This window comes from Hypomesus transpacificus, chromosome 13 (assembly GCF_021917145.1).
Source record: "Hypomesus transpacificus isolate Combined female chromosome 13, fHypTra1, whole genome shotgun sequence".
In the NCBI taxonomy this organism is placed as follows: Eukaryota; Metazoa; Chordata; class Actinopteri; order Osmeriformes; family Osmeridae; genus Hypomesus; species Hypomesus transpacificus.
In genome coordinates this window covers 9,136,759-9,207,498 of record NC_061072.1, presented here as the reverse complement: position 1 = coordinate 9,207,498, position 70,740 = coordinate 9,136,759, and the positions used below count along the sequence as shown (strand labels likewise).

Here is a 70,740-nt window from a genome sequence, read left to right as displayed (position 1 = left end):
GTCAAGAGTGTCACACTGTACCACTTTTAGCCAAATGTGGAATCAATTACTGCTGATTAGTCAGGAATGAAGAGAGATGTGGAATATGCCGAGAGAGATAATACTCATGGGAAGTCATGAAATACAAGTCATGGTCAACCTGCATTCTCTTATTCATAGCTGGAGAGAAAGGTACCATTCACACGTCCTTGTGAATGGAACATGTGAGGTTCCGTGAATGTGTCGCTTCACCTTGGCTGTCTGAATAGAGCTGTACATGCAGGATTACCTGCATTCTGTGAATCACACAATACGTTTGGCCACGTCACATACGTTTGAATACAGGATTTATCACCAGCAACTGTGTGGCAGGTGACTTTCACTAATCGTGATCAACTGAAGAAATCAATAATGAACTGGGGTGTCATGGTGTCCTGTTGTGAAAACCTGTCTGAGGTAACAAGGTTTTGGTGGTCACAAGATACATTAATTAGGTTTACTGTTTTTCATTGTTAACCTTTAACCTTTTAAAAAGGTTAAACAATTAACCTTTTTCATTGTTTGCAGAAACTGTGCAGAAGAATCTGTCATGCATTCAAATCGGTTTATTGTCCAGTGGAAAAATTACAAACATTCCAGAGTCACGTTTGCACATCAACCTACTGCATTCACGGATGGCCAGGCCAAACATGGACCTATCGCACGGACTGTAAACCCATCAGATTTTAGACACAATTTAGCCATTTAATGAGATTGAATACAGGATACGTTTTTCTACACTGACATTTTTTCAAGCGAGTCCATCTGTTGTGCTTTTGAGAATGTGTTTTACTCAGGTCAAATGAGAGTTAAATGGTATAATAGTTATAGTCATCATGTATGACCCCCCCCTGCCACACAACTGGCTACCTTCATTCTATTACAAGCCAACGTGCACAACGGTTTCATGCTGCTGTTTTGAATTTCTCCTGACTAAAAGTTACAACCCTTAACATTTAGTTATTTAGCAGGCGCTCTTATCCAGAGCGACTTACAGTAAGTAGAGGGACATTCCCCAGAGGCAAGTAGGGTGAAGTGCCTTGCCCAAGGACACAACGTCATTTGGCTCAGCCGGGAATCGAACTGGCGACCTTCAGATTACTAGCCCGATTCCCTCACCGCTTAGCCACCTGACTCCCTTAACATGTGAGTTTGGAACTAATCCCACTCTGGGTGTAGAACTCCAGATTCTTCAGATGTAGATTAAATTGTGCTGTACTGTTCAAATAGGTCATGTAAATAAAAAGGAATGATTTGTTATAGTAAAAAGCATGTATTTGTCATGTGGGACCATGGACAAAGGCAGGAAATCATACAATACACTCCACTGGGTTCAATACATTGTGGTCATTTGGCAGACATTCATTTGAGTATTACATACTGTAAGACTGGATAAATTAGATAAGAGAATATAAGAATGACTGTAAGGAAAATAAACCTTGTCAAGTGAAATTCTATGACATATAGTTGGTCAAAGTTATGTTTATGTTCCTATAGTTCAGCTTGCAAAAACAAAGGTAAATCTTTTCCAAATAATCGTTTTTTTGCGGGAAGAAGAAGGAGGATTTTCAGTACTGGACAAGAAAAACCTGAACATGGACTGAAACCTATCCAGCAACAAGAGAGAACAGGATAGTACACGTTGTCCTGGCCTTAGTTCAGAAATGATGGATGGCCTGTTTCAACAGTGTATCTCCAACACAGCACACAGAAAGCAGATAATAGCCAGATACGACCCTTATTACACTGTCTTTCTGGTTCTCCCACATACGAGCCTGTGAGCTAAAGTTCCATTGAAGGGCTTGTCTGTCAGCACCCTACCAGCAGATTAGGAACACAGACAAACCGCTCTTCCAATCTCGTTGCTGTCGTCTGACAGTAAACGGCCAGTGTGAGTGATCAAGAAAATAACTTGGTCGTTAATCACTGAGGACCTGGGAATGGTGAGTAAGTTATGTGGTCTATTAGTTGTACCATCCGTTTTTTTATCAGGTTATATCATCTTTGCTATTTTTACTTGGCCTAACAGGGTCACATGCTGATAGTTGATCCTTGGAGGAGTTGGATGTGGGCCATGAGTGACTACTCTCTCTCTTACACGCGTCTCGTCGCTCACCGTGGGCACTAAGACCTCAGCATGCCCTGAGCACAGAGGGATGACCTCACTCAGCATGCCCTGAGCGTAGAGGGATGACCTCACTCAGCATGCCCTGAGCGTAGAGGGATGACCTCACTCAGCATGCCCTGAGCGTAGAGGGATGACCTCACTCAGCATGACCTGAGCACAGAGGGATGACCTCACTCAGCATGACCTGAGCACAGAGGGATGACCTCAGCATGCCCTGAGCACAGAGGGATGACCTCACTCAGCATGCCCTGAGCACAGAGGGAGGTTTCCATTTCACTCAGACTATGGACGACAAAGGAAAGAATTAAAGGGTTATAGCTTTCATGCCAGACTGATTCCCTTCACTTCCACCATCTGAGTACGTCTGACATCCATGGTGGTCTCAGACCCTCACTTCATCCCCCCAGCACCCCCACTTCATCGCCCCAGGACCCCCCCGAGGACCCCCACTTCATCCCCCTAGGACCCCCACTTCATCGCCCCAGGACCCCCACTTCATCGCCCCAGGACCCCCACTTCATCCCCCTAGGACCCCCACTTCATCGCCCCAGGACCCCCCCGAGGATCCCCACTTCATCCCCCTAGGACCCCCACTTCATCGCCCCAGGACCCCCACTTCATCGCCCCAGGACCCCCACTTCATCCCCCTAGGACCCCCACTTCATCGCCCCAGGACCCCCACTTCATCGCCCCAGGACACCCACTTCATCCCCCTAGGACCCCCACTTCATCCCCCCCCCCCCCAGGGACCCCCACTTCATTCCCAGTCTTCAGGTTCATGTCCTTCAAGTCTTTATTTAGATTGAATAGTTTTACAGCTGATGATTAAAAAGCAGACAAACACCAATGGGGGACATGTTCCACCGATTCAAAACTCTGAATGTTACAGTTTCACCACCCATTCACTTGCAAATGTGTACTTGTTATCTATTATTACTGCATGCTTGTATTCAGACCACTGTCTCCCCTTCTCTGTGTCACTACTCTGAATTGTTCCTCCCAAGGTTTCTTCAATTTTTTCTTGGGAGTTTTCCCTTGCTTTTCTTGAGTGTTTTTGGTTGGTTTCGGTGCAGTTTTATGGGTGCGGTGACATTGCTTGTAAAAAAAATGAAATGAGATGTGATTTGATCTAACACATGCTGCATTTGTCTAAGAGAGTGATCACTATTGACATTGCACCACCTGTCACTTAAGAGTCATCACTTTTTAACAACATTTCATCCCATGTTTCAAGTTTCAGGTTTCTTTTCAGTTTGTAATAAGTACCAGCACAAAAAATAACATCTGGAAAGGCCTTGACATGTGGCTGGGAGGCCGTGTTCAAACTGACTACCTGGTCATTCTGGTCACACAGAGGTTGTCAGAACTCTGTGTAAAGAAAAAAAGTGATCATGAAATGGCAGAGGGCAGGATTGAAAGGAACAGAAGGGAATGATAGGGAAAGACAGAGCGACAAAAGACAAGGTAAACACGTAACTTGTTAGAAGTAGGTTATTAAGAGCTGAAGGATATTAGAATGAGTAGATGAATGTCTTGCATAACCAACTGGATAAACAAAACCATGACCCTGGTATTTTATAGTCTCAAATAGCACGGGGCTTTAATGTCCTGGGGTCCAATGTGAGAAGACAAAGATGAGATGAAGTTGAGATAAAGATGTCTTCCCTCAACAGAAAGAATTAGAGCCGAAGTTGGATGTACTGAACTCTGTCTTCCATTGCTCCTTGGAGATCCAAAGGATTAAACGTGACATGAGTAAAGATGTGATAATGATACAATTCCTTCAAATGAATGTAGCGGCATGTTAAAGTCTTGGCCATTTAGTGGACATGAGACGGGATATAGAGTGGGTGATAGGGCAGACGGAGGCTAAATGCTTCCTGTGTGAATATGATACATCGTGATATAGATTTCCGAACACATTTGCTGGTTAGTGGGTTCACTTTAAAGTTACAGGATTCATTTTACGGCTGCCTCGTGCACTTTGCATCGCCTCTCTGTGTCTCTCTCCCACTTTTTATCTCTGTTCTGTCACTGGTCTCTCCTTTTCTCATGTATTCTCTGTCTCATCTCCTCATTCCTCTCTTGACCATTTCTCTCCCTCCCTTGTCCTGTCATGCTCATTTTCCCCTCCCTGATCAATCTTCTACCCTGTACTTGTTTTAATACCTTATGTTTGCACCTAGAACAACAGCACAACGAGGACAGCTGGCTAGCATTTTCTGTGAATACATAAATAGAAACAAGATGCTGTTTCCTGGCGTGTGTGCGGGTGTGTGAGTGCGTGTACGTGTGCACACATCCCATGTTCAAACCTGTGCTCCCATTCACCCCAATGATCCATCATGAGGTTATGTAAGTGTACTAGAGAAGCGGCAGATAACTTGATAAAGGCATGGTATGCATGGCGTATATCATGCTAATCCACAGACAGTCTAAATAGATCTGAATTTGCTCCCAGATCAAGGCTGATATATCCCCAGACTTGAAACGCATTCACCAAATTAAAGCCAGCCAATATTCTCTCCCTCCCTCCCTCTCTCCCTCCCTGCCTCTCTCCCTCCCTGCCTCTCTCTATCTCCACCCCTCCCAAATCATAATCATCCATCCTTACTCTGAAACAACATGTTGATTCTGTCTCTTCTCTGGTTTGTGGCCTCTTTCGTCTTGCTGTCTGCCTCGAGCCTGTTTTTCCATGCTCTGCTTTTGCCAAGTCATGTCATTTCTTATCACACCTAACACTTTTCAACTCTCCTGTCCACTCAGACATCAAGTAGGCGACTCGATTTTTCCCATCAAGACTATTCCGTCTCTTTGGTGTTTGTCATGCTCTGTTCCACAGAAGGCTACTCCACCTTGTTCCTGTCCGGTGGGATGGATCCCTGCTTGTTACCAAGTAGCGGGGGAACATTGCATGGTACACGCCCCTGCAATAATCAAAGTGTCCGGAGAAATTTTGATTGGCATAGAATGACCTGGAGGGCTCTGTTGTCACTCATTTATCAAAAACAAACCCGTACAGCTCTGTTTGACTGCCGTCAAGATGTCTCATTTACATTTACATTTGGCAGACGCTTTTATCCAGAGCGACTTACAGTAAGTACAGGGACATTCCCCCCAAAGCAAGTAGGGTGAAGTGCCTTGCCCAAGGACACAACGTCATTTGGCACAGCGGGGAATTGATCCGGCAACCTTCTGATTACTAGCCCGACTCCCTCACCGCCCAGCCATCTGACTCCCTCAACAATGTATTGGGCACTGAGGTCCCACAGTTGGGGCCCGCAGGTAGTATATGATGGTGGGAGGTGAGTGTAATTTGTGGTAGAAAATAGCACTGTGATCCTACTGGCTGTGAATGTCTGCTCTTCTCCTCTCGAGGCCCACAAGAAAATACGCAACTTTGACGGAAGTGAACCCGAGACGCGTCCGTCGTGGCCCGCTTTCATGCTACAGTTCTGATCAACCTTTCGATGATCCTCTTTTTGTCCCTTCCAAATCGGCACAATCCGAGGTCACTGTTTTGAGCTACCTGGATTAGACTTACAGTGTTTTCTTAGAGCACCGAGACTGTGTGTGTTAGGGCTGGCCAAACACACGACATGCGTAGAGGTTCTGGGGGGGTTTATTGAAACAAGACCTGAGGAACAATGAAGGGCAGACGGGGCAGGGCAGACGGGGCAGGGCAGACGGGGCAGGTCAGACGGGGCAGGGCAGACGGGGCAGGGCAGGGCAGACGGGGCAGGGCAGGGCAGACGGGGCAGGGCAGGCAGGTCAGGGCAGACGGGGCAGGGCAGACGGGGCAGGGCAGGGCAGGGCAGGTCAGGGCAGACGGGGCAGGGCAGACGGGGCAGGGCAGGGCAGGTCAGGGCAGACGGGGCAGGGCAGGGCAGACGGGGCAGGGCAGGGTAGACGGGGCAGGGCAGACGGGGCAGGGCAGGGCAGGGTATTGTAAATGGAGCTGGCGGATGTAAACAGAGCAGACGATCTGGCAGTGAGTGGAAGGAACACCAGGATTGAAGTACTGTTGGGTTGATGAAGTGATGGATGGCAGGTAGGTTTGACGGGTAAGATGGAAAAGATGGTCCGGAATACCGGAGCCTGGAATCAGGAAGTGGACGGCGTGACAGTGTGAGCCTCTGTAACCCTGGGCAACCAAAACACAACGTGAGAAACGAGGGGAAAGTTCAAAAGGAGTAGAGGGAGAGTGGTTTTCAGTTGCCAGCTCCTTCTAGTGGTGCGTCCTTTAAAGGGCAAGGTTTAAACCGCCTTCTCAGAACATAAGGAAAAGTAGACAAGACTCTTGAGAAAGCAGGAGTCTGTCGAGCATGTCGTGTTTATTTTAGCCGCTGCTTATACTCTGCTCCCAGCTACATTTTGTTTCAGTTGGAGGACGACGATAATTCCCGACCATATTCTAACTATGTGGAACTGGCACAGTGCCACAGCGCAACACTGGGAGGCAATGGAAGGTCACTGTAATGTAAATAATGGAGAAACAGCCGACAGGCTGAAAGGCCCACACGCTGCATACAGATGTTATGTGGATATGCATTAGCTGATGGATGAGCCAGACTGGGTGGGAATGGGGACACATAGAGACCAACAAATCGCAAACTCACTTCTTGAGACACACGCTGTGTATTCCTGGCGCCGAGAACGTACGTTTACAATGTATTTCCCGAAGGTCACTTGAGCAGAGTGATGTGGAGACCGTCTAACATTTACACTTGGAATCAATGAGGCTTGCTTCAGCATGCGTTGTCGAGGCACACACGATAATGACAACCATCAATTTGTTATATTTACAACGTCTCATCATCTCTACTTACTGTAACATCAAGCTGATCATCGTACAGTAACAGTTGTGTGGATATTTAGCTTTCTGGGAAACCTTAAATGGCCCAAATCACATGATTTCTATACTTTTGACTGACTTACACTGCTCTGTAACCATCTGGTCTGAAAGCCTAAGTGCCCTCAGTTTACCTGAGGCGAGGAGGCGAGGAGGCGAGAAGGCGAGGAGGCGAGGAGGCGAGGAGGCGAGGAGGGGACTGATAGTCCAGTCAAGACACCTGCAGGAAACTCAATGACTAAACCCACACAGCTGGGGACCCAGAGGCCCCTGCACACCATCAAGCCTCACTGCCTCTCTTGTTCCAATTCAAGCAATAGAGAGCAGAGGAAAAAGCATATTAAAATAAGAGAGTGGAGAGAGAGAGAGAGAGAGAGAGAGAGAGAGAGAGAGAGGAGAGAGAGAGAGAGAGAGAGAGAGAGAGAGAGAGAGAGAGAGAGAGAGAGAGAGAGAGAGAGAGAGACGGAGGTGGAGAGCAAGAGGGTGAGAAAGAGAATGTAATGAAGCAAATGCTGGAAGCAGAGCAGATTAAGGGGGGTTTATGGCGTTCACGCAAATTTCATAAAGCTAATATCAAAGCAACAGCTGGAGGAAAAGGCCACAGTGAGGCAGGAACATGTCAGGACAGCTGCAGAAAGGGAATGAGAAATGTAATCATCATAATGGCATCTGCTGGAGAATACCAATGTGTGTGTGGGGTTGGTGTGGAGCTGGAGCTGTGTGTGTTTGAAAGTGACAGAGAGAGAGAGAGAGAGAGAGAGAGAGAGGTGTGTGAATCGCTGCACATTAAAACCAGCACGGCGTGTGCGCATGTCAATACATTTATCATCCAACCCTCTAACTGTCATGCAAGTTGGAATGAAATTTCCTGTGAAACTCGCGCCACTATCTTCAGGGGCTAATCTTTTATACAGTAGCCGAGAAAAACCTCGGAATGGATCTAGGGGCCCACTTTTGGAAAACACGTTTAAAAATGCAAACCCCATCAAAGAGTAGGCTACATCAAGCAGTGCACGCATGCTGTGGCCTTCTCCCTCAATGGACACTTCAAAATGTTTCTGTGGCCTCACAGAGAACCCTGGGGTATAGACTATTCAAGCTTTGCTCTTCTCAGGCTAAAACAGGCCCTGCTCTGATCTCTGCCTCCATTTCCTTCTTCCGAAATGTTTTGCTCGCACTGTACGGCAGCCTGTTTGTCTCAATCTCATTGTGCGTGTCCCCTGTGTGTCCTAATGTAACTGTCTGTTGTGTAATGAACGTAAATGGGTCATCCTGTGATAGCGTATCTCATCTCTGCATTGTGAGACAGTTTACCACAGCTACAAAACAAATTTCCTGGTCGTGATTATGCACCCCGGGTCTGATGAAGTTAATACTAAACATGCCTGGAAATTACGCAAGTATTATTTTTCCAGATGACTGTTATCTAAACTGGATTAGATTGCATTAGATTGCAAACATTGATTTACAGGCCTGTTTTAATTTAGCCTACTGTCTGGCGGGAATGGCCGTGTCTGTTGGTGAGAGAGGCCAGATATGAAAATGGTATAAAACTCAAAGATAGAATATAACATAAGGACTTCTTTGCCCTAAATGTCTTCAGTCAGACTGTATTGACTTTTAAAAGTAGAGAACAGTATAAATATCACAGTGATAGGCTTTTTCCTCCATAACCTTTGGCTCAAATTCAATTTCCCTCACTTTCTGTACAGTACTTGGATTTAATGCAAGTTATGTTATGACCTTTTTATTGCTGACATGACATCACTGTGGTGTATGTGTTGGTGTCTCCTCCATATGACCTTGACCTTTACCCCTGGCTGGAGCTGAAACCGCATAAAACCGACCCCTCATGGATGACCTGGCAGTGGAACCTCATCGTGTTGGCTTCCATGTAGGCGGTATCTTCTCAGTCATGTCTGCTCTCTTCACACGGAAAGCCCCTCTGGCAGAAAGTGGGGTGTGCAGTATGCACTGAAGACCACATGCTGGAAGGTTTGTTGAACCCAACGCTAGTTTCCTCAAGGATCACAATGACTCTTGCTTAGACTGTTGCTCTTGTTGGTTAGTGGTAGCTGATTTAAACTGTTGTATTATATTTAATCCTATTTTATTGCTTTCCTACAGGTACACTTGCACTTAGAGATTCATGTTGTGTATTGTAATTTGCTTAACTACATGCTCTTATGGTTTCTTCCCTTTAGCACTTATTTTTGGTTGTTCACAATGCGTACTTCTGTTTTTGGCTACCTGCAATGCTTTGGGGCTATCTTGTTGTTATTATCAGTGACCTATGCACTTTGTAAAGCTCTCTCTTGGAAGTCGCTTTATTAAAAGCTTTATAAAAGCGTCTGCTAAATAAATAAATGTATATGTAAGTGGCAGAGAAGTCTGTTAGGGGGCGCTTTGCTTACCCAACAGCCCTCTCTTGTCGGTCGTCTTCTGCAGGATCCATCTGCCCTCATCGGCAGTGTCACCGTGACACCATGAGGAACTTCAAATAAAAGAGGATCAAGGAAGACACTGACAGGGTTTAAGGGATATTCAAATGAGGACTTCAGAAGACTGAGGATCACATAGGCAAGGACAGTTGATGTGTGAGAATTGTATCCCCTGAACAGGGGAGAAGATAGACACCATGGTAGAGAGAGAAAGCTAGAGTTTGAGAGACAGTGACAGTGACAACAACTGTGAGAATCGGAGGTGAGTGTAAGAGAAATAAATGGGAATAAGCACTTAAACTCATTTTCTCTTTCTCTCTCTCCATCTCTGTCTCTCTCTCTCTCTCTCTCTCTCTCTCTCTCTCTCTCTCTCTCTCTCTCTCTCTCTCTCTCTCTCTCTCTCTCTCTCTCTCTCTCGGCTGTGGGTTGCACTATCAGGGTGAAGGAGTTGCCCTTGTACAAACACTCATAAGATTATCTGCGTGGAGAGCTGGACGGAGAAGTCTGAGGAGGTGCGTTTGTGTGATTGTGAGCATGTGTGTGTGTCGTCACTGCCCCCACAGATGCACCGAAAACACTCTTACTCTGTTAACGGGGAGAGAGCAAATGATTATTTTCGTTATTCATAACTGCAGATTGGTTAGTGTTGGTACACATCACTGTCTTGCAGTAGACCTTAGCCAGGGACACTTATCTCAAATGCAACTACTCTATCTTTACATCAGACTCAGATCAGAACAACAACAACCTTCTTAATTTGTAGGAGTTCTCCTTCGAACATTAGTTGAATTAGACATGAAGTCGTATATTCCTAGGACTACTTTTCCAAGAACCATGCATCTTTCCATGTCACAAGCTTTAACCGTCTTATCTGGAAATAGACCATGATGTTGCATAAGTTAAAACCTCCTCTCTCTAATGGCGCCAAGGAAGGCCACGGAGGAATTCTGCTATGGACATCTCCACACGGCACTCCGACAGGCCCAAGAAGGACAGTAAAATGTTTAAAATACCAAGGTAAAGATAGCAAACCTTGGCAACAGCACACATTTTCAATGCAGCACTTAATTTAGTTTATATCTATGCACGATTAATCTTTTCAAGGACTTAATGAACAGTAAACTGGACAAGAGTCAAGTCCAAGAGTGTTCCAGGTACTGTGAGATTGTCCAGAAATGGAGGACGGTAAACGAGGGGAAGGGCAGGATGCTCGTATGTCCCAGAGAACACTGCCAGACATCTGATACATCTCCTGATATAACACATGTCAAGGCCATTGCACAACCATATACGCCTCAATGTGTTCAATATGTCTACTATGTGAGCCTATTTGATCTGGCACAGACCCAGAGTGACCCCAGTACAGGAAATAAAGCCTGCTACAATGCTACAATGCTACAATGCTACAATGCCAGTAGAGAAGCTGTGGACCTCTTTGTGTGGTGTGTCATGTTCCCTGTCCTATTACCTGGCCTCTCAGTTACTGCACGTATGACCTCAGCCAGCCTAGAGAACACACACACACACACATACGGCATCGAGAACACACACACAAACATACACACAAAGAGAACTCACTCTGTGAATAAGAAAGCTGGGGTCAAATGCCAGCCCAGTGAAGCTTGAAAAGAGGCAGAGAATGAGAGATATAGACACACACAGAGAGAGAGAGAGAGAGAGAGAGAGAGAGGTTTAAAGAGGATGTCCTTCTGAACAGATGACCCAACATGAGACACTTACCACCACCCTCACTGTGATCAGACGCCAGATCAGCACTGCCAGGCATTTCAGATTTACCATTCTGAAAGGTCGTGCCAAACAAGCCCTCGGGCTCATCAATCAGGAAAAGCCAAGGCGACCTGATCGACGGAGACAACGTGAAAGAGCATCTGTGGAGACGAGCCTTATCTGCTACACATCGTCACGGCAGCTATCCGCATTGCGAGGCTGGCCCCGCCCTCTTATCTGCCTGCTCTTTCCCTGCAGTCAGAGCACCTTGTCAGGTGACTCTGGATCTTCGGTACAAATGTGCAAAATATGTGATGTGTGCTGATTGGTACACAAGAGCAGGGCTGTTTATCAGATTCAAGCCAAACACAAACCAGTCTCACTGTAGCAGCACCTGTGATCTCAAAGTGAACATGCAGGCAGGAAGCACGCGCATACTCCAGCACTACTTCCACACACACGTGCACACGCCGCCCACACACAGGCAACCACATACACACACACACACACCGAGAGAGCACAAACTATCCATAACGACCAGCACACGTTTAGCTCAGAGACGATTTCAAGCACGACGTAATGAATGCACCTGCCCATGTGACCCGTGTGAACCCTAGTTAGTCAGTAACGCGCCTACGAATGACGTTATCCTAACAAATGTGTCCAGAAGACCAGAGTGTCCACCTCAGATATCATCATTCCCATGTAAATGACCAGCCCAGACGCATGAGGAGTCCACTTAACGAGGATGGAAATATAATACCCGTCAACATAGACCAGACGATCAATATACAGCTTGTGTAAATGACTAATTACCCAGTGGTCTCAACCAAATCAACCTTTTCCCGTTAGACAGAGTGCACACAACGGTCCCCCTCAACCTCTACACACACATCCACACACAGGCCTTAGCAGAGAGCCCCAGGCCCACTCAGACACCAGTGAGCTGTCAGCGAGTCCATCTGCAGCCATCGATCCCCCGGCCCAGCCCAGAGAAATATGACTGAGGGGACCTCTTTAATGGGACTGCCAAAGCAAGTTCTGGGCCCGGGCATGTCCTGGTGATGTATGCCAGGGAAATGAACGGGCCACTCTTCTTCCAATCCCAGCTAATCGCCTTGCGGTGCTGTCTCGCGGCCGGGTTAATAGTCATGTGAGCGCACGTCTATCCCCACCCCCTCCCCCCCCTGTTTCACCCCTATTGGAAGAGTGCTTTTGAAATGCGTAAAAGTTGTGGTGATGGATTCCAAAAGAACCTCAGCTGCACCTTCAACGTAGCACTGGTGACTTTGCATGGCTTCTCCCGACCCTTGTTCCTTCCAATTAGAAATTGGCTGTATTTTGAAAACAGCTCTTAAGATTGATCTGGTTTGATAATCATGGCAATAACCAACTAATATGAAGTCATATGAAAAATCAATGTAAATGAGAAGCAGAGCCTGCCCGTCTAATTATAAAGTCTTAACAACATATTGAAAATTCTGGCGGATAAGATCACACCTATCAGTCATATCGGAAAGCAATATTTCCCTCCACCATGCTGTCATAACATGAGCTAATCTCCTGTGCTCATTGGTTACTAAACTCCATTAAAGTCAAATTACTAACAAGTCTTATCCTACACCATATATTGGGCCGTACGGGTGAACTAACCCTGACACTGGCCGGTCTGGTGTGTAACCTGTAAGGGAGGAGAGTCTCTGTGAATCCTAAGTCCAGATCTTAAGGAAGAGTGACAGAGGGACCCATAGATGTATTTCTCCTGTCCCAAGAGAAGGACGTCCTTAAGTACTCCCACCTCCAGACACATAAGCCAGTCAGTGTTGAATTAGGGGCTGAACTGGGTCTGTGGTGGACTAATTGCGTCCAGCAGCAGGCCTGGACCGATAAACTTCACATTCACTTCCACAAGTGTCACTGTGGAGGAGTTATTGATCCAGCAGGGGTCATGGGACACACAGTAAGAGGCTCTTCCAATAGTACCCAGGCCTGCGAGGGGCTCCCTGACAAACACGGGATGGGAGTCAGATGGCTGAGCGGTGAGGGAGTCGGGCTAGTAATCAGAAGGTTGCCGGATCGATTCCCCGCCGAGCCACATGATGTTGTGTCCTTGGGCAAGGCACTTCACCCTACTTGCCTCGGGGGGAACGTCCCTGTACTTACTGTAAGTCGCTCTGGATAAGAGCGTCTGCTAAATGACTAAATGTAAATGTAAACACAGCCCACCAAGGCGGGGCTGGAACCTGTCTACCCGTATCATGTGCCTTGGTAGGGAAGGTTTTGGTGAAATTCAAGACAACCTCAGTGTCTGAGACTGGAGGTAACTAGTGTTGTGCTGTAGACACATTTCTACCAACTGAATGCCTTGACAAATTGTAAAGACGGTTATCGCTGGTGCCTCTCTTTCCCTCAAGCATTGTTCCTGTCTTTGTCTTTTAGCAAAGTAGCCATCTCCATCATCCCTGGAGAGTGTCAGAAAGGGTTAGCCATGAGAAGAGATGAGTACCCAACCAACAAGTTCAGTTGGAGGATAACTACAACAACAAAGGCAGCACAAGCCTGTTATCTCTCTTACGTAACTCCCATTTTACAGGGTGCTGCTGTACCTTTTATAATCCCGACCAGCGATTGCTGTCCGACCTGTGAGTGAAGGCAACGGGAGAGAAGCAGCAGACCTTGAGCCTCCACCATGAATCACGCAAGCACGAGGCTGGGCTGATGGAGAGAAAACGCACGGGATAATTCCACCTCACATTGAATGAGAGCTAGAGAGAGAGAACAAGGGTGAGGAAGTGAGCTGCTGTAGATAGAGGAAGAGAGAGACAGTGAGAGAGAGAGAGAGAGAGAGAGAGAGAGAGAGAGAGAGAGAGAGAGAGAGAGAGAGAGAGAGAGGGAGGGAGAGAGTGAGTCAGGTCAAGGGGACATTATGTCTTTTCCCAGGGTGGTCAGGGATCCTACTCTGTTCTACATTATTCATCTGAGAAAGATTCATCCAGGGTGACTTACATCGCTCATCATTTACATGCTACCCACTTATGAATTATTGAATCAATGAGTTCTCCGGCGGTTGAGCCTTGAAGGGTAGAGGAATGGAGGTGAACAGACTGTAAGGTAACTCATCAGCATCATGTCATGACACCATAGGCCATCAGAAGCTTTCAAAAACTTTTTATTAAAACTTAATACTGCAGGACCTTCCATTTAAGGGGAAAATTATTTTATTATATACTTATACTTAATGATCTAAAACATATAGTTATTTTGTTAGTTCAAGATTCAACTCTAGAACACGGTAAAGTCAACATACACAGCTACCATGTAAAACATGATCAAGATTTTTAATTAAGACCGTGAATGTTAAACGAAGTCCAGAGGTCAGATTATTTGAAATTCAGGGAATGCAGCAATCAAGTCTGCGGACCAAGACCGGTACTGTGAACAAAGTGAAAAAATACATTAAATTAAAACTGTGTGTCGTTATCTGCATGACTAATTACCAGCTGAGGCTAAGGTTAATGTCTCTGTTTCATGTCTCTGTCCCTTTGAACAGAATTAGGTTGGATCGAAATCTAAGCAGGGCATCTGCTTCTTGACATATAGGCGACATTGAAGATTATTGGTAAATTACATCCTGTTAACCTGGTGGGGGTGGTGGCGGCTGTGGACCGTGCTGGCAGGGGGGGGGGGGGCTGTGGAGCGCGCTGGCGGGGGGAGGGCTGTGGAGCGTGCTGGCGGGGGGAGGGCTGTGGAGCGCGCTGGCGGGGGGGGGGGGGGGGGCTGTGGAGCGCGCTGGCAGGGGGGGGGGGGGGCTGTGGAGCGCGCTGGCAGGGGTGGGCTGGAGGGCGTCTTAGTACCCTGAGGAGACTGCTCTGATCAGGGAAGGAGCTGAACGGGAGGCAGGGATGTGAATCCCCCTTCCTGGACCACTTCCAAGATTGAAGAGTAACAGGGGTCATGCTAACATTAGTGCATGGCCGCGAGTGGGAGCCATGTTAACTCCACATGTCGCATGTTTCGTATCCCTCTTGACTTAGGAAGTTTTAGTGTTAGGGTTAGTATAGTCGTTTATTTATTGCTATCTGTATATTTAGGAAGTTCACTTATCTAAGCTCAGCATAGATGTAAAATTGTTCTGTGTACTTATATGTTATGTTATGCCAAGTGCTTGCGTTGTCTTGTCTTAAGAATTTCAGTGCCCAGTCTAACCTTGTGTTGCTCTGTGCACCTGACAAATAAAAGACTTGAACTTGAACTTGAACTTGTCTGACATGATGCTTTTAGCCGGCTAACAGCATTGGAAAACGCCATGTTGTTACGGTGTAGTGGAGATGTGTTTCTTCCTCTAGTAATGCTGGAGAGAGGGGTCTGCCCCTGGACACACACACATACATACACACACACACACACACACACACACACATACACACACACACACACACACACACAGGGACACATTAAGTTGGGATGCATTCCGATAGCGTAGGTAACAGTACGTTTTGACAAGGACGAACTAAAAAAATCATTTATAAAAGGGGCTTACTTGTTCACTGAGTGAAAAGGCTCTGTAACCCCCAATTACAGGGAACGGTCTCTGCATACCAAATAACCTGTGATCAAATAAATCATTCTCAATTGAAAGCTAATTAGCTCCTAAACGCTGATAAGTGTTTTATTTATGGTTCTTACTAAGGAATATTTCAACATACCATGGCAACTGAGTCATCCAGGTTTTAAGTCCTAATGTCATATAACCATTAGAAACCTCATAATGTGATTTAACGAGGAGGCTAACTGCACCCATGGATTTTGATCATGTAAAACTAGGACAGCGGATGAATATTCATGCTTTTTTTATGATGGATATCTGTGCTTTTAGACTTTATTAGTTGGCATGAACGTACCTCGCTTAGCAAATGACTCATTCTAAAGAACCATTCATTACTTGGGAGGTATCATTATGGCACTGTCTAATCTTGGAATACTAAGTGCTTATTGAAACTTGAGTAACATATGCAGGTTGTAAGGTGTTGCTTTGATATGTTGCTCAGGAAGTCACACAATTGTAATGAAGGCATCTCTGTGAATTAGACTTACACAGTGGGATGCTTCAATATGCTGTTCATTAGTGTATGATTAAGTTATACGTCAAGTATGACAGACCTCTTCATATGCTAAAGCTGTTTCTATGCTGGAAAGATAATATTGCTATTGCTGGAAACCAATGAGTGTGTCTAGGGGATGGTGTTTTGATTGAGACACAGAACTATATCAGCAAAGGGGATAAGTGTTGTAATAAAAGCAAGTGGGCTATTGGCTCCACTCTATGTATATAATAAAGATGGAACTAGTCTAGACATTGGACTGGATCTCATTTCTACCTTATCTTGGCCCCTCCTTTACTCCACATCTCCACATCCCACCATCTTCTGCTACGACTAAATTAGGAATGTGATATATAACGACCTGTAACACTGTTTGACAGATCATCCATTACGCAGTAGTCTGTACCACTGGGAATAACAGGACAGACAACCCCTAGTACACCCTCAAGTGCTTTCAGTAACAGCAGAATACTCTTCTTCTTTTTCTCCTCAGGCTGTCTTCCTAACAGTAAAAATATCCTGCAGGAGGTCCAAAGCTCATATCTAATTGATCTTTATTCTAGTATGCAGATATTTATAGGCAACCTAATTTGTCCTCTATCGCTCCCCTTTACCCATAATCCCCTGGCTCTACCAAGAACACATGACCAAGCCTATTCAGTGCTGCTGCTGTGGTTAAAATCACTGTATGAGAGACCACAGAGAAGGGATGACCTTCTAGCAAGGGCGTTCTGTTGTGTTTCTAAAGTTTGCCAATCCCAAGTGTTGTCAGATTCTGAAAAGAGTGTAGACACGCAAAGGGAATCTGGCTGCCCAGGACATGCATTATTTCACTGGAATAACTGTGTACCAAGGAATGTCATTTTACATTTTATGAAATGATATGTTGGCTAGCATTGTGCTAACATAATTGCATGGTAGTTCTTTTTTTCCTCCTAAACCAGGGGTGTCAAACTCATTTCGCATCGTGGGCCACATACGGCCTAGGGAGATGTCAAGTGGGCCGGACCATTAAAATTATACCATACTCTGCTATAAATAACCAAAATATCATGTCTTTCTTCTGTGTTATCTAGTTTAATTGATATAAAGACCATATCGTATAAAGTCCGTCCAACCGCTTTAACAAGTAATGATCTCTTCGGTGGTGTAGTTGGTTAAAGCGTTGTACGATTACATATTGTTAACGCGAATCTGGGATCCCAAGTTCGCGCCCCAGTCCAGTGAATCTCGTACGATATTCTTTAACTTTTACTGTGAGAAAATGACATAATTCTAAAGGCCTACGGATGTATCACAACATTTTAATGTGTGAGCACTAATATCAGATCAAAATGAACACATGTAGCCTTAATTAAATATTGAATAACGTAGGGTAGTCTACCGTCGGAGACAACCACTACGCCTCATTCAGCCAGTTTAAACGGCTGCTAGATGACGCTGTTCATTTTCAAAGCGCCGATAGTTCGGCTTTTTGGGCCGGCACAATCCGGAAGAAACCATCAAAGCTTCACAAGGCATCGTTCGCCCATCCCTAGTAGAGACCAAGGTATTAAATGATACCGTCTGCTGTTTTCAGTCTGTCTCAGTGATGCGGCTTGTCTTCTACTCTGATGGAAAGAGTGCGCCCCTTAGCGGATAATCCATGAATTGCAGCGAATTAAAAATATTAATTCCATGTCTTTTATGCATTTTTTCCACTTTCAAATTATCCTGCGGGCCTGATCGAACCTCCTTGGGGGCCGGTTCCGGCCCGCGGGCCGTATGTTTGACACCCCTGTCCTAAACACTGACTCTATAATAAACATGTTCCTTCTGTGGGCTTAAAATGTTTCTATGATGGCTACATGTTGTCAAACTGGTAATTGACACGGTACACGGTGGAAGATTTCACACCTAAGATTCTTCACACATAACCTGCTTCTATTTAAGCCATTGAGCTGAGCTATTTCAAACAAATTAATTGAATTGAATTGGGAGGCTTTTTTTCTGTGGTATGCTACTGTCAGTTGGAAACTGGATCGTAGAAAAGCTTCTAGAAAATCATGCACTTATGCAATCAACTAAAGTGCCTGTTCTCGGTTCTTTCCTGGTTAGTAGTATCAAATTAATAACGGTACTTTATAACAGTAATGTTTCCTTTAGGCTTTTCCTACCCTGAGGTACTGTTCCGATTGTGTTTCTTGAGGGATATTTTTTTGTATTTACTTACTTGGCTTTAACACCATCGTGTGGTGAGACTAGGAACTTCAAAACACAACTTTCCGGAAACAGAAATACCGGAAACGAACCCCTTTCGAACAAGAAATATGTCTGCTGGCTACGTTGCTGCCTGAACAAAACAAATCTCGTGGAGAATGGCAGACATCGGGGTAGAAGACCTTGAACAGCTCGAGTATCTATCTTTGGTGTCCAAAGTATGCACAGAACTCGACAACCATCTGGGAATAAGCGACAAAGATCTTGGTGTGTACCTAGCTAACTGTAAACTAATCTCTTATAGCCGCTGCTTACGCTTTCTGGTTGCTAGCTTTGACCATATGCTGTGCTGGCTACTGTAATTGGTCATACTTTATTCTGTCTATTATTCTTGTTTACAGCCGAGTTTGTTATAAGCCTGGCTGAGAAGCAACCAACATTTGAGGGCTTTAAGTCACTACTGTTGAAAAATGGAGCAGAGTTTACAGTAAGTGTATCTGCCTAATTATCTGACACCATGTTGTTGGTTAGGAAGCTATTGTATTATTGGAATTATGAAGGTAAACATGAATGATGAAGCTAAACAACTACAAATATTTCGAATCTTACAGGATTCCCTTGTCAGCAATTTGCTCAGACTTATTCAAACTATGCGACCTCCGTCTAAGGCGTCTTCAAGCAAAGGTAATGTGACGGATATATGTTAGCATTGATTTGAATTCAATGTTGGGAAAATGCTTAACTAACCGTTTTTTTGCAGTCTCAGAGCCTGTGGTCAAGCAGAAGAGTGAGAAGGAGAAGCTGAAAGAGCTGTTCCCAGCTTTGTGCAGACCAGACGACCCGATTCCTAAGGTATGTTAACTTGATAGATTTAGTTTACTTGAATTTCAGTCTGTATGTAAAACCTCTGTTATAGCCTGTTATTTTACCAAACCTCCCAGGGCATGCTAGATGATGACGATGTGAAAATAGCAGCAGATGTCATGAAGGAGTTGGAGATGTTCATGCCCAGTGTCAGTGGAAGTGACTCAAAAAGCAGCAAGAGCAAGTAAGGAGATCTACACAACATACATTCCGTTTCGCTATATGCTTTAGTTCTAGAATGGACAAAGCTATGTGTAACCTAATATTAGTTATGTTGGTTCATTGGTGGATGGGGGCCATTTTCATAGTGAGTGATTAGATGGAAGTAATAAACAGTAGTACTTTATACCACGGTTTAAAAAAAAAAACAGTAGTCAGTGGAAGACTTTTTGTTTACAAAATGTCTTAAACCCTTAGATCTGACCGGAAGAGGCGGCACAGCAGAAGCCGGAGCCGTAGCAAGGACCGGGACAGAGACCGGCGTAGACGCCACCGCTCACGCTCCAGGTCCCGTTCAAGGGACCGCACCCGCCACAGGGACAGGGAGAGAGACCGGGAGAGAGACCGGGACCGAGATCACAGCAAGAAGCACTCGTCTCGCTGGGCTGACCGCACCCCTAGCCCCCGTAGAGACAGAGACAGAGAGCGAGATGTGGACAAGCACTCTGAAGACCGCTGGAAGGACAAACATGTCGACCGACCACCTCCGGAGGAGCCTTCTGTGGGGGACATCTACAACGGCAAAATCACCAGCATCATGCAGTTTGGCTGCTTTGTCCAGCTGGAGGGCCTGAGGTCAGTGGATCTGGATCATCATGCCTTATGACGAGTTCAATTACAGCATTGTACACTGTTTCAGCAGTTTTTAATTTGTAATTAAGTCCAATGTTGATGGGAGTCAGGTGGCTGAGCGGTTAGGGAATTGGGCTAGTAATCCGAAGGTTGCTGGTTAAATTCCCGGCACTTCACCCTACTTGCCTCGGGGAAATGTCTCTGTACTTACTGCAAGTCGCTCTGAATAAGAGCGTCTGCTAAATGACTAAATGTCATGTTTCTGCTGTTATGCTGCTGTAGAAAACGCTGGGAGGGATTGGTTCACATCTCCGAGCTGCGCAGAGAGGGACGTGTGGCCAACGTGGCCGATGTTGTCACCAAAGGTCAGAGGGTCAAGATTAAAGTGTTGTCTTTCACCGGGTCCAAGACCAGCCTCAGCATGAAGGTAAGACGACAACCACGAGGTTGACACTGTTGAGCATGACTGTAGCATGACTGTAGCTTTAGCAAAGCTGGGAAAATCAAGGTTAAAAGGGATTCGTTTTGAGGGGTTGCGGACATCATCAGATAAATGGAAGTATGACTTATGTCTGTATGTACGAAGTATGAGATTTCAAGCGAACACGATCTCTCTGTTCCCCTTGCCAGGATGTTGACCAGGAAACTGGGGAGGATCTGAACCCCAACAGGAGGAGGAACACTGGTCCTGACGGCCATGAGGAGACGGCCATGAGGAACCCTGACCGCCCCTCCAACCTCAACCTCGGCCACGCCCCCGAGGTGGAGGACGACACTTTGGAGCGCAAGAGACTCACCAAGATATCAGACCCGGAGAAATGGGAGATTAAACAGGTGTGTGTCGAAACCAGATCACGACAGCACATTGGTTCGTATACTGTGCTGCCATTTTACTCCCTCTCTTCATTCCATCCTCAGATGATTGCTGCTAACGTTCTGTCTAAAGAGGAGTTCCCAGACTTTGACGAAGAGACTGGTATCCTTCCCAAAGTCGACGATGAAGAAGGTAAAACTGAACATATGCTTCTTTTGGTTCAGTTGTTTTCATGTACATGCATTTTTTAAGTGAGAAGGCTTTTTAAACGTACTACTTGAGGTGACCATGATACTTCTTCTTCATCTCAGATGAAGATCTGGAGATTGAGCTGGTGGAGGAGGAGCCTCCGTTCCTGCGAGGACACACCAAACAGAGCATGGACATGAGTCCTGTGAAGATCGTAAAAGTACGTATCCGTGCCCTAAACATAACCACCTTCCTCTTCACGATGCTGTTTCCTTTTAATGTGTGCTCAATCTACTGTTACTGCCTGCAGAATACTTAGCACTTGGCACTCTACGTCCAGCTCTCTAATTCATCCCTCCGTTTATTAGAATCCGGACGGTTCGTTGTCCCAGGCTGCGATGATGCAGAGTGCTCTGGCGAAGGAGAGGAGGGAGGTGAAGCAGGCCCAGAGGGAGGCTGAGATGGACTCTATCCCCATGGGCCTCAACAAGCACTGGGTCGACCCTCTGCCTGATGGTGAGGCCTTGGACCACATGTGCACGTTAAGTGGACGTTAAGTTGTAATCCTTGATGCTGACGTTCAAAAAGCCTAACCGATAAGTGCAATGTTTTAGTACTGACCTTTTTAGCATGGCCCTCCGTAAAAGCTACTCATGAAAATCAAAACAGGCTGATTCAAGACTTCCTCTATGGTAACAGGAGCCCTGAGGGTGACCAGGGCTGGAGATGGTTATCGTGTTTCCTCCAGCCCCCTCACAGGCCGGATAGAGGGGGTGACCGTAGCTGCATGTCTGTTCTGCACGGCCTGAGGGGGCCTGGGCTGCTTGTGGGGGAGGCATGGTTCCTGCCAGACCACGAGAGACAGGCTGACTCACCATTTATCCCAAGGGGATGGAGGTTAACGTCATGCCAGTCCATCTCAATTCAAAACACTTTCCTTCTTACAGTTGACGGGAGACAAATCGCAGCCAACATGAGAGGCATTGGCATGATGCCCAATGATATCCCAGAGTGGAAGAAACATGCCTTTGGGGGCAACAAGGCCTCGTACGGAAAGAAGACTCAGATGTCCATCTTGGAGCAGAGAGAAAGCCTGCCCATCTACAAGCTCAAGGAACAGTTAATCCAGGTCGGTGCAGCTAGCTTAAATCAAAACATGCTGTGACTGTTACTTCAAGGGTCATATACATATATATACGTTGACCGTTTATTTGTGCTCTTCTTCCATCGCAGGCTGTTCATGACAACCAGATCCTGATTGTGATTGGAGAGACTGGTTCTGGAAAGACCACCCAGATCACTCAGTATCTGGCTGAGGCCGGCTACACAACACGGGGGAAGATCGGCTGCACTCAGCCCCGTCGTGTAGCGGCCATGTCTGTGGCCAAGAGAGTCTCTGAAGAGTACGGTTGCTGTCTTGGCCAGGAGGTCAGTGTTGTTTCCCCTTTCCGGAGTGTTTTTCTTTTGACAGTTCACGGCAAACGCCTGGCCACACCACACAGTGACTAAGATCTATGGACGTCTCGCCTATGTGTCTTTCCACTTCAGGTGGGGTACACTATTCGATTTGAAGACTGCACCAGCCCCGAGACTGTCATCAAGTACATGACAGACGGTATGCTGTTGAGGGAGTGTCTCATCGACCCAGATTTGGGCCAGTATGCCATCATCATGTTGGACGAGGCCCACGAGAGGACCATCCACACTGATGTGCTCTTCGGCCTGCTGAAGAAGGTAAGGCACGGTTCCCCAGTAGAGGAACACCTCCCCCCCTTGTTCTCTGCTGAACAAATACATGTGACACGACTCTTCTTCTCTCTCAGACGGTGATGAAGCGCAAAGACATGAAGCTCATCGTGACTTCGGCAACACTGGATGCCGTCAAGTTCTCCCAGTACTTCTACGAAGCACCCATCTTCACCATCCCTGGCAGAACCTACCCAGTGGAGGTTCTCTACACCAAAGAGCCTGAGACAGACTACCTGGATGCCAGCCTCATCACGGTCATGCAGATCCACCTGACAGAGCCCCCTGGTATGGCCTGAATGACCTGGTCTAAGCTGTTTCCTTGAGGGTTGCTAACGTGGTCGTCCTTTTGAGAATGCCTTTTGTTTAAAAACTTGTCATCTGTCCTACTAGGCGATGTACTGGTGTTCTTGACGGGTCAGGAAGAGATTGACACCGCCTGTGAGATCCTGTACGAGAGGATGAAGTCGCTGGGGCCTGAAGTACCAGAGCTGATCATCCTACCTGTCTACTCAGCCCTGCCCAGTGAGATGCAGACCCGAATCTTTGATCCTGCACCTCCTGGAAGCAGAAAGGTAACCTTTTTAATAAAAAATAAATAAAAAAACTTCTGTAAAATATAAAAGGACCCAATGCAGAGCCCTGGGGGACACCAGTTTCTTTGGTTTCAAAGCAACTTAAAGATTCTTAAACATTCTCATTTGAATCACTATACAAGGTTTGACATCTGGGGCTTTAATTTTCATGTCTTTAGGTGGTCATTGCCACTAACATTGCCGAGACGTCTCTGACCATTGACGGTATCTACTACGTGGTGGACCCTGGCTTTGTGAAGCAAAAGGTGTACAACTCCAAGACAGGAATTGATCAGCTGGTGGTAACCCCCATCTCACAGGTTGGTATCTAACAATACAGTGTACCCAGGTGTTCTCATATTCCTATGTTTTCTACACAGTTTTGAAGGATATTTCCCTGGGTCTGTGTTGATGTATTGACACCTGACATTGAAAATGATTGCATGTTGTCAGGCCCAAGCCAAGCAGCGAGCTGGGAGAGCTGGGAGGACAGGCCCAGGAAAGACCTACAGGCTTTACACTGAGAGAGCCTACAGAGATGAGATGCTCACCACCAACGTGCCTGAGATCCAGAGGACCAACTTGGCCAGCACTGTGCTCTCTCTCAAGGTACAGCCAACATCCACAAACTCTGGATAATATATCCATAAAACCAAACGCAATGTTTTTATTATTTTGTACTCTTCTTTATTCAAGCAATGATTCACTTAAGGTTGTAATTTACTGTGTTTTCAGAATGGCTATGGGGGGGTAAAAACACTAAATCACAGTCTCAAGTGGCTTATTGCTTTTATAAAACGGCTACTCTTGGCCACCAAGTAAGATTTCACAAAATAAAACACACAGCAATGTAAATACAGTCATTTATTGAAAACAAATAATCATTCTTCCTCCAAGCAATATAGTTCCTTCAGACAGCAAAATGGTTGCCAAGCAACACAGGCTAGCATGACTAGTCAGGCTTTAAGAATCGGGGGGAATGTTTATCGTTATCTGGACTTTGCTATTAATTGTGCGAGTAATGTTCGATCGTACCAGCCCTCCTCTTTGCTGGTAGTGTACAGAGGTGTTTGACGTCAGGTCTAAACGGACCAATTAGTCTGTTTAACGGTCCCTGTTTAATTTCTTGACTTTCCCAGGTCTTCAATTTCTCTGCCATTAACTTCTGCATGTCTTCTAGTTATTTGATCCTGTAAATCTATTTAAACCACTCATCCATGCTTAACCCCGCGAATTTATAGAAAATGAACTATAAAATCTGACATTGTCAACTTTGAGATTCATGGTGCGTTCGTTCTAATTGAATTGTTATTCAGTCACAGGTGTGTGTGTGTTTTATAGAGTGTATATATATTATATATTGTATTTTATGTTTGCTGTGAGCCAATCAGAATCAAGTACTGGAATTTTTAGTTTTATAAATAGTGGTAACTTTGTCACCTTCCTTTTTCTTCACCCCAGGCTATGGGCATCAATGACCTCTTCTACTTGACATGTTATAGTTTCTTCCTTAACCTTGTTGCCTTCTCCTTTGCCTCTCTCCCAGGCTATGGGCATCAATGACCTGCTGTCGTTTGACTTCATGGACGCTCCTCCCATGGAGACCCTGATCACAGCCATGGAGCAGCTGTACACTCTGGGAGCTCTGGACGATGAGGGCTTACTCACACGCCTGGGGAGAAGGGTGAGTTACAGTACGGAACATGAATTTAAAGGGATTTGCAGGGATATCACCCACCCTTGGTGTTAATGGATAAATGCTCAGAAGTTTCAGGTAGTGTCTTCATTAGTCACTTGACAGATGACTAAAGATATTGAGTCGAATTATTATTATTATTATTATTATAATAATGGAGGAATTCTTTTCCTTCCTCAGATGGCTGAGTTTCCTCTGGAGCCCATGCTGTGTAAGATGCTGATCATGTCCGTCCACCTGGGCTGCAGTGAGGAGATGCTCACCATCGTCTCCATGTTGTCTGTGCAGAACGTCTTCTACAGGCCCAAGGTTCGTACACAGGCCATTAACATTAGAGTTTAATGGTGGATACTAGATATAGTGAGCTTTTCACTGTTCACAAGGATTAACCACACCGTCACCTCTGCGTAGTCGAGTTGACGATTTTCTGAAAGGCTGTGTACTATTTGTGACTCAGGACAAGCAAGCCTTGGCTGACCAGAAGAAGGCCAAGTTCCATCAGCCTGAAGGAGACCATCTAACCCTGCTGGCGGTGTATAACTCCTGGAAGAACAACAAGTTCTCCAACCCCTGGTGCTATGAGAACTTTATCCAAGCCCGCTCCCTGCGCCGTGCTCAGGACATCCGCAAACAGATGCTGGGTATCATGGACAGGTATGGAACCTGAAATGAGATCATCACAGTTCCATTTCAGTCAAACTCACTGAGGTACTTTTCATTAAGCAACTGTCCTGTCATCTTCTCAGACACAAGCTGGACGTGGTGTCTTGTGGGAAAGCTACTGTGCGGGTCCAGAAGGCCATCTGCAGTGGGTTCTTCCGGAACGCGGCCAAGAAGGACCCTCAGGAAGGGTACCGTACCCTCATCGACCAGCAGGTGGTGTACATCCACCCTTCCAGTGCCCTGTTTAACCGTCAGCCTGAGTGGTGAGTTCTCAATCTTTTCACCCCCCCCCATTTCTTTGTTCAGCCATCCAATGCGTCAAATGACATGGATATCAATCCTTTTGTGCTTGCCTAAATATTTCTCCTTATTGTCCAGGGTGGTGTACCACGAGCTGGTGCTGACCACCAAGGAGTACATGAGGGAGGTGACCACCATCGACCCTCGCTGGCTGGTGGAGTTCTCACCAGCCTTCTTCAAGGTTTCCGACCCCACACGCCTCAGCAAGCAGAAAAAGCAACAGCGTCTGGAGCCCCTGTACAACCGCTACGAGGAGCCCAACGCCTGGAGGATCTCTCGGGCCTTCAGGAGGCGTTAAAAGTCTCCCTCTCAAACACACACACACTCTCATACAATCAAGAAATGCTGTGATGTGCTGTTGTATGCTCCTCCCTGTAAAATGCTATTGGTGAAGCATTCATTGACGTTGTTAGACTTGTAAATGTATTTTGTTTGCATTTTTAACCAACTTTTTATAATTTGCCTAAATTATGTATTTGTTCGGACTTCCACACTTGTATATACATTATGATCAGTCGGGATTTATTCGTTTTTTGATGGTTTAATGTTGCCTCTGAAAAATCTATTTTATGATTCAGACTGCTATGACTACCCAGGGAATCTGCAACAACTCTCCATCAAAAACATTTGTAACTATATTTTATAGGGTAAAAATAGATCTGACACATTTTTGTTTAGCATTTATAGATTGCTTAACTGTGAAATCCCAAAAATGTTTCTCATTAATAAATATTGGATTCTCTTGGCTTATTGCAATTGCTTAGATTTTTTTACATAATTAGTAGTATAAAATGATTCAAAGTAAAGTGTGTCTTATGTAAACTTGTTGTAATTCATGTTAATTAACCTGACCTCACAGTCTATTGGTTGTAATTAAATACATTAATTAAATAATAGGTTGAGCACGACGACCCAATGAACACTCGTAGCAACATTACGTAGCCGGAAGTGGGGTTCACGCAATTTGGGAGCAAAACAAACCGAGATGATGGAGGGGATGGAGGAACTAAAACGTCTCGAATATCTTTCCCTAGTTTCTAAAGTATGCACAGAATTGGAAAATCATCTGGGAATAAGTGAGAAAGATCTTGGTATGTTTAACGTTGATTCAAAAGGCGCAGTGTCCTATTTATTTACGAAATAAATATTTCTAGCTAGCAACGTCGTTTGTGTTGCCAGTAGAGATCAAGGTGTCCATTGCTAGCATGCTAATCGTTAGCTAGCTTGTAATGTTTGTTGTGATTATGTTTTTTTCTCTAGCTGAGTTCGTTATCAACCTAGCAGAAAAGCAACCAACATTTGATGGCTTTAAACGGATTTTGGTCAAAAATGGAGCTGACTTCTCTGTAAGAGTGTTTCCCTACTTACAACATAGTAGGCTACGTAGCCTACTGTATTGTACACTAAATGAAATATATTTTTATTTTACGTCTGCTACAGGACTCCCTCATCGGTAATTTGCTTAGAGTTATTCAAACCATGCAGCCATCCGCTAACATCAAACGTAAGTTATATTCCATTTAACTTTGGTTGAGCGCTAAATTGATAGTATGCTAGGTAACATACTGACGGATCCTTGGTTTGTTGATAGCCACTGAGCCTGCCAAGCCGAAGAGTAAGAAGGATAAAATGAGGGAAATGTTCCCCGGATTGTGCAAGCCTGACAATCCTCCTCCAAGGGTAGGTCTCACTATAAATTTGGTCAAATGAGGCGAGTGAGTACATTTGGGTCGACATAGTTTGTTATAGTTTACTATTACTCACTAACCCTCTCTATCTGTACATAGTGTAGCCTACAGTCTATTGACAACTCACCTCTTTCAAATTATTTTAGAGCCTACTACAGATTGAAAATGATGAAAAAGTAGCAGCTGAAGCCATGAAGGAGTTGGAGATGTTTATGCCCAGTGTCAGCGGAAGTGACTCAAAGTAAGAGAATAAAAAATAATTAATTATAAAGCACCCTGAATACAAAATGGACTAAATGCAATCAATGTCATTCTTTTCCTTTTCTTCATGATAAAACCGTACCTTACAAGTGTGCAGGAGTTTTGGCATGTTGGCATATCAATGTTTGGCATGTTTTGGCTTAAACCCTATTCTGTTACAAGGGTGGAAGACAAGCGCAAGCGGAGCAGAAGTCGGAGCCGAGGCAGAGATGGCAGAAGTCACCGTTCCTGGTCCCGCTCCCGATCTAGATCTGGAGACCGGGAAAGGGATCGGCGCCGCAAAAAGAAACGTGGGTCCCGCTGGAGTGACCGGACTCCCAGTCCGAGCAGAGACAGGGAGCGGGAGAGAGACCGAGACGTGGACAGACATGTTGAAGACCGCTGGAAGGACAAACATGTCGACCGACCACCTCCGGAGGAGCCTTCTGTGGGGGACATCTACAACGGCAAAATCACCAGCACCATGCAGTTTGGCTGCTTCGTGCAGCTGGAAGGCCTGAGGTCAGGAAATGGCAGATATAGCTTATTATTTCCAATTTATGTCATCCAACACGTTTTGACAACAGCCCCCATTTTGTCACCTTTTAACAAGTGTCTGTCATTGTAGGAAACGCTGGGAAGGACTGGTCCACGTTTCAGAGCTGCGGAAAGAGGGACGCGTAGCTAATGTGGCTGATGTGGTCAGCCGAGGTCAAAAGGTCAAAATTAAAGTGTTGTCCTTCACCGGCACCAAGACCAGCCTCAGTATGAAGGTAAGACGAGGTGCAGTGGCCAACCGACTGGAGAAACATGGATTCCGTTAATTCAAGCCGCACTTGCACTGGTGCAATGGCCATAATGGTGTTTGTGAATGTTTTCCCCGCCCCTCCCCCTTGCCAGGACGTTGACCAGGAAACTGGGGAGGATCTGAATCCCAACAGGAGGAGGAACATGCTGCCTGAAGGCGGGGAGGACACAGCCATGAGGAACCCCGACCGCCCCTCCGAGATGAACCTGGGCCACGTCCCTGAGGTGGAGGACGACACCGTGGAACGCAAGAGGCTCCACAAGATCACAGACCATGAAAAGTGGGAGATCAAACAGGTATTGTACCCAGCCATGCATGCACAGAGGTTTATTGCATTGTTCTCTCCTCTCAAACAATCCTGTTCCGTGCATGGTTCCTGTTCTTAGATGATCGCCGCTAACGTTCTCTCAAAAGAAGAGTTCCCCGAGTTCGATGAGGAAACTGGCATCCTGCCCAACATCGATGACGAAGAAGGTACAACTTTTCAACTAGTGTACTTTAACACAACAGTGTAAAGTGCTTACTGGGGCCTTGATGTTGCTGTTGATCTGAACCTGCTTCAGATGAGGAACTGGAGGTTGAGCTGGTGGAGGAAGAGCCTCCATTCCTGAGAGGACACACCAGACAGAGTATAAACCTGAGCCCGGTCAAGATCGTCAAGGTAAACACCGGCCTCTTCTCTAACACCGGCCTCTTCTCTGAACCCTCGTTTCACTCCAATGATTTGGACTAACAAAATGATCCTCTCCCGACTTGTCAGAATCCAGACGGTTCATTGTCCCAGGCTGCGATGATGCAGAGTGCTCTGGCTAAAGAGAGGAGGGAGGTGAAGCAGGCCCAGCGCATGGCTGAGATGGACTGCATCCCCACAGGCCTCAACAAGCACTGGATCGACCCTCTGCCTGATGGTGAGGCTTCCTTTCCCTCTGCCCTAAATCGACACCGCAACATAAGGCTAGTTAAAACAAGAGACGAGTCGGAATCGACCCCAGCTTCCTCAGACTTCCTCCGGTGTTTGCAAACCGGGGCGATCAGAGTTACAGCTGGCTGGAGATGTTTATCTGCTCCCAGGCTTGGTTAAGAGGGTTGTGCTGCAGAGGAACATAGTGGATGTCTGCGCAGTGTCTTCCATGGCCTGAGGGGCATGCGGGGGAGGCATGGTTCCTGCCAGACCACGAGAGACGGGCTGACTCACCATTTATCCCAAGGGGATGGAGGTTAACGTCATGCCAGTCCATCTCAATTGAAAACACTTTCCTTCTTACAGTTGAGGGGAGACAAATCGCAGCCAACATGAGAGGCATTGGCATGATGCCCGTCGACATCCCAGAGTGGAAGAAACATGCCTTTGGGGGCAACCAGGCTTCGTACGGAAAGAAGACAGAGCTGTCCATCCTGGAGCAGAGAGCCGGCCTGCCCATCTACAAGCTCAAGGAGCAGCTGGTCCAGGTACATTCCCACAGCTAACGGACCTCATTCTAGAAGGTTCTTTTAACGTTTTGAGGGTAACTCGAATGACTTCGTCACCAAAACAACCATAATAAGGTTGTGTTTACTTGTGGTACTTCCGTGTTCTTCACCCGCAGGCTGTTCACGACAACCAGATCCTGATTGTGGTTGGAGAGACTGGTTCTGGAAAGACCACCCAGATCACTCAGTATCTGGCTGAGGCCGGCTACACAACACGGGGGAAGATCGGCTGCACTCAGCCCCGTCGTGTAGCGGCCATGTCGGTGGCCAAGAGAGTCTCTGAAGAGTATGGTTGCTGTCTGGGCCAGGAGGTGAATGAGATCCAGAAAACTGAAGTTTTAGTTCGAAAACAGTCTTAAAATGTCCATTATACAGCGTCCGCACGTGGAACACTTTTTAAGGGATCCTCATTGTAAACATCTCACCTATCCCCTCCCTCTTTCCACTTCAGGTGGGGTACACCATTCGATTTGAGGACTGCACCAGCCCCGAGACCGTCATCAAGTACATGACCCACGGCATGCTGCAGAGGGAGTGTCTCATCGACCCAGACATGAGTCAGTACGCTCTCATCATGCTGGACGAGGCCCACGAGAGGACCATCCACACTGACGTGCTCTTCGGCCTGCTGAAGAAGGTAAGGCACGGTTCCCCGGTAGAGGAACACCTCCCCCCTCATTGGGTCCTCTGGCGCCGCTGAACGAGTACATGTGACACGACGCTTCTTCTCTCTCAGACGGTGCTGAAGCGCAAAGACATGAAGCTCATCGTGTCCTCCGCCACCCTGGATGCCGTCAAGTTCTCCCAGTACTTCTTTGAGGCTCCCATCTTCACCATCCCTGGCAGAACCTACCCTGTGGAGGTCCTTTACTGCAAGGAGCCTGAGACAGACTACCTGGATGCAGGTCTCATCACCGTCATGCAGATCCACCTGACTGAGCCACCTGGTAAAACTCATCTGCTCGTCAAACCTTGACCACACCGCCTCCCCCTCCGTACCCCTCCTCCCTGGATGCCACCAATCATGTCCCTCTAAAGGTTGCGTGATGTTTCCTGCTTCCTGTAGGCGATGTCCTGGTGTTCCTGACGGGTCAGGAAGAGATTGACACCGCCTGTGAGATCCTGTACGATAGGATGAAGTCGCTGGGGCCTGAAGTACCAGAGCTGATCATCCTACCTGTCTACTCAGCCCTGCCCAGTGAGATGCAGACCCGAATCTTTGACCCAACACCCGCTGGGAGCAGAAAGGTACCGCCCAAGCAGTGGAACACTTTCAACTCTAACCAGCAAGATTGAATACAAAACTAGCTTTTTGCTCTACCATTTCTCCAACGTTTGTTCTTGCGTTTTCTATTGTTTCACACGACAGGTGATCATTGCCACTAACATTGCCGAGACGTCTCTGACCATTGACGGTATCTACTACGTGGTGGACCCTGGCTTTGTGAAGCAAAATGTGTACAACTCCAAGTCTGGCATTGATCAGCTGGTGGTGACCCCCATCTCACAGGTGAACCAACTCCTGAAAGATTGTCCCCCAGTAATACTTTGAAGAACATCCCTAGATACAGCTTTAATGGGACGCTGACGCAGACACGGGTGGATTCTAACCCCCCCACCTCTCCTTCTCAGGCCCAGGCCAAGCAGAGATCAGGCAGAGCTGGGAGGACCGGTCCGGGGAAATGCTACAGGCTGTACACCGAGAGAGCCTACAGAGACGAGATGCTCACCTCCAACGTGCCTGAGATCCAGAGGACAGACCTGGCCAGCACTGTGCTCTCTCTCAAGGTACAGGTTGCATCTGCAGTCCTTTCATTTTCTTTCTCTTTTCTTACAATGACCTCTTCCCCTTACATGTTATAGTTTCTTCCTTAACCTTGTTGCCTTCTCCTTTGCCTCTCTCCCAGGCTATGGGCATCAATGACCTGCTGTCGTTTGACTTCATGGACGCTCCTCCCATGGAGACCCTGATCACAGCCATGGAGCAGCTGTACACTCTGGGAGCTCTGGACGATGAGGGCTTACTCACACGCCTGGGGAGAAGGGTGAGACAGCAGCTTGACTTATTACTCACATTCATCTATTTATCCATGTCCAAGTCTACGTATGAATTCATTATGTGTAAAAACACAACTAAACGAGAGACTTTCTTGGTATGATGTTAAGGCCCAACGGATACCATTTGGATACTTAAAAATGTTTTTCAGTTGGATACTTGAAAGTCTGTTTCAGCCTTCCTTTGGATTGTCTTGTGTTCCTCAGATGGCTGAGTTTCCTCTGGAGCCCATGCTGTGTAAGATGCTGATCATGTCCGTCCACCTGGGCTGCAGTGAGGAGATGCTCACCATCGTCTCCATGCTGTCTGTGCAGAACGTCTTCTACAGGCCCAAGGTTCGTACACAGGCCATTGAGTTTAATGGTGGATAGATATAGTGAGTAGTTCTAGTTTGCCAGCTAGTGAAAGTGGTATGCCAAAATAACAATGTTTTGTGGTAAATGATAAAAGAATGTTCCTTCTGTGTGACTCAGGACAAGCAGACCATGGCTGACCAGAAGAAGGCTAAGTTCTTCCAGCCCGAAGGAGACCATCTAACCCTGCTGGCGGTGTATAACTCCTGGAAGAACAACAAGTTCTCCAACCCCTGGTGCTTTGAGAACTTTGTCCAGGCCCGCTCCCTGCGCCGTGCTCAGGACATCCGCAAACAGATGATGGGCATCATGGACAGGTATGGACATAGTCGCTAACTTGGCAACACTGTTTAACCGATAAACATGCGTATTGTCGGTTACACGGTTAATTATGAGCATCCCAAGTCAAAATCTTACTTGCATTGAAGCTTGGTCTTTCCAGCTTCTCCACTGTACATTTCAGCATTGAAGCCTTCCCTACGTCTCCATTTGGAGCAAAGCTGCACCAGTGTAACACTTGTCACACATTCTGTCATCTTCTCAGACACAAGCTGGACGTAGTGTCTTGTGGGAAAGCTACTGTGCGGGTCCAGAAGGCCATCTGCAGTGGTTACTTCCGGAACTCTGCCAAGAAGGACCCCAAGGAGGGCTACCGTACCCTCATCGACCAGCAGGTGGTGTACCTCCACCCGGCCAGCACCCTGTTCAACCGACAGCCTGAGTGGTGAGTCACATCTCGTTTTGTAACCACGGAAATGCGAAGGCTAGTTCTCCGTTTGCATACTAGGTCTTCATTTACAGGAACCCTTATTCAGTGATTTTGTTTCTGATCGTTTTCTGTATTGTTTTAATACCGTTTTAGTAGTAGTAATGGGTTTACTTGCAAGGGATGTTACTTTTAGGCCAACCCATATTCTGTGGACTCATTTGATTTGTGACCGTTCAACTCCCTCCTCCTCAGGCTGGTGTACCACGAGCTGGTGCTGACCACCAAGGAGTACATGAGGGAGGTGACCACCATCGACCCTCGCTGGCTGGTGGAGTTCTCACCAGCGTTCTTCAAGGTGGCCGACCCCACACGCCTCAGCAAGCACAAGAAGCATGAGCGGCTGGAGCCCCTGTACAACCGCTACGAGGAGCCCAACGCCTGGAGGATCTCTCGGGCCTTCAGGAAGCGCTGAGGAGCCCAATGCCTGGAGGATCTCTCGGGCCTTCAGGAAGCGCTGAGGAGCCCAATGCACCACGGGGACGTGTCATTAATGAGACTGGCTTTCATGGATTGTGCATTTTCATCTGATGTTTTTTTTTGTGTACATGGTTGTCACCTTGACGACATGGACGTCAATTGTAGTGTGACGTTTTTATGCTCAGTGGAACTCATTGAATTGAACTGTGTGTTTTATTAGTCATACATTTGTATAAATCATAACCAATTTAAAGGGGTGAGAGTCCATTACAATGCCTTCAAAACCTTATGGAAGATGCATTTAATTAAATTTGCCCTGCTCAAAAATATTAATGTAAAGTAAAACAAAGTAAAAACTATAATACCAAGAGTGATTGTTTTCTTTATTTATTGATGACTCTTAGAAAATCATACATAGTGTCTGTTTTTATATTCAGACAGCTTTTGGGTGCAGTCTACATTGGGACAGGATACAGTTTCCAAGCTGGGCCAGACTGGCAAATAAACACTTTAGTTCAGGGTCCCTGCAGGTTTCAGAAAGTCAAATTTCAGACCTTTTTAAGACATTTAAAGACCATAAATATTTAAATTTAAGACCTACTCGATGCATTACCACAAAAAAAAATTCTAATAACAAAAATTCAGTTTTGTATTTTTTATTTCAATGAATTCAGTAATTCAAAAAGCATTCATTTAATTTACAGATAAAGGGGGAAAAATCTATTCACATACGAATCGTGATTGTCTTCTAGCGATATACACTGATTCACAGATATGTATATTTTTTGTAGTGTCATAAGCGCAATTACACTATCTGGTAGAAAGTAACTTTGCAGGATACCTCTGTGGCTCAGTGGGTACGAATGTGTTCCATCGAGTCCACTTCCAAACATGGTACCCCTGGTTGAAATCTCGCTCAAACCAATTGATAATTCATTTAACTATAAGTTAAGTAATTTGTTATTTACAAGTATATGGAAGGGCGACTCTGTGGTGTAGTGGATTGAGAGCAACGCCCTACACCACAAACACCTGGGTTTAAAACCAGCACAGAGCGTAGTGCCTAACATCCGTGGGGCCAGATCCATGTAACCGCAGCACACTCCCCAGATCCCCTCTCCCAACTGTCTTTCCAGGTACCCAACTGTCCCACCAGGAAAGGCTCAACCAAGACTCTAAAAAGAAATTGACTTTTTATCTGTTATATTTATAAGTCGAGTTTTATTCTTAAGTCTCAAAAACTACAAATTTTAAAACTACAAATTTGAGAACACCTCTTTCTGCTTGTCTCCATTCTCAAGACACCACACATGTTTTCCCACTGACAACAAAAAGCCTTGACTCATAGGGTAGTAGTAATATTGGGTCTTTATTAAGCAATCTCTTTAACCACAGTCGCGTGTATGGATTGAATAGGCCTCAGAAGTGAGAGGAATGCAGCTCTTAAAAACTCAAAAATCCCTAATGAGACAAAAAAACAAAAAAAAACACCATAGCCTTATATACAAGTGGATGGGGTGGGCATGTGCAAGAGGTGCAGGGGGGGCCACAGGGGAATGGCAAGGTATGATGGGATATGACATGAGGGGGGGCCTCGGAGGGGGGGTGAATGGTGGCATTAGTACATGTAGCCTTTGGAATAGGACTGGGGTCCCGTGTTGGGAGGGGCTTGTTCGGGGGGGTAGGACACCCCCTCGTCCAGGTGGGACAGGGGCACGGTGTCCTCCTCGTTGACGTAGCGCTCAAACTCCGCCTTCAGGCTGGGCCGCTGATTGTCAGGGAAGGCCAAGGAGATGAGGGCCTCAGGCTCGCAGACAAACTTGTAAACATAGCGCTCCCCTGCCACCTGGAAACACAGACAGCGAGGAGGGCATTCACTGATTATCTTTACACTCTATAGTACAGTACAATCAAGAATGTGGATCTGAACATTGAATGATGTTTTTCTTATAGCTTCATTCTGTACCTTCTGCATAATTCCCTTCTCGTAGTAATAGCGCAGAGAGCGACTGAGCTTGTCGTAGTTCATGGCTGGACGGTTCTTCTGCATTCCCCACAGCCTTGCCACCTGGGAGAAGAGGAGCACATTCACGTCAAGGAGAAGAAGCTGCAGTTATAGGATGTAACCACTAGGGGTCCTCAGTGACAAGTCAACGGGGTGCTCCTTGAGTGAGTGGCCTCGGCGTGCCAGGATCAGGGCGAGTCCTCGCATGTGGATTCACTTCCTTTTTATGTAACCCATAACCACTTGAATGTAACCAGCAAAGTCCCACTATGTATGCAGTGAAATAAGAGTCGTGGCTAGTTGTCACAGACCAGTCCATGAAAACACGGCCCCTTCTTGAACTCTGCCAACTGACTTGACAACTTATATCAGCATAGGAAAACAAACAAAAAGTGTCCTGCATTTGTAACAAGCAGAAATGGATTGTGTGAATACAAACTAACTGTTGACCGTCATCCAGGTCATGATGAAGGCTGTTAGAGAGTGGGAGGAGACGAGTGCAGACCAGCAGGCTTCTATCTCAGGGGTTAGAGGTTAGCTGTGTCCCAGAACTGGACCCGTGGGTCTGATCTCTGAGAGCTCCCTCTGCCTTAATTGCTCTTGTAAAACTCTTCCAACATGAATTTTTAATGTACAGTAAAAAGATAATGGAAAAGGTGTATCTCTTAAGAAAACAACATCTTTAAATGTATAGTTGTCTTCTTGTCCAAACTAATCTTTTTAGACTTTGATACTGGTAGAATTTAATTTCTGGAAAAAATAAAATAAAATGCTAAATGTTGTTTGCGTGTGAATGTATTTGGGGATGAAGAACTTGCCCTCCATTTTGTGTGAATCTACTGTTTCGTGTGGTAAATAATGCATGGAAGCTAATGGGCTGTTTGGACCAGTGTAGAGACCCACAGGGACGACTGGTGAGGTGAGCAACCTCAATACGAATTCTCACTGCTGCCAAAAAAAAAATAGGGCTTCAAACAAAACCTCCAGACTCTAATTTACAACGAGGCCATTCCCAAAAGATAAGACACACAGTACATGATTTGATCTTCAACACAGTTGGACTAAACATACCTCCTCTGGCTCGATGAGCTTGAACTCCATGCCGCGGCCCGTCCAGGCGATGAAGTGGGCATTGCCCGGGTCGTCCAGCAGAGCCACGAGGAACTGCCAGAGCTGCAGAGAGCCCCGGCGCTGGTAGGGGGCGCCCTCGCGAAACACACTACCCCCCTCCTGCTTCACCTCCCCTGGGGTGGACAGAGAGAGGCTGGGGGTTAGACTGACACTGCATGAGGACATACAACCAGAAATAATGCTGCAGAGCTTGTTTACTAATTGCCAGAACTAGACAGGGAACTGCACGTTCAGTCATATTTTGAACAGCCTGTGGGCTTCACCGGTTCAACCAGTGCAGGAACCCTCGGGTTGTCCACTCATCATTCTTGGGTGATATCAATCACCTCACTGCGAATGACTTGAAGTGGTTCACCATGACACAAGATCCTGGTCCTGGGCTCTGTTCGCGGAGAAACCAAACCCACTAACCAGGCTCCTAACCGTGGTCGTCAGTTACACACAGACTCTCTAACTGTTACTGTGTAGTGACACTATCTGATACGTTTGGCACACAGAGTGCTGATACTGATACAAGATTATTGGCTGCGATAGGGATTTGATCCCAAACGCCATGCCATGTGACTCTATGGGTTCTGTTTCCCTCTCTATAGAAACTGACAACCCGAGTGGCCTCATCCATAACCATCCGTTCTCTCCGACACCCAGCAAAGTGGATTGTGCTGTGTGAGGTTTCCAGCTCAAGATGATTGGAGATTAGTGGATTGGACGAGTGGGTGCAAGGCTCACCTTCAAATTTCTCTGGGACAACTCTGGAGTCGTTTTCAAACAGATAGCCTGCGAACAAAAAACCCATCTAGGTTATTATCGGTTCAAGTGATCAAGCTCTTCAAAGTTCATTTGTTCAGGGATCCTGCCAAAGCTTGAGCAACAGCTTCGCCAAATGATATGTACACTTTTCATATAGGTGTGCACTTATTCCTACTTCACTGAAATTATTTAGCGCATTTGAGAATACTTCATACACATTGAAAGCTATAACAGTAGTTTAGCTCCAACTTTCAGTTGTGTTGAAAATGAGAAAAGTCTCGGTTTTCACAGAATTACCAGTCTACATTTTGAGTGTAGATGTTGCTGAACAAGTACTAGAATTACCCAAAATGGTGTGATAAACAATGGGTGCCTAGGAAGCTTGTTTTTCTATTCGTTTAGGAAAAACACACAGCTTTTTCCAGAAGTAATATTTATCTAGGGATTCTTGAGGCAGGGGTGAGGCTAGTTCCTCTGCCAATGGAAACACACCGTCGGTTAGCCAATGGAAATACGTAGCTCCTGGACTGGTTAGCCAATGACCGCAAAGGCCCAGCCAGTACTGGCCTCATTTAGATAAAGCATGGGAGAGGGAGATTGGGAACATCCAGCTCTACACTTCCCATCTGCACTGCTGGTACTATTAACCCCCAGAACTCTCACACACTCAGAACCTGTTCTGTATAGAACTCGTCAAATAAAGAATTGGAGTGTACCTTCGTTGCTGTGCTGAGGGTTGGGGAAACCCTCATTGTGATGGAACATGGAGGGACACCCAGGTATATCTACAATGAAAAATGACAGGGAGCAACAGGTCAATGGAAAGAGTTTAGTACAATAATGCCATTTCAATCCTAAAACATCTCAAACTTCAGGGCCGTAACCACGGGGACAGACCAGAGAGCCTATCATGTGTTCATTTGGGCGGTATTATCTCTAGGGCTGCAAGGGCAGCAAACGGCTTCATCCCAATATCACTTGTCTGCCGAGGTATTTTTAGGACGTGAGGAAGCAACTCCTGTACAGCAGCAGGAAGCTTGAGCGAGGTAGAGAGAGATCCAGGAAACCTTCCGTCTGAACTGGGCCCATTCAAACAGCCCTATCCCTGAGGTGCCCTCCCACCCAGGCTGAAAAGACATGGGCTCTTTATATTTCTACCAGCACTCAATCAAACTAATACAGAACCAGGTTGTAAATATAATCAACTAAAGACTCCCCCCCCGATCTTTAGATGCTTTGCTCTATTTCGGTTGCAATCTGCTTGTCTGGTGTGTGTATATGAGTGCGTGCATGTACATGTGTACGCTGTATATTCATTTTCACGTTCATGGTCTACGTTAGCGGGAGAGAGGTTGAGGTGGGTGGAAGGTGCATCTCCCCTCCCCCATGACTCACTCCTGGGGAATGCAGCTGCAGTGCTGTGGCCCTGATAAGATGTCACTGGGGAAAATCTAACCCTCCATTCCGGGGCCAGCGTTCTATCACACTGTAAATAATCGGGCTGCCAGAGAGAGCTGGGTGCCACTGGGGAGAGGACAGACAGACCCGGAGCGAGACAGCCCGGGGAAACCGAGCACCGAGCAGTTGGGCCATTTTCTGCCTTTCATAGCTCACAAAGCCCGTGATTAGGGTTAGGAAATGGCAATTTGAACGTGTAAAAACGAACTGTGAAGTCTCATTCACAGAACCCAGCCAGCGCTGGCACACCAACGGTGGCCGACGGTAACGTCGGGGGCACAGCACCAGAGAAGCTGGGCTTCTGGTGCTGGTGTTAGTGAGCAGGGGCAGTGCACCTCTCTGGGCTGCCCTCCTCAGCCCCTGCCCCGGCTCCTCCCTAGCAGCAGGGCATCCCCCACACAACCACCCTTTTGTTGTTGCCTCTTTCCTCCAAGGCTGTCAGATTTCCTCACGCACAAAGATCAACTTTGTCACTGCTATCCGGCTCCATCAAAACTATACAGCAGTAAAGAAACAAACCCTCCCTCCCCCTCAAAAAAAAAAATATAAGCGCGAAGAAAGTGGAAGGAATTTAGGTCGCCATTCTGTGTGTTGTTGTAAAGAGCTGTGCTTTTTTCAGTGCTGGAAGGCTGTCTTTGTACCCGACTTGTTTCCCGCCATGCCCTCAGGATCTGTGAGAACCACAACAAAGAGCAGCTCTTCTCCCAGCGGACTGCTGTATCGCTAACAGTGCATAACACACAGGTAAATGAGGACATAGCATGTGGAGGATTGTATTTCAAACCCCTTGAGTTTCATCCCACGACAGCTAGCAGGGCGAGAGAGGCCCTGGGGCTAGGCTAGCTGCTAGGTGGCTAGGCTAGCTGCTAGGCTAGCTGCAGCTGCTTGGTCGGGTGGGAGGGCTGGGGTTCTTAGCTGTAGTACAAGGCCCCTGGTCTGGCTACTCTACCCCCCACCCCACCTCTCCCTCCTGTCCTCCCATCCTCTCCTACCACCCCCCAACCTTCCCCCAGCCTAGCCAGTGAGAGGTTCAGGTTACTGTGGCCACGCTCATTTTTCCATTATGAGTTCATCTGCCTGCAGAAAAGGAAGCCGCCGCTGCAACCGGACACCCCCCACAGCTCCACTGGGGACTCTAGTCTTTCCAGTGCCCTCCATTTTCTCAATGAAATTCCTCTGCTCCCACTCTCACACGGAGACGTGCGGAGGGAGGGAGGGAGGGACGGAGGGAGGAGTGTGGCGGAGAGAGGGAAAAAAACTGTCAGGCCCTTATTTTTTTTTTTGGCAAAGTTTCAAGGAGTTGAAAGGAGGAGTTTGGAAGGAGGGGGGAGGAAGGGTAAAGTCTAGAAGATACTGTATAGAAGTGTTTTTGGACATTTTGTTCTTAGGTTAGTTCGACACACAGGGGACGTTTTTTGTCTTGAGATTTTACTGTTTGTTCAGTGTCATGCTATACAACCAAAAGAAGCTCACAGTTTGCCAGTGCCTTGGAATATGACCTTAGTTTGAAGATCCATCATCATGAAAGGTCTCTCTTTCTAACAGTGGGGCTAGGAGGTGGACAGGACTAAAGAGGACTGGTCACAGTAGGCCTACAGGCTGTTCTCTCTGCTCACCTGGCTCATAGGTGTAGTCGGTTGGCTCCTGCTTGACCATCATGTGAGCAGGGGGGAACCTGTGTGGATGAGGGTGGGGGTGCGGGTGAGCGTGTGGGTGATGGTGATGGTGTGGCCCGTGCCCAGGTCCCGGCCCCGCCATATGGGCTGCTCGCTCGTACAGCGGGTCCAGGTACTCCTGCTTGAAGCTCTGCTGGAGGTAGGGGAGACAGGGGTCCGAGTGCTGCCGGTGGTACCCGCCGCCACCCCCCCCACCACCTCCTCCCCCGCCGCCCCCCCCTACGCCGCCACCCGCTCCCCCGGCCCCTCCGGCCGGGGCGGAGGGCATCCGCTGGTAGGCCTGCCCCTGGGGGGGGAACTGGGGGCACATGTCTCCCGAGGGGGCCTGGTACCTGGAACTGGGAGACAGAGAGATGGGGAGAGGACAGACTGTTGGAGGAGACAGTGCTGGAGTATTTCAGGTTGGGTGTATCGAGCCATGTCCTGTCGTTGATAACACAAGAGCATATGTGAATAAAGGTGTTCAACATGTTAAAGTGTTAACGTGTTTGCTTGCGCAGTGTGTGTCCATACAGGTGTAACACGTGTGTACAGGTGTAACACGTGTGTGTATTTGCTGTGTATCTGTGTTACCTTGGGTTCATGGGGTAGTTGTGGCTGGGCAGAGGCTGCGAGGCAGCAGGAGAGTTCATGTAACCTTGGTCAGGTCCAGGGCCAGGGCCAGGGCCAGGGCCAGGGCCAGGGCCAGGGCCAGGGCCAGGGCCAGGGCCAGGGCCAGGGCCAGGGCCAGGGCCAGGGCCAGGACCAGGGCCAGGGCCAGGACCAGGGCGCATTCCCACCGCAGGCTTGGGGGAGTAATGCTGCAGGGGGGACATGGGCGTTCCTGGGCACGAGCTCTTCGGTCCAGCAGCCCTCTTCTGGTCGTAGGCACTGGAACACAAACCCAAAACACAGTCGAACACACTTCCAACGGGACGTTTGTGCTAGGCCTGAACGTCAGTCCAACAAGCTCCTAACATGAATCATATAAGCGCCTAACATGTGTTATACAAGTCCACATTGGCTGCGGGCAGTGGGGGACGGGAGTCCTGTGTTCGATGAGGGTTGTGGTCAATAACCAGCGGTCGGGGTGCTCTGCTGCCCTGACTTATAGATGAGAATTGACCTGAATTGACCAGATTGGACTTTTTACAACCCTCGAACGACCTCGAAAACAATCCCTGCGCCCCTTGGTCCATGAGAGTCCTGCTCTGTTGTCCAGGCTGGAGGATAAGAGAAGGGAGGGTCTTACCCGGCGTAAAGGCACTGTTCTCCATTGGGGTAGGTGAAGGTCTGCTTGTGGCTACAGGACTGGCTGGGGTCGGAGCCTGGGCTCTGAGGTTCCTTCTTGATGGTGACAGGCGGGCTGTGGAATGCCACTGCTGAAGACAGCACAGAGGAACAGGTTGGTGTTGGCACACACGGCATGGCTTCTCCCCACCCTGACCTCTCCCCGCCCCCTTTCTGTCATCGTGATGAAAGGCAAAGCAAGCCCTGGTGTTCACACAGGAATCTCTAATACATACCAACCTGCTTAAGAGACTCTCAATACAAAACAAAAAAAAAACACAAGGAAGGCAGACAGATCTAAATACCCACACACCCAGAGACACACGCAGGGACATTCCTGTTGTCAGTGGGAAGGCATGTGTGTCCTCGCCTACTTGTCTTCAGTGTTCCAGACACAACAGCAGTCATAACGTCCTCCCTCAAACTTAACCCAAATCTAAACAACTGCACTGGCCAGAAGGCCGTCTTCAAATTGATGAATGCCATTGGACAGGACTAAATACAGTGTGCCAGACAGATTCTTTCATATTTGTCCCAGTGTAATTTGCTTGAGTTGGCTCCTTGCATTTTTCTTCTAATGAGTCACAAGGACCAACAAGAATATTTTCAGAGCTTCACAGACATCACTTTCATTCACAATAACCATCCAGATCTGTTTATTGGATCCTCCTTCAAAGCCTTTTCTCAAATCCTCCTTTTCTCTCTCTAAATAAGACACAGACTGTCGATCAAACTCCTATCCTGGAAGGGACCTTGGCCCCGAAGGCCACAAAAAAACACCCAAAGCAGAGCTTCAAACTGGGCCGAGGTTGTGTTTATTATGTGAGGGGAGGTTTGCACCCAGAGTACAGTACAGGATGTTTTTCTGGGCCTGAGAGGTAAACAGCAGCAGCTGTTCACTTCCAGCTGGGGAGGCCTGTGTTTATGCGTGTCTGTGTGTGTGTGTGTGGGTGGGTGGAGCTGACGGAACAGGCCCAGCCGAAATCCAAGCCCAGGTAATTACATATTGTATCCCATTCACAAAAAGGGAGGGGAAAAAAAATGCAGCGACCAACTGTATAAGGACAAAACTCCCGCTGAGAGAGCGCGACAGAATAAAAGAAAATATGTAAAAGGCTGAGGGAGGTACAAAGTCCCAGATAAGCAGACGGTTGATCAAATCGGCGGCAAAAAGAAAACAGATTAAAGTGGAGACAGTAAGAGATGTGATATCCTGACTGTTGTTTTGGTCTTTTCTCACTTGGGCAGGTGAGGAAGCGTTGGATTCATGAGGATCAGCAGGATTACAGAGGATTTACCCAGAAGTACTCAATGAGATTCCATCCCGCTAAACCTCCCTAGCGCCAGCACACAGGGTGGCACATGACCACAGGCGTGCCAGGCCCCGTGGGAGTGCTGGGGGGTTTGTCTCACATACCAGCACCCCGCTCACTCGCTGTTCTGTGCGACAGTCGCAAACGGCAAACTATTGATCCATGGTGTCTGTGAGTGTGAGTGTGTGTGTGAGTGTGTCTGTGAGTAAGTGTGTGTGTGAGTGTGTGTGTGTTCACAGGGCCGCTCCCAACGAGGCCAAGAGGAGGTGCTTATGCGACTGGCAGACATGTTGTCTGTTGTGGCCCCAGCCTCCGAGGCTGTCCTCTGAGGCTGTTTGGTTGTCCAACACAGGCCCGCTGGTCCTGAACCAGCTCCAGCGCTGCCCCTGTTGCTCGGGAAGGAAACACAATGCTGAATGGCCAGGGTGGTAGTGGTGTGTCACAGAATCTACCGTATTAATTACCCCGGTAAATGAGCGCGGGGCATCTCTGAGCGAGCCAGAGGAGTGCTGTTGCTTGGCATGCTCTTCCAATTAGCAGGAATTGGTTGATGTCTTGGTTAACAAATCCCAAAGTGAATCAACTAATGAATCTAAGGGCACCCTAAGCCGAGGACGAAAAGAGCCATGGAAAATGTCCACGTGTTTAGATTGTGTGGAAGATATGGACAGGGTCTGATTTGTCTCTGGATGGAAATGCCAAAATAGCAAAGAAGAAGTTATCGTTTTTAAATATCAAAAGTGATTCATGGCAGATCAGGAGTACTTTAACCCAATGTAATACATAATATGCCTATATCAAGGTAATTGTAGAAGAATATTTTTTTTTTTTAAAGAATTTACAATGAAGAGAAAAAATGGCCTATCAAGATACCTAGACAAGGTATCTTGTCTTTTATCTTGTCAGTTGACAAAGCAGTTGACAAGGTAGCGTCAGTATTATACAATATATAGTTCTCTCTTCTGGGTTTTATTTGGGGCAATTTAACTCCAGTTCTCAGGCTCTGGTTTCATCCTTTACAAACGTGTTCGAGGTTACATCACCTTTTCTCAAAGGTCCTCATATTTCATGAGTTCCACTCTGGGTCAAGGAGGAGAACGCAGCCTGGTGAACTTAAACACGGAACACAGATCAGACGTGCCGGGACAGACTGGGTACACATGGGGTAACACGGTGGAACATGGAGTCGTGAATTCTGAGATACTGCAGGATGAGGGTCCTCTCCTCACATCTGATTTGAACAGCTGGCTGCTAGAATCCCGGGAGGATTTGGAAACACATCCGAATTTGACGTCTGTCACAGGGGCTTATTTCCTACTTCAATTTGTATACATTGGGCTCCACTTGGGTGACTTTGCATTTTCTTTGGAGTCTCCCATTCACAAGCCTTCTAAGGGCCGTCTATGGGGATGACCCAGTGAAGGGACGGGACGTCGAGGGGACTTTACATATGGTAATGGTGGGGGCTCCGAGCTGGAGGGGGGAGGACACGGGGTGAAAGGTGATGGTCATGGTTGAGTGCTTTAGGAAGTCGAGGGATAATTAAGGGGGGAGGGGATGGAGGAGGAGGGGGGGCTATTCAGCCACTCCACCACAAACAAATCCTCCACACCCAGAGATGCCCCCGCCCCCCCCCCCCCCCCCCCCCCACTCTCCACCACTCCAGCCCAGCTCCACCTCAATCCACCAAACCCTTTCCCCCACCCCCCAGCCCCCCAGCCCCCCAGCCCCCCAGCCCGGCCACACAGCAGGCTCATCAGCTGGGGCGTGTGGGGGAGCGGTGGGGAGTCCCCAGGAGACACCAGAGACACGGCGGGACGCTGGTCTGAGGATGAAGCACCACCAGGGCCTGTGGACCCAGGAGCACGGCCACACAGGCATGCTGCTCCGTATCAAAGGGAATCCACAAAAACAGGATCTGAAATCAAAACAAGAAGATGAAAAGATAGAGGATGAAGGAGGGGTAGGGATCTAGCAGGGTGGGGGGGGGGGGAGGTTGTCTCGACGGCCGTTTTGTTTTTGGGCTTAATTGGAAATTAGAAAGCTGTATCAAACATAGGTAGATTAAAAACAACGATCAAAGGACTATTCCCCCATTACAAATTCCAAGAGGGAAAACCCAATGGTGAGGTCTTCCACTAATTTAGACAGAGAATCTCCTACCATTAAAGGCCCTCCAGTAGGAGACTGAGAGGGGAACTGGAGCGTGGCTCTGGAGAGCTTTACATCGGGTGTTTATCCCTGGGCTGGCCAAGTCCGTCTCTGGAAGTTTTCAGCACGACAGCTTTTGTACCTGGCAGCTTCAGAGACACTCAGCCTAATTGTGGTGAACTAAACCACAGCCAGAACGTCAAGCAGAGTGAATCATTCTAAAAGCGGAGAACAGGTACACGGTACAGTGGAATCAACACATATTACATTGACCTTCACGTCAACTTTCCACAGGTATTCCACCTTCTCTGTGTTCTATAAACTGCACTCCTTAGAGGGGGTTCTGTAAAGTCAGAGAGATCTACACCTGTTCCCCACTGGCCCATTGATCCCAGAGGGGACGAATCAATATCAAACAACCAGGATGCCAATTATGTCACAATGGCTTTAAAGGTTAAAAAGGAAAGGATTGATTCTCAGAGATCCCTGACAATGTCTCTGTCTCTGCTGGGTGGCTTATATAGGGAGCAGAAATTAGCACAAGGGCACTGGCAATGGTACCAAGTAGGGGCCGATCACATGCCGAGAAGCTTGTAATCATATCCTGCTACACTGACTGTACACTACCAAAATCAAATGAATTAAATGTATTCCAAAATATTCTTTAACTTCATAACAACTTTTCATCTATTTGACTAGTCACTTAAAGTCACATGTTATCCTTATTGAAATGAGCATATTACATGTGGATACATATGACAGCGATCCCGGCGTTTGAAGTGAGGTCAAACCACACACGGTTGAACACAAGGCGAACAGTGCGCTCAGTGGAAAATCCAGTGGGAGAGCGAGAAGATCACGGTTCAGTGTATTCCAGACCATTTAGACTGGAGAGACAATCCAGTCATTCCACTGCTGGATGGAAACATGTGCTCGACATGTGTGCCTCTCAGGTCAGAGCACAATCAGACAGAGACGAGAGAGAGAGAGAGACAGAGAGAGAGACAAAGAGAGAGAGAGAGTGTGAGAGAGAGAGAGAGAGAGACAGAGAGAGAGACAAAGAGAGAGAGAGTGTGAGAGAGAGAGAGAGAGAGAGAGAGAGAGAGAGAGAGAGAGAGAGAGAGAGAGAGAGAGGAACTGATTGATAGAGAGAGAGACACAGAGTGCGACAGAGTGAGGGGGGGCAAGGAGTGAGTGAGACAGAGTAAGGGGGGGCAGGGAGTGAGACAGAGTAAGGGGGGGCAGGGAGTGAGACAGAGTAAGGGGGGGCAGGGAGTGAGTGAGACAGAGTGAGGGGGGGCAGGGAGTGAGACAGAGTGAGGGGGGGCAGGGAGTGAGTGAGACAGAGTGAGGGGGGGCAGGGAGTGAGTGAGACAGAGTGAGGGGGGGCAGGGAGTGAGAGACAGGGACCAACATCTTACAACTCTGGATCTCATAGAGCTTACGAGTCCCAGAGAGGCCTTAGGATTTCCTCACAAACACCGTTTGGCTTCGACCATTAGTGTCTCCTGTATATCTGATTTACTGGTCACCCCTGCTTTCATCTGATAATGGCTTGTGACTAGGCTTCCTTGAATATTTAAAGCATTGTTGTCAGGTACCTGCCAAACGAGCCTAACAAGATGGATGGAAGGCAGTGCGGTATCAAGCTGGCTTCCTGCGACAAGCAGCTTTGTGTGAGTGCCAGCATGGCCTCTTAATAAGGCTAGGAACACTAATGATCTAAGTACATAGGTATATGACCACAATCATACAGAGCGAGTCTTCCGGTCCTGTCCTACAACTATAAAGTTCAACAATGGATTTTGGTGTTTCAAAACCCATTGACACTGTATGACTATGTTTAGCTTGTGTTCTGCTCCTCTCTCCTACCAACCGTCTCTGGAGAAGGGGATCCCTCTCTGAATTGCTCCTCCCAAGGTTTCTTCCATTTTTTCTGTTGGGAATTTTTCTGGTAGTTGTGTTGTCTTATTTGAGGATTTAGGTTGGTTGAGGGGCAGTTCTATGGGCATATGTGAAGCCTTCCGTGACATGCTTGCGTGTAAAAAGAGCTATACAAATACATTTGATTTGAGGTTCTGGTGATTTCGTGTGTGTTCCGTGTGTATGGGATGCTGAGGAGGATGTGGGCAGGAGGGTCAGAGTCATGTCACACAATGACGTCAGAAGATTTCACTTCTCTCTTTCTTCCTCACTTGATTCAGAAAATGGTGTGAATATTGAGTGTGAATATAGTGGCAAAATAAGGTTTTAATGTGTAAAAAAGTTACAATTCCTTGAAAATCCACAGGTTCAAACTTTGCAAATTGTCCCCCAAAAATAAGTTAAAATATATGTTAATGAACGCAAATGGTATGGAGTGTGTGTATGTGTGTGTGTGTGTGTGTGTGATGGTCTGAGGTCAAGTCAGGGAGGAGTGGATAGAGGATTGAGCTCAATCAGCTCTTTAACCAGAACTTTGCCCCACTGGCCCTGAATCTTCTCAGTGAATAAACCATGTATCGATCAGCTCTGACAACCAAGAGCTTCAGGTGTAAAGCTGGAAGCTGCTTTTCACGTCACTAATACATGGAGATGAATAATGAATTAAAGCAAAGTAAAGCACACACAACTACACTCGATGTTGAGTCAGTCAAGTCACACCGCAAACAACAATGGAGTGTTTACATGTAGTTTTCTGCCTTTAATATTTGGATCCATCAAAATCCATCCACTGTCCGTGTCTCCCCAGTGAATTGCAGTGGATTTGATAAATGTCCATTGAACATCTATAAATCTTTGTCCCTCACTGCCATTTAGTGGGCACAATACAATCCAGGCCCTGTCCCAGGACACAGCCAGCGAGCGGCACGTTCCATCGCAGATAGGGGGGTGAAGGGGTTGTAATTAATCTGACTCTATATTGACTCCTCACTCTCCATCTCTCAGACCTCAATATAGCTGTCCCCTCTTAATGTTTAATGTACCTATCGATTTCTCCCCACTGTTACTGAAATGATATAATGAGCTCCCACTGGCCGAGCTGATATCTCCCCGGTGTGGAAGTGAGAGAGGGGAGGGAAGGGAAGGGGGAGGGGGACGGGGACGGATCTGTCTTATCTGAGACAGAGATAACAGGGGCAACATTGAGTTCCCATCAAGCTCCAAGAAAGGCCCGGACACCTTCCTCTTAATTATCGGAGCACACGCCATGTCCAGTATCGCACGCCCCATCTCTCGCTTCTTCGCTCCCTCTCTCGTTCACTCCCTCCCTCCTCTTCCTTCCTCCCACCCTTCCCCTTGATTGGGATCTACATCATGATGCCCAGAGTCACTGTTTGACCCCCTCATCCACTCCCTTCGCCCCTCCTCCTGATTTATCCACCCTTTATCTTCATCTATCCATCTTTCCCCCCTTGTTCCATCTCATCCTCCCCTTCTCCTGGGGTCTTTAGTGGATCGATCACGACCCTAACCCTCCTCTCCCTCCACACATGCTCTGTCCTGTGTCAGCAAGTTACTACTAGCACTGTTGTCTTACCGCCTACTAAAGCTTTAAGTCCTGTGTTTGTTTTGTCAGAGTGTGTGTGTGTGTGTGTGTGTGTGTGTGTGTGTGTGTGTGTGAAACCTACTGTAATCCAACTGTAACTAACACGTTGAAGATGAGTTATTCGAAGGGTGGCAGCTAGACCAAAAAAACAATCGTTTTTGTTTTGGCTTCCAAGTGGTTAACTCCAATAGCATTTCATGACAACATGTGTGTTTGTTGACCCACTCGTCGTGTGTGGTGAGTTGGTGCACTGCCTGACGTAGAACGGCCTTTCTTACTAGGGGCCTACGTGCATCTGTTCCCCCCAGTCCTGCGCTCGCTTTTGAAAGAAAGAACTTTCCAGCTGCAGAAAACGTCAAAAGCACAGCCGTTGCTCTAAACCCCCCCCCCCCCCATCTACACACACACACACACATCCCCCGTGTCCTGTAATAAAACACACTGCCGTCCATTCAGAGAGCCATGCAGACACTGGACTGGATTTGACTGGCTCAAACCTCTCGTCTCTCAACAACACCACTGGTCTGAACCAATGCTGACCGGCCCTGGGTTCACTTCCCTACGGAAGCTGTTTCATCACCGTACGTGAGAGGGGTTTGAAGAGCTAGTACATTGTAATGGTAGACAAAATAGTATTAGTTTAATTAGATGTTGTTTATGTTTTAAAATATACAAATCCATAAATTGTATATGACAGGAATGCGAATTCCCATTTTTTCCTCGTTTTACATAATGCTGTAGAATAACAGGCCCCCACCTTGTGAATGGAGATTCCCTCCCTTTACTCAATGTGCTGCCTCAGCCAGTCTCTCACAACCAGCCCATTCATAAAACTACGCTGAAGTGTATGTGTGTGTGTGTGTAGGTGAATGCATGTGTGCTAGCTAGTGTTTTTTTCCGTCTTTACACACACAGATGGATATGGACACACACACACACAAGCAGGGAAAAGGAATGATCTTCCCTTGGGGAATGGTATCCAGGCAGATCTGCCAATCACCTGGATGTTGCTGTAGACTTGTTGCATAGCAGCTGTATTTTGGAAAGTTCAGAAGACTGCACATTTCTTTCGAGGGGAAAGAGAGGAAGAGAAAGGGAAAGAGAGGGAGGGGTTCACTAATTCCTTCCTCCTTTACTATGATCCAAACGAGGTCTGATCGGGCCAGCTCTGAGTGAGTTTACAACACAGAAAACCAGCACAAACAAGAAGAAGTAAATCCATGACTGGACAGAACACTTCCCAGAAGACAGATGAACACATTTCAACACAGTCAAGCTGTTGTGAGTTCAGGCCTCACTATATTCTAGCCCTCTTGCCCAGTCTCTCTCTCTCTCTTTCTTATTTTTTACTCAAATAGACTGGAATCACATTTATTGCCACAACTTCCTATATAATTACTACAAGGCACAAAACTAAACAATTGACCCACACAACTCAGAATGGGGTGGATTAGCTCACATCTTGGAACACTCAATGTGTAGAGCAAAGACAGAGAGGAAGAGAGAGAGAGAGAGAGAGAGAGAGAGAGAGAGAGAGAGAGAGAGAGAGAGAGAGAGAGAGAGAGAGGGAGAGAGAGTGTGACAGAGTAAGACAGATGGGGGGAGGGCAGATTTAAGATTGGGTTTAGTTTGTTCAGAGACAGGAAGAGGGAGGAGTCACAGTATCCACTTAAAGGAGAGGGGTGACAGTACTGTAGTGCTTTTTATGAATGAAGGCTAACAGTGGTGGAGAGAGAGGAGGGGGAGAGGAGGGGGGTGGGGTGGAGAGAGGCACACTTCCTCCTACGCAGAGAAGAACATTTATGAATGGGTCGCGTCTCTCGAGTTTCTCTGAGTGTAAACATACTTAGAGAAAGGAGAGGCTGCTCCACATGCATTTTAAGTTCCAACCTTCGTATTATTCAGCCTTTGAACCCCGGCAAACTGGGTTTTCAAACTGCGAGTCCATTTCCAAGTAAAACAAAGCAAACAGCATTCATGTTGACTGACACTTTACTGACACGTCTCACTGCAGGCGGAAAGAAGACAATAGAATTTGTCTGACAGTCTCATTTCAGATCAGATTACCGCACAAACGAGCCGTCAACCCTGCAAACCTCCAACACACCCCACTGCTTTCTGTCTGTCATGAGCTGAAAGACCACTTCTGGTGCCTTCAGTCCATCATACGTGCTGGGGCCGACATAACTTGAACTATCATTATGTACTACATAGGCCGGAATTATTTATAGCTCAATTACCCCTCAGAAACCCCCAGTAGGCTGGGGGGTAAAGACGTGAAGGGTGTGTGTTTACATAACCTTCCCTTGGTGGAAGTGTGCAGGAAGACTCGGCTTGTTAGCTGTTACCAGGGGTGAAGAGCAGAGATGAGATACACATACCAGATGTGCAGGTATTGCACAATCGCCCGTCCCCCCCAGCCACCCACCCCCTCCCCCCCACCTTCTCTATTTGGCATTCCAGCGAAACCTGGCAATCTGTTTTCACCGTTTGTCCTCTCCATTCTCTTCCTTTCTTTCCCTAAATATACTTTCCACAGTCTTCCACGCCCGGTACAGGTAAGATCCTGAGTCACAAAACAAGCCATGTTTGATTTGCTGTGGCGCCTTTTCAATACCGTCTCTATTATTTTTGTCACATTGGATTAGGCACTTTGTTTGCCATGTTAAAGGACTGTGTTCTTGAGTTTCCAAAACATCTGACTCACCTGTTTGGGGAGCTATGTTACGAGGTCGAAGGACAGCCTTTAACAGAATACTCCCATACTTGGTATGGGAAAATACATGCAATTTATATACTCCCTGGAGACGTCAATAGCCTCCCTGCAGGGCAACCCGCAAACATGCAGATGAATATGTTTATGGCGCCTTGTCAACTTGCGTTTCCCATCAAGTCATGGTGACTAGAGATGCCGGCACCAGACACTGTTCATTGACTGAGAGCAGCAGGGGCACTGTCTGTCAACCTGCGAGTGTCTCTACTAACCCTAAGTGAGCTGCCTGTCAAACTGAAGCCCCGCTGACCCTGTGGATCACAACGGGGTCAACCACGAGGAGAATGCCGCCTGTCGATTGGCTGGGCACGGCAGGGGTTAAGTAGACATGACCTCTGGGTGCCCCGGGGTTCATCTCCACTTCCTCCTCCCTCATTGTTGCCGCACAGACAGGAACAATACGTTTCAGAGGACATGTGTCACAGGGGCACCACAGTTGTGACTGGGAACTGGATGCACGCCAGAGTGTTTACACACAAATCGGTGGGGGTAGGATTAGGATAACTTTTTGCTGATTGGATTACGTTTGAATTATTTCAAGAGATGTTCGGGGGGGCTTTTTAAAACGTGAGCCGTGGTTTGAATGGGTTAAAATAGACCACTGAGGGCTGTGTTTGCTAAGTGCCCAGTCCCTCCACATGTTCTATTGTATCAACACACAACAACAAAAGGGAAACCAATTCAAATAGCAAAAATACAGTTGAGCTGCAGAGGAATTTGCTTTTCTATTTTACACCTCCGATGTAGACAAAGGGGCATCTTTGTACATAGCCTCTGAATGATCTGTTACTACTGGTTTCCTGGGTTCCCCCATTCAGCATTTCAAAGCCATGCAAATGGACACTGGAGTAGAATAGTGACATCCAAATTCACTCATAATGAGTAGGTCATGTAATAGCTCAAGTGTCACTGATATGCCAATGTCTCAAAGGAAATTATTGCAACTTTGACGCATGCATAACCGTTCTTCAAGCATTTTCGCAACCCAACTCTTTACCCTTGTTAGAGAATCCTTTTTTCATTCTTTCTCTCACACACACACAAACACAAAAATATGTTAAAGTTGTTGAAAGTTCTTTACTCACAGTTTTCAGAATGGAAATCAGGAACAAACTGCTCGTCACTGTCAGGAACTTGAGCTGAAATCAGAAAGGAAAAACAGAAGTGAAAACCCCTTAAGTTATTTTCAAATAAGAAATTAAGAAAAAGAGTAAACAGATGATAAGACGGAGAGTCTCTGTCGGTATCTCTCTTACTGTACCAAATCATGAAAATCAGTCAATGAGTACAGTATAACCAAAATGAACCTGATAGCTGGCATGGGTTTTCTGTCATAAAAGGCCTTATCATGCACATCCATTACTAGCGTAGTCATAGAGTGGGTCATGGTGCTAGCAAGCCATAGCTTCTCAGCGCCAAAGCTTTTGTGAGGAACCACAAACTCTCTCCTTGTTCATGAAAATGTAGTCACTTCCTCGCTTCAGTCCAGCCAGGCGACCTTCCCCTCCCAACTTCTAGTACCAGCACTTTTCCAAGAGCTACAGATCAATAGCCCATAGTCAAAGTGAATGACGATGTTAGGCTCCTTCACAGTAGGTTGTAAACTGCTAGCTTGGTTTTATGAAGCATGTAGCATTTCAATGTAGTGATCCACATCTAGCGCTCAACACCGGGAATACTGTGGTTACCTTGGAACTAAAGCATTGGTAAAAAATAGCTGTACCGGTTGCAGTTGGCCACAGATAGGCATTGTGTATGACTGACTGAAATGTGTCCATCTACGTCGCATACGTTTTGTTGGCTGTGAAGTCTTGTTTAGGCCTTTTAAGTGTGATGACCAATGGTATGTTCGGACACATTACAATGGAAAGCCCAAGCCAAGGTGATTTAAGGCTTTAAGAGGTGCACTTACAGTGGAGACAGGGTTACTGTCACTCACACAGACTATCTATTGAACTAATCCAATGACGGATCGATACAGAAACAAACGCCGCCTCTCCTTCCTCCATAAGAGGGATCCCGTGTCAGATATTCAGTTGAAATCTCTCTCAATCCAAACCTTTATTTTTTCATCGTTTTTTATTTTTTTTATTTTTTTACAAAGATCCAGAGATATCTTTAGACTTCACTGACGTGAGTTGTGGACATGTTGGTAAGATAGAAGCATGTCAGACACTTTTAATTTGTTTACTTGCTTGTGTGTTTTTCCATTCCCGACAAGACTAAACAAGCCTATCCAAACAAGGAAGTAAGTCAGTTATGTAGGACGACATCATGCTTGCGTCTGTCCTCTAACCCTCCCTGCGCCCAGCTAACAGGACATTCTGAAAGAACCTTCTTTGAAAACATATTCTAAAGGTCAAAGTAGAAGTGGAAGAACAGGGTGGTAGAAAAGACAAAAAGCGAAACTGGGAAATTCAGTGTAAGTTACGTTAGCATGATTTAAATCTCAGTCCAAGGTCATTTTATTGAGAATGTGTTTATTTTTGTATTGAATATTATCTGATTCGGAACCATAAACTCTTATTTTTGTTCTGAGGTCAAAGTATTTGTATCGGTTACAGAATAGGCTGATACACAATACCGTGTTTGAGAGATCACTACATATTCCCTCATTACAATACATGTCAGTAAGAAACAATATACTGTAAGATTACAGTAAACACTCATTTAAAATGTAGACAAATCAATATATTAATGTATTTACAGTTCACTGTGATATACAGTTACCTGCTGTAAACTTACAAATGGCACTATTTGTTGTAGGGTATTTAAATTCTTATCAATGAACGGTTTGAGAAGGGAATGGAACAAGCTTTCGCCGAATTGTTTTGTTTGTACCAACCATACCCATACAAGTGGAGAAAAACACAATATATAATTACGTTTGCTGAGATTTTCAAATCAAAATCCCTTTACAATATCAATTGTCCTATCAAAGTTGGAGACTGAACCACATAAACAGGTTTGAGATAAACCCACAGTTTATTTTGCCAAGGGTTGAAAAGTTCAGTTTCACCCACTGAACCATGAGCACTCTGGCATGTGATTCTCTGTCTGTGGCTTAATGGCCTAACCTAAACCTAGTCTCCACAGTGAAGGCCGGCAACCTTTCAAGCTGGCCCGGGTCCAGCTCTGAAGGTTCCTAGGTTCTCAAAAGAGTTTCCATTGCTTGTGCCTTTCTACTAACGTAATGGTAAAAGCAAAATCTTAGGGAAAAGTTGATGGCTATCATTAAATATCATGAACCCAATCATCTGGCTGTGATGGCCAACAAAAACAAAATGGCACCACATGATGGATACCCAGCTAGCCTCTAAACATTTGAGGTTGTGGCATTTAGACTATGGTGTTAGGCCCACATTTACATGAATAAGTCAAAGAGTTTTCTCTAGTAAACATGAACAACTCCACAGACCCCGTAGTCAGATTGTATGCCAGGAGCTGGTGACATCACCACAAAACACTCGACTTAGCGGAGCATTCAACCTCAATGGTCTTCTCTCACTTCATCCTACAGCCACTAGACCATAAAACGCAGCACGGAAACCAAAAACGGAGAGAAAAAAGAGGAAATAAGAAATTCAAATCCACTTTCGCGTACTTTCGTGCCGGCTTCCTGTGTGGAGGAAACCGGATGATGCCGTTTTGGAGCCTGCTCAGATAAATGACATTGATTTCTTATATAATGTTGCGTCCTGTTGCTATACGGTAATATTATTATCCCCTTTTAACTTTACAGTCTTTAGCCCCGAGGAAAAGACTAAAGCTGTTTTATGAGAAAGAACAGATGCCAATATTTAGTCCACCAGATCAAACAATAAATCATTTCCACTAGTTTCAACATGTCTAAAAAGGAATAGGCTGGATCCAGTTCAGTAAAGACAGAAAAAAGCATTAAGGATGTCTGAGCGTCAGTTTGACTGGCCCACAGACAAGAGCACAACCCCTGTGCTTAGGCAGACGGAGAGTGTGTGTGTGTGTGTGTGTGTGTGTGTGTGTGTGTGTGTGTGTGTGTGTGTGTGTATGTGTGTGTGTGTGTGTGTGTGTGTGTGTGTGTGTCTGTCTGCGTGTGCTTGTGTATCCGATTTGCTTCCAGGAACACCTCGTCAAGGGCTTTGAGATGTAAGTCAGCACAAGAAGGAAAGTGCGTTTATACGAGCTCAGACGCATGTTTGCCTTTTTTCTTCCAGGCACCTTGAATGACTTTTTTCTCTCAATGGTAGATCCTGGGCGGAGCTAGGGGGCTCTCACTCATATAAACGTAAAGACCAGTGACAAGACGTGACAAGCTCCTGAACTCAAGCCATAGAGAACTTTTCCTGTCCTCTCTCTCTCTTCCGTTCTCTGTTAACTCCCTGCAGCTACCCGTTTTTTTTTTACAATGCGGGTGAATCCCTTGCAACCACAATCAGTCATGATAAGGTCTTTAATTAATGCAACAGGAAAGGAGAGGTTTCAGCAGAAAAGCTAAAGACAACCCACTGTTTCATCTGACTGGAAAATCAACTTTGAACTTAGCAGTTTATTTGCTTATCTATGACACAACTGTCTTCTACCTAATTTGCTAATGCAGCACACTGCCCAAGATTTTTTTTTTTTTACACCTTATCTTTAAGATTGTCTGAATACAAATAAATGCCTATCAAAGACTTTGAAGTGGGCCTCACTGTTGCTGTTTTATTGTCTTTGGCTCTGTCTTTTGTTTAGCCATGGTGTGAACTTGTAAGGTTAGACACCGCATGAGAATAGGTAAGGAGCACATGGTATAGGTAGCATTGTTTTCTGGCTATCATAAATGCTATCTAGACCTGTTTAAACAACAAGCTCAGCTCCAACTCATACAAGTCAACTTCCATTTTACTATATTAGTTTGTTTTTGATAATACACAACTTCCTTGAGGATCTGGTTATGGATTTGTTCTTGAATGACTCACTGCCAATAAAACGGATGTCGCTTCAAACATCGACAATGAGAACTGAAGATTAGCAGTGTCTATGTCTGGTTGAAATGTGAAATCAATCCATGTCTACCACAAGAGATGACCATACTGTGTGTCAATGGTTCTTTGACGGCAACAAAAAAAGTATAATGTGATTCCATATGAGTAAACTTTTAGGTTTGGTAAAGATTTCGTTCCATGAATTAGAAAAGTTAATGTTTCTCACTGTGTTTTATACTACGTTTAAGCGGTCGACTGATTCATAATAGTAAGTTGACATTTTGTGAATAAAATCTCTTCATCCTCCCACTTCTAGGCCACAAGTTTAACAAACATTGACAAGCACCGTCATGACTGATATCTTGTTGTTGTCTCACTCTGACATAACTGGTCCATCGAAGCGCACATCAACACTGTACTCCTAAACTCTACAAGCTGACAATTGCTTCTGGGTTCATTTCATCGCTATGTGCTCTGAGTGGCACAAGCCTAACGTTGTTTGTTTGCTTTGGCTGTGCTTACTGGCATGCCGTCGACGTGTAGCCATGGCCAAAATAGGACATGTTTTTAGCTAATAATGTCCCGTCTGTGTTCACTGTCGACATCGTTAACGACCATGTGTGTTGCATCAGTATGGACTACTCCCCACACATCTTTTTACTGCTAACTCGACTCCCTAAACGGTGAAGGTCTTCATACCCTGAGTGCCTCTGTGCTCCACCCAGTCCATACACTGAAACATGCTCTTGACAAAGCCTGGCAGCTGATGCACTGGCAAACAGGAGAAGCCAAATGAATCAGTATGGCTGAGGCCAATTGCATTTCTTCGATTTTTTGACCACTCAGTATGATACAAGAATATCCGACTAAGTCAAACACATATGTTCTTACTCCTAGATACTTAGTAACCCATTCAAGTGTCACATCTAAGTATGCATCACAACTATTCTGCCTGAAGCAAAACTTAAATTTACTTATGTCGATTAAATCAAAGACCAAGGCTGGTCCTTTAATGTTGCTATTATGCGTTTTAACATTGAAACACGTGTTGTGAAGCCAACAGCGTCTTTCTAATAGACATTTTAAAATGAATACTTTCAGTCTCACCTTCTGTGAGCCAGGTCTCCTGGAGTTGGCTTAAATCCTGAAAGAGGTCTGGAAAAAAAAGAGAAAAAGTCATGAATACAAGAGTGGTTACATCCATGAGATAAAATTGCCTGTGGTTAAATATGTAGGTTACCTCAAGTTTGGACATAGTGTGATTTTCTTAGCAATTAAAAGTAGTTTTGAATCTGGACTTATTTGGCTAAACCAATGTCATGTAAAAGGACTTGAGGTAAAGTTCCTACTTCACCTTCAGATTCCTGAGGGGGCAATTCCGTGTCCATGTATTTCCTTTTTGCCGCCATCAACAGTCTATTTAGGGGCCCATTTCCTTGCGACTTCTACAAAACATCAGAAATATTGCACAGGTTGGAACAAACAACAACCTTTCAACACAAAACACATTGAGACACTATCAGTAGGCTAAATGACTCAATCACTTACAACCTAGTATTACTACAATGCAATTAATTGTTGAAAAGGTTGTATTGTATCTGTATTATTATTAGGTAATATTATCCTTAGTCTCCTTTAGTGTTTTTTTTTTTTTTTATCATACCTCAACTTAGGTAAATTATTAAAAACCACTTTGGAAAAATCACAAAGTGAGTGCACACATTAGGCTAAACACAACACAACAACGCAGCTTCTTTCCCTGAAGAGCAAGCGGCACTGTTGAAAAACAGAGTGCTTCTATTTGCACCCTCCAATTGTAGTTACCATTTGGTCATACTGTCATCGTGTTCGACCAACGTGTTGTCTACTGGCCTAAAGAGTTGATAAACGCTGAATAATATAAACTTTACAATACTTAAGTTAGCGTCACATTGCGTGCGACTCTTTAAGTAGTTGTGGATCTAACTGAAAATACTTCTCATTGCGCACACAGTTCAACAACATTCATGCAAGAGCGATCGAAAGAGAAAGCCCGGTAGCCAAGCCATAAAATAGTGCAAAGTATTTTTAAATAACGTAGCTTTATCCATACGTACATTTGCTAAAGTGTAAGGCACTTGCTGGTCCAGATATCCATCCATCTTATAATCCATCCGTTAACCGTTTGTGGTCATTTAGGCTGAGTTGAATGAAATCTACGCAGCCTGCAGGGAGAGAGGGGAGAGGGACAAGGCAAGGGTAGCGATAGTTGTGAATGGGGCTGCGAGAAAGCTGCATACATAATGAGCTCCATTCACAAAAAATGCAGAAGGGAAGCGATGGCGAGCCATTACCCCGCAGGCTTCTGCCACCTCTACCACTGCATTCAGCCTTCAGAAATAACCGACTACACTTTTTTTGTAACATATATTGTTACTGTCCCTCAAAACACATGCACTTTTATTTAGCTTTAAGTAGGCTAAAGTTTTATTGATGGTTTGAAAATGTTTGAAGTAGACCATGCTGTTTCATAGTCAAACAAAAACAAAGTACTTTTTAAAATAAATTAGGCTACAGCAGGCAAACATATTAGTAAGTTAATCAATTGTTTTAACTAAGGTCAAAACATGATGAAACAGACTAACTGAAAAAAGTTTATTAACCTCAACGCTCCAAGAGGAAGTGGAAGTGTGGAGACGATGAAAAGAAACAGATGTTTCGTCTCAACTGTCTGAGGGAACGCGACAAAATAACTGTTAAGCCTATCTTGTACGGCATGTTATGAGTAATTTTATATAAAAGTTAAATATGTCCAAACATCATGAGCAAGACTTATGATATCACTGAATTAAGACGATATCCGTATTTTACCAGACTTGCTGTGTTATTTCGAAAAAGCAGGATTGGCTCTCTTGCTATCTGCCACAAGCTCAGCCAGAGAAGTTTGTGATTGGTGGATTTCCTCTTTCAAGAGCTCGAATTTCTGCCTTTGTCCTAATGAATGACCTGTCTTATGACTGAAATCTCGGTTTCGCCTTTCAACCAATCAGGTGCGAGACTGTCTGGGTCCCTAGCAACCGTGGGTGGGGTTTGAAAGGAAGCCCCAATAAGAGCTTGAGTCTCTGTGAGCTTTATTCTAGATTTCCAGTTGTTTTTCATTCACAAAAAGGGAGACTGAGAGAGGTGGGGGTGGGGGTGGTAGAAAAAACATCCATTCATAAAAACCTGCCCTAGCATGAATGTCCAGACTTGTTTTCCTTCTCCAGACCAGACATACTCAAAGAAATGTGTTTACTTTATTACCTTTCCCCTCTTTTTGCAATGGCTGACGACATGTTTCATGTGATTTCTGACTAGGGAGGTTTGCTACTTTGCTTGATGACAACAACAGAGAAAATACACGATCAAAACATTTTAAATGTTTATCACTCACATCCAGGTATTATCTCCTACACTGAGGGAATTTCATCTACTTCAGCCTCTGATTTCATGTGACAAAGACTTTTTTTTAGGCTTTTATTTCAGCCAAAGGAAAACAGGATCACTTTCTCCAATCTCCCCCTCACAAGTTCAACGTGTTTTTGCAACGTGTTGATAAGGTATGATTTTGCCACTAGACATCCGGTTGTGTGTTTACTAAGCCATCTAGGGCGTATCCCTTCCTTTAAGTGCCAGCTGCTTCATAACAACTCTTTTGGGACTTGAATACAAACACAATCTCTCTGCATGATTGTAGAGTATTCATTAAATTAGCACAATGGTCATTTTTGTGTTATCACCTAAATGAATAAGCAATTGTGTTTGAAAAAAAAGCATTCACCAGATAAAGACACAGATTCTGAAATGGACTTGAGTATGGCAGCACTGTCTGTGGTACTTCCTGCAGCTAAGGCAGGCTTTTAAGCTCTTAATCAAATTGGGGTTGCACAATATTCAAAGTGGATCTATGGTGCTTCATCTCAAACACATCCAACAGCACCCATCTTCAGCTGTCTTAGTCTGAGAGCTGTGTCAGCATACTACAGAGAACTTAGCGAGAGAGAGAGACAGAGACAGAGAGAGAGACAGAGAGAGAGACAGAGAGAGAGACAGAGAGAGAGAGAGAGAGAAAGCATTGTGTGGGAGGCAGTAGAAAGGGGCCTGCTAGATTGAGAGTGCTTATTGATCAAAGTGAGCCATGTTCACAGGGTGAAATGCTACTTGTGATTGTGTTCTGTCCTATAGTTGTGGCCATATATAGCTGGTTAGCAAGGCACAGAGCTGAATGGAGATATATGTGAAGTAAAAGAGTAAGAGAGGGAGAGAGAGAAATCATATTTATAAGGAGAAAATATACACAAGATCTAGTCAAAGAATAAGTGAGGATCAAAGAAAGAAAGAAAGAGAGGGAGAGAGAGAGAACAAAGAGAGAGAGGACAGTGATATCTGTCTAAGGGTGGGGGGATGGTAAGGTGTGGAAGGCTCGTCCACAACACCTCTGTCCCTGCCCTCCCCCCCTTCCTCTCTCTGAAGCTCCATCAGTGAACATGCCTTCCTCTTCTCCCTGCTTCTGATAAGGCAGATGGTGACTGATAAAGTCCAACATCTTTCTGACAACACAAGGACGTCCAAGTCAGGGCCTCACTTCCTGGAGGAGTCTAGATATATACGCCCAAACAGGATAATGGCAAAACTCCCTTTAATATGCTTAATTTTTTTTAAATCGAAACTTGAGTTTAGCCTGGTTTACCGAAATGTTTTCCACAAAAGAAAATCTCAGAACTGTAGCTTACTTTTCCGACTGGGTCAAACATTGTTTCTCTCAACTGAAACAAACCCCCTCTCTTTCCTTCACACATTTGTCCACATATTTGTTTTGAATTGTATTTAAAAGACAGCTTGGGTAGTGGAGGGTTTCTAGTCCCTCCACAGGGAATGTAACGAGCTTCCATTCCAGGGCTAAGCTATGTCAGGCCAGACAAAGCCAAACCAATGCAGAACCAAGCACTGTGTGCTTGCAAAAACAGCAATCTTCTATCCCCCCTTCATTACATAATTAATATCTCCTTCGATTACAATTCAATGGACAACGTGTTCCTTGAATCATGGCCCCAGGAAAATTATCCTTCGTTATATCTGAATCAGTAACATCCAACATTGACTGAATCCCAAGCAAAGCCACCAGATGAACTGCAAAATTACGCTTTTCAAATGGGATTCCAGTTATGTTTTATCCATTAATCTACCATGGGTCGAAATCTACTGGTGTGACTCATACTTCTCATCCATAGGGGTGGGGGGAAGTGGGGCTGTGTGGGCCATTTAAACAAACAGGACATGCTCTGAGGCAGGGGGCTGGGGCCAGACAAGACAGGGAGCCGTGCTTGTTTGGAGTGGGGACGTACGCTCGAGGAAGGGACCCTTGCTCTCATGTGCCATGTGAACTGGAAGATGATTGCCAGTGCAAACAGCTCTCATGTGAAACCGGACTGAATGTGTGTGAGAGAAAGACGGAGCGTGCGTGTGTGTATGAGAGAGATGAAGTGTGTGTGTGTGTGTGTGTATGAGAGATGAAGTGTGTGTGTGTGTGACTTTTGTGTTTTTTTTTTGTGAGACTTTTTGTCTCTGAGTGTCTCCAGACACACCATTTCCAGTGAAATACAAAAAAAAAATTGTTCCTGTGAGTTTGGCTACCAATTTATCTCACATCCTTTTTGTACCAGGCTGCCAAATGTGACTCCAGATTCTGGGCTACCCTGTGTCCTGCCCGAGGACAATGCAACATGCCGGATTTGAATCCACCAAGACTCTTCCACCATCCTCCTGGAAAGCAAACAATGATTACCTGGAAATAACCTTAGACAAAGCAAAGCCATGCTTATCACAAACAAGAAACTAAATATGAATGTGCAAAAAAGAAGACCCTTACATGCTGCAGTTGGGTTACTGTTTTAAAACCCCACCCTTGGGAACAGTTCCACTGTTTACAACTGCTCTTTGTCTCGCCATCTTCTAACTGACAGACACTTGTTCTGTTATGAGCACACCTGAATAGCCAACATATTTGACCCCAACACAGATGGTAGCCACGATGATTTGCAACGCACTTTCGCCGGCATGAACAGGCTGTAAGTCACGGTGCGGCGTAGCGACTGAACGATGTGCCCTGGCCCGGGGGTTATGCCTGGGACTGTCACTGTCTGCTGCTTTTAGACCACGACGCATAAAGTGATTTTCCCACCGCCTCCTCTGTGGAATGCCTGGCAGAGCGGTTCGCACAGAGCCCAGACGACCCCAGCACCAGCCTCCGCCACGGCAACAGACGAGCAACAGAGGAGAGCGGTTGTCAATCAATCAATTTATTTATTTGATCAAGAGGGACAGTGTACATTCATGAACATTAAAATGTAAATGCACCCAATTATAGCCAATAGGCTAGTTTCCATTGGCAGTCCTCCTGTCAAAGTTAAAAAAAAAAGAAAAAAGGCTATGCAACCTATAAAAAAAAAAAAAGGCATTAAGTTCAAATATATCCAACATCAAATCCCAACCCCAGAGTCTGTGTCTCTGTGTGTGTCAGTTGAAATGAGAGGCATGTACAGTGTGCGTGGGCGCCAGAGTGCGTGCGTACAAGGCTACGCGTAGCCTCGCATTGATACTCGCGTCTGTTTATGCTTTGGTGAATGATTTGACATGGGTGTCTGTGCATTCAGTGGGTGCTCTCTCTCTCTCTCTCTGCCCAAGTGTGTGCTCTGTATCACCAGAGCCCTGCTATTCATTCCCTCAGGACATAGCACCGTTGCTGGGATGCCTGCTTGTGTAAAGGCACAGGCAGGAAATGTCACTGTTGGCATCTGAGAAGGTCGAACGCGCCAACCCAAGTGTGCCTCTAGCACCTGCGCGGCCCTGGCTCCCAGACACGCACACACAAACACACACACACTAGCTCGCTTGTTTGTCCGCCCGACTATTCCACACCAAAGTCAGCCTGTCTGGCCTGCTCAGTCCAGCGAAAGATCAATCAGGTGAAAACAAAAGAGCTTGCGTTTACGGGGGGTGCTTTTCAGTGGTTTCTGATGCTGGGAGAGAAAGCCCCACACAGCTGTACTGGCGCAGCTGAAGCCTTAGACAGCCACAAAGAAAACCCTCCCCTCCTTCCCTGATTCACAAGTAGGCTGCTCCTGTGAACCCTCCAGGCTGCCGTACATGGGGAGATCCAGAGCTGCTGTGGAGTTGGTGTTTGGTGCTAAAAACAGGATCACTCCAACAAGGAGGAACAGAGAAGCCTTGTTGCTGTCTTGTTGCTGACAGGAGGGGTTTTGTGTAAACCCCTCTATTGTTTCTGCGTCAGGCTTGCGGACATATCCATTTATACCCTGTTTTCCACTTCATTTCCATGCTAATTTGGGGGGACAAAACAAAAATCCCATGTGCGTCAGCTATAAGGATCCAGCTGTAACATTGAAGCCAGGGGAAAACCAATGGGGTTGGCCTTGGGGCAAGGGCTGCACTTCATCACAACTGTCTCAGTCATATCAAAGGGCACACATGGATGATAGCAGTGTTTGGCACACACATCGAAGGATGTTTAGTATGAATGTGGAACACTTGGAATTAATCCACTCCAAAATGGAGTGTTGCATTGGAGTTCAAAGCTACGCCAATAACTCCTTACTTCTCAAAGGACACGTTTTGGGGTTTTCATGGTTTTCATGGTTTTGTTGAACCATATTGCTTTGTTTTCACGAGAGAGCCTTTCTAATTTAGCCAGATTCCATGTTGTAATTAGATTGTAATCCATGTAAACTCTGGGGTGTAAACAATGCCCCCAGATCTTCCATCAGAACAACACAGCGGGCCTGTTTGGAGCCGAACACAAGTGGGCGGTGTGTTTAGTGGAGTTTGTCCGGTGTTGGGGCGACCTGATAAGACAAGGTCACTTAGCCCGACCGCAGATTTACCGAAACCAAACATGTCTGGAGTCAGGTGGCTGAGCGGTTAGGGAATCGGGCTAGTAATCAGAAGGTTGCTGGTTTGATTCCCGGCCATGCGAAATGATGTTGTGTCCAAGGCACTTCACCCTTGCCTCCGGGGAATGTCCCTGTACTTACTGTAAGTCGCTCTGGATAAGACCATCTGCTAAATGACTAAATGTAATGTAATGTCTCACATCCAGATCAGATATCAAATATCATATAGCATTTCTATCTCTCTCTCCTCTCTCTCTATATAAATATATTTATAGTAGTTCCTCACTTAAAGTGGATCTCAATCAGCAACAGTTATGAGGTTTGAATGACCATATTTAGTAACTAACTCCTATATTTAGTCTGATAGGGTTCCTAGTAAGCTTCCCATGTCAATTTCAAAATTTACCGCTACGATGACATGGTTTATCTAGGTTTGACTGCATATACCATACATCTTCTCGTCTGATCTTTTTAAGAACCTGCCAGCAATGCACATGCACACACACTACAGATTAGGGTGACCTTTTACACATGTAAATTCTATCTTATAGGCCACATATAAAGAATGCCGGGCACTCCTTGTCCCTGTTTGAAGTGGGTGGCCAGGGGAAGGGCTGCATACCCCTGGCACCAGACCCTTACCCTGCCATCTGGACACCCACAGGGCCCGGGGTGTCCACGCATGGCCTTTGTGAGGAGACTGGCATGCGGCACTGGCAGATCAGGAATGGTGAAGACATGGCTTAGAGCCGTTAACACAGGTGATGTACCCAGGGGTGGAAATGCCACGGGGTTAATATGGTGTCTCCTTAATGAATAGTGTCCTCTGGGAGAACAAGGTGGCCTTTCGCTTCCAGCGACTGGTTTTAACACCGCTTCACTGGTGCTCTGGCTTTCCTTGGACTTCCGTGGATGTTTTCAATTGATGTTTTAACCCAAGTATTTACATTTGAGTTATATTAGTGGGTTTAGTATATGATTTTTATTCAAAGAAAGGGAGCTTAATATTTTGACGACATTTATCTGTTACTTCACATCTGTGTGACTTGAGCAAAGTTGTAGGTTTATTTCCAGTACTAGCCACACAGACTCTTTTGACTTTGTTGTGCACACACAGTACTGTATGTCACCGTTAAATTAGTTTTGTTTAAAGAATTCATGGCGTTCCATCACAATGTTGTTGTGCCTAAAGCCCCATATTCGCACCTGGTTTGTAGAGTCCTCACCATGACATAACCCATAAAAAATAACAGAGCATTCAGAACTGGGCCTCGGCTCAGCTGCACAGCCTCTCCCTCATCATGGCTGCCTCTGTTCGCTGTGTTCAGGTAACTGCTGTAACACTGATGTCAGTACTCTGCCTCGCGTCAGGGGATGAAGTCAGTGGTGTTTGAAGGAGTGAGATCATTTTTCCATTGACTGCAGAGTGAGGCAGTGTAAGGGACACCTCTGGCAATCAGGGAGATGTTGTGGGTCCTCTTCGCTTTGGGGCATTAGACACGAGCAGCGCGGGCCGGCTAAGGTTTTTTCACCCGCATTTCAGCACAACAATTCCTTAGCCCTACCCCTGGACAGAATACACAATTGCAGACTCACACACGCAAACACAAAGTGTGTGTACACATTTGCACTCAACCAAGGCCCGTAAGTCTTTGTCGTCTAGAGACCAGCAGTTATATGTGGTTTACTCACTATAACCTCTCTGCTTCACTGAGAGGCATGATGACACACACACACACACAGAGATATCATGCACACTTAAATGTCACTCATGCACAGACACACAAATCTCTCACACAAACACGAACTCACACACACCCTCCCTCCCTCTACCACCGTACCCATCCCACCATGACATCAGCCCGTCCTGGGTTACACAGCCTCCTGAGTGTTCGGATGGCAGAGATAAGGCAGGAAAGTCACTGATTAGCTGGGAATCTCGTTACACAGGGAGCAATGGATTCCTCCCTTCCTCTCCGCTCTCCTCTGCCTCTACTGCCTTGACACCAGCACGAGCAGGGCCCTAGAGAGTGAAAGAGAGAGGGAGAGAGAGGGAGAAATAGAGAGAAAGGGAGAGAGGAGAGAAAGAGAGGTAGAAAGAGAGAGAGAAGAGAAAGAGGGAGGGAGAAAGAAAGAGAGTAAGAGAGAGAGAAGCAGGTGAGCGGAAACCACCGGAAAGCACCTCCATCCATGACACTGATGATCACAGATAGTAAGAGATAGCGGCCATAAAAAAAGGACATACAGATGATATATGTCTTACATTACCTGATTCTGACCCTGTCCAACACTACTTAGTAAAACACATTACCTGATTCTGACCCTGTCCAACACAACTTAGTAAAACACGCGCAACCGACATTGACGTAACGTTTGCCGGATGTTGGTAGGGGTGCTGTTGTTGTACCGGTGTGTTGGGCCTTTTGTCTGTGGAACAAGGGGAGAGGCCGCATGCTTGAAGGAGCCCCCTTTAAGACTCAATCACTCCTTTGGTGGAGCCCACTGACCCAGAAAATAGGCTCCACGGCAGAGGAAATGATAGCCAGTAATCACCTGACTGTGAACACCACGAAAGGAATGCAGGCAGACCAAAACAGGGGAGACAGTATTCGATGAAAGACGGAAAGTTTTTCTCTTCATTCACTCTTGAAAATTGCGTAAAAGAGTCACTATTCGTTATCGCCCATGTCCTCTCGTCATCCACATGGAGCACTGCTCACCAATATTTTCTGGAAAGCGATTGACAGCCCGGTCGGTACAGTACATATCCTCCCAGGGTTTGTCATGCTGTTGTTTTGCTGTGACTTGTTCCCACGCATTCCAGTCAGACACTCATGAAAGGCTATCACCCTGAGCTTTAAGTGTGTGTATATCATGTGTCTTTTAACCTTCTCATGGGTGCTTGATTAAGATCACAGATATCATTGATACCACCGAGTCTCTCACCCTGACTGCTGCATTGGGTTGAAAGACGACTCATCCAAGTGGCCAGCGAGAGAGGGTAAGGGATTAAAGAGTGCCCTGCAACCTTCTTCCTATCCAAGAACCCCCTTCTTCCCTGACTGCCAAGGGTGTTAAGATCAGAGCCCTCTTGAGGACTATGCAAAGAGCCCTGCTGAAGGCCTGGGGCAGTCCATGCTACGATGAGACACACAGGGCACTGATACGGGTGGAGTCTGTCGAATGAAAACATTTTCCCTGTGCTATCCTGTTACACATGCCATTGCATAATCATGTGCAGCTTTAAAGAGGTCACTCATGCTCCCCGTATTCAAGCAGCACTGAAAACAACTTGTTTTGGAAGCCCTTTCCCTGTCACCTAATTAGGATGTGTTTCAGACACCCACTGTAAATTGTATTGGTTTGCATGGTAATTCTTTGAAATTCAGGATGCTAAGGGGTTTGAAATGATATAGCAACCTTAGCAGTAAAAAAATAAAAATAAAATATCTAACAGGGCCTCTGGTTTATATCCCTCCGAATGTGACTCTGGTACTCTATCGGACAGAACTAAATCATGTCACACGAGGCCAGACCCTTTGAAACCAAAAGGAAACTGGTGATGATTAAACGCACGTGCACCGTCTTTGTTATAAACGCGGTCAGTAGGATGCTCTTACTGTAAATCACATGACACGTCCATCGCCGAGCATAAAGGAAACAGTGTGGCACGACCAGGTCACAATTGACGAGGGCCGCGTTCGAGAGGAAACCATAAGTGAAATACACACGGATAAATCAATATTGTCTAGTATCTACTCCCAGGCTAGCTATCAATCTGAATGTGTGTCTCTCCATCCTAGTATGTGTCCACGTCGGAGGATGTAACTAATAACAGATGGTTCAGTTAGTCAGCTGAGAGGAGCTGATAAGCTTTATGGAAGGTTTCACTCAGCAACATGACGTAGATTTAATAAAAACCCGGATGGGTGTTTGTTGAAGGTAAATACTTTGGTAGGCCAAGTGAGAAGTCACATGACATACATATTAAGAACTATTAGAAGTCATGTTTGAGGTGCAGGCAGGTACATGCAAGTCAGAAGCGTGCGCAATTAAACAGATAAGGATTGGAATTGTTCACATAAATCGACCTGTTCATTTGAAGATTTCTACAGTATCGACAGTTGGATATTTCTTTTATGACCAGCACTTGGGAAAGACCATTTGTCTTTCCTTAACTTAAATCCTCCCCAAGGCTTCATTTGGTTGTCAAAGACACCACCAAGTGGCCACTTGAAGAACCAATTTCTAAAAACATAGAAGCTGTTTCTCTAAAATATTAGCAGATAATTGTACTATTGCAGAAAGCAAGAAAATACAACACTACAGAAAAAGATAAGTGTTAAGACGATTCAGAGAAGCACATTTAGATGATTACAGAGGATAACAGTTGCTTCTAATTTAAGTCACAGTTTTTCTGTCGTGAGCATCAAACTCAACGTGAACACTAGATGGCAGACATGTTCTAACAAAAAAAAATCTGCGTTCGACCTTTCCACAAACAGAATAGCTGTATATTAATGAATTATCCAGTTCCGTTTCCTGACAGTAAGGATGCACTTCAAACAAAAAGTACCCTAAGATGGTTTTGATAATGCTTCAGTGAATCACTGCCTGATTGTACAAGCGTTAACTGTATGTAGGCTTCAAAAAGCAGGAAGAGGTGACAAGAGGACTTAAGGCATACACCATCAAATGTATCTGAAGTGACACCTGTGGTGGCAGGTTAAGCTGACCTTCATGCATATTCAGACATGATGTACAGTAGCTCTGAGCTGCTGTCTGCTCTCATGAAGTGGACCAGCGCACCAGTCCCACTTGGGGCACGCTGCCTCCGCACTCACCACAACACGCGGCTGTATTTCAATCTTTCACCAGTTTGACTGGCGGTGGAAATCCAGAGAGGCCAGTCATGATGTCAGTTTTCCAAAGCTATCAGAACCAATTAGCTCAGTGTACACAAACACATATACGCACACGCGCGCACATACACACTGTGATTAAGAAATAAGCTTACATAAACAGAGTAATACAATATCTTAAACCACATTTAGAGGGGGCATTGAAATAAACATTTCTCTTATTACATTTGTCACGTCTGTTTACCTTTAACCCCCCCCCCTTTTCATGTCCTCTCTGCCTATTCTTTTCCCCTGCTCCTGCTGAGGAGATGTGGTGCAGGAAGATGAATGACACGTTGCCTGGTCTGAAACACAGGCTGTTGGAAAGGTCTGGAAGGGTGCAGGGCTGACAGGTAATAATGGAAGCCTTCTTGGAGCTGAACCTCCAGGTTTCAGAAAACCCCGAGCCCTCTCTCTCTCTCCCCCTCTCTTCCTCCAGGAGAGGGCTCTGGGTCTAGCGGTGTAGAATAACACCGGGCTGGCCTGCTGTCTCGTACAGATGACAGATTCTGTATTTCATCCCGGCTGTTCACTGAAGCCTGGAACATTTTTGAAGGCTACATTTGATTCCATCAATAACCTGAACACTCCAGGCTTAGTCACAGCAAAGGACGGAGTCTCCAAAGTCCGCAACACCATCTGAGCAGGAGAGGAATTCTGATCCCTGTCAGATAAACCCATGGTTTGTACAGAGGTAGATTTTAAGAGGTGTCCCATTTTGTGTTGACTCATGGACAGTTTGTATCGTATCACATGGATGACTGATGAATAGGCGGATAGATGGAGTGAGTGCAGCCCAAATCTGGCTACATACATTTTACCCGTCTGGGAATTGATAAAGGCTCGTCTTATCTTACATCAGCTGGTGTGTATGATAATATAACTGAGAATCAGTCAGGTGGTGGCCGGGCTATCGTGTGTTTGCCTCCTTCAGTTGAAATGGAGTACCTGAAATTGGAAGTTCAGAGGAATTCCAGTCATCATAAGACATACGCAGTACGAGTG

At 46.0% G+C, this 70,740-nt stretch overlaps 3 protein-coding genes across 6 annotated transcripts; 2 read left to right on the top strand and 1 right to left on the bottom strand.

Moving 5' to 3' along the window:
* The first annotated feature begins 18,546 nt into the window (after nt 1–18,546).
* On the top strand, nt 18,547–26,866 carry LOC124476014 (ATP-dependent RNA helicase DHX8). Its single transcript, XM_047032963.1, has 23 exons — nt 18,547–18,735; nt 18,870–18,955; nt 19,080–19,152; nt 19,229–19,320; nt 19,410–19,516; nt 19,750–20,127; nt 20,407–20,551; nt 20,755–20,958; nt 21,043–21,130; nt 21,250–21,347; nt 21,496–21,643; nt 22,075–22,256; nt 22,361–22,555; nt 22,676–22,861; nt 22,951–23,161; nt 23,267–23,448; nt 23,628–23,768; nt 23,902–24,057; nt 24,995–25,132; nt 25,325–25,453; nt 25,602–25,798; nt 25,891–26,070; nt 26,186–26,866. Exons 1-23 carry the CDS (start codon nt 18,627–18,629, stop codon nt 26,403–26,405), a joined length of 3,645 nt encoding a protein of 1,214 aa, XP_046888919.1. The 5' UTR covers nt 18,547–18,626; the 3' UTR covers nt 26,406–26,866.
* Nucleotides 26,867–27,060: 194 nt separating this feature from the next.
* LOC124476015 (ATP-dependent RNA helicase DHX8-like) lies at nt 27,061–34,271 on the top strand. 2 transcript variants are annotated; one of them, XM_047032964.1, is made up of 23 exons: nt 27,061–27,198; nt 27,368–27,453; nt 27,548–27,611; nt 27,699–27,787; nt 27,942–28,036; nt 28,219–28,557; nt 28,664–28,808; nt 28,936–29,139; nt 29,230–29,317; nt 29,407–29,504; nt 29,604–29,751; nt 30,111–30,292; nt 30,430–30,624; nt 30,765–30,950; nt 31,050–31,260; nt 31,380–31,561; nt 31,683–31,823; nt 31,946–32,101; nt 32,221–32,358; nt 32,576–32,704; nt 32,843–33,039; nt 33,267–33,446; nt 33,684–34,271. In XM_047032964.1, exons 1-23 carry the CDS (start codon nt 27,093–27,095, stop codon nt 33,901–33,903), a joined length of 3,579 nt encoding a protein of 1,192 aa, XP_046888920.1. In that variant the 5' UTR covers nt 27,061–27,092; the 3' UTR covers nt 33,904–34,271. The 2 variants fall into 2 exon arrangements, with proteins under 2 accessions (XP_046888920.1, XP_046888921.1); XM_047032965.1 differs by lacking the exon at nt 27,368–27,453 and having other exon boundaries at nt 27,107–27,198.
* A 987-nt stretch (nt 34,272–35,258) lies between these two features.
* etv4 (ETS variant transcription factor 4) lies at nt 35,259–59,831 on the bottom strand. Of its 3 annotated transcripts, XM_047032967.1 has the most exons (14): nt 59,757–59,831; nt 59,549–59,616; nt 59,003–59,110; nt 58,261–58,351; nt 58,014–58,061; nt 53,049–53,102; nt 42,160–42,289; nt 41,502–41,798; nt 40,869–41,266; nt 38,511–38,579; nt 37,774–37,821; nt 36,985–37,157; nt 35,875–35,976; nt 35,259–35,754 (listed from the first exon to the last, which is right to left on the bottom strand). In XM_047032967.1, exons 3-14 carry the CDS (start codon nt 59,057–59,059, stop codon nt 35,527–35,529), a joined length of 1,695 nt encoding a protein of 564 aa, XP_046888923.1. In that variant the 5' UTR covers nt 59,060–59,110; nt 59,549–59,616; nt 59,757–59,831; the 3' UTR covers nt 35,259–35,526. The 3 variants fall into 3 exon arrangements, with proteins under 3 accessions (XP_046888923.1, XP_046888924.1, XP_046888922.1); XM_047032968.1 differs by lacking the exons at nt 59,549–59,616; nt 59,757–59,831 and having other exon boundaries at nt 42,160–42,286; nt 59,003–59,173; XM_047032966.1 differs by lacking the exons at nt 59,549–59,616; nt 59,757–59,831 and having other exon boundaries at nt 59,003–59,172.
* Between the last annotated feature and the right edge of the window lie 10,909 nt (nt 59,832–70,740).

Bases quoted from the DNA above. Each gene is read 5' to 3' on its own strand.
- LOC124476015 (XM_047032964.1), top strand. From the start codon at position 27,093: ATGATGGAGGGGATGGAGGAACTAAAACGTCTCGAATATCTTTCCCTA. The intron at 27,788-27,941 runs GTAGGTCTCACT...AAATTATTTTAG, and splicing joins CTGACAATCCTCCTCCAAGG to AGCCTACTACAGATTGAAAA. The intron at 32,102-32,220 runs GTACAGGTTGCA...CCTCTCTCCCAG, and splicing joins GCACTGTGCTCTCTCTCAAG to GCTATGGGCATCAATGACCT.
- LOC124476014 (XM_047032963.1), top strand. From the start codon at position 18,627: ATGGCAGACATCGGGGTAGAAGACCTTGAACAGCTCGAGTATCTATCT. The intron at 19,517-19,749 runs GTAAGGAGATCT...TTAAACCCTTAG, and splicing joins TCAAAAAGCAGCAAGAGCAA to ATCTGACCGGAAGAGGCGGC. The intron at 21,644-22,074 runs GTGAGGCCTTGG...TCCTTCTTACAG, and splicing joins GGTCGACCCTCTGCCTGATG to TTGACGGGAGACAAATCGCA.
- etv4 (XM_047032967.1), bottom strand. From the start codon at position 59,059: ATGGATTATAAGATGGATGGATATCTGGACCAGCAAGTGCCTTACACT. The intron at 58,352-59,002 runs GTACGTATGGAT...GATGTTTTGTAG, and splicing joins TGCCTTACACTTTAGCAAAT to AAGTCGCAAGGAAATGGGCC. The intron at 38,580-40,868 runs GTGAGCAGAGAG...TTTTCATTGTAG, and splicing joins CGACTACACCTATGAGCCAG to ATATACCTGGGTGTCCCTCC.